Source organism: Ischnura elegans, chromosome 11 (genome assembly GCF_921293095.1).
Source record: "Ischnura elegans chromosome 11, ioIscEleg1.1, whole genome shotgun sequence".
Classification (NCBI taxonomy): domain Eukaryota; kingdom Metazoa; phylum Arthropoda; class Insecta; order Odonata; family Coenagrionidae; genus Ischnura; species Ischnura elegans.
This window is the reverse complement of record NC_060256.1, coordinates 70,767,460-70,839,548: the sequence shown is the minus strand read 5'-3', so window position 1 is coordinate 70,839,548 and position 72,089 is coordinate 70,767,460. Positions and strand designations below refer to the sequence as shown.

At 38.8% G+C, this 72,089-nt stretch overlaps 1 non-coding gene across 1 annotated transcript; it reads right to left on the bottom strand.

The window, feature by feature from the left end:
- Positions 1 to 33,580: 33,580 nt before the first annotated feature.
- Positions 33,581 to 33,653, bottom strand: Trnav-aac. The gene has a single exon. It is a non-coding gene; the product is annotated as a tRNA-Val (tRNA).
- Between the last annotated feature and the right edge of the window lie 38,436 nt (positions 33,654 to 72,089).

Below are 72,089 nucleotides of genomic sequence, written 5' to 3'. Positions count from 1 at the left end.
TTATTTTTTCCTCGGGGGGAACAGTGGCTTTACGGTGAAATTTTCGACCTTGTTCCCTCTCTTCCTCACTTTTTCAAAAGTTTTTCGTCGTTATTTTTTCGGTGCTGCGGCCAAAATGAAAAATCGTGTCGCGAAAATCGCCCCCCAGGATGCGTTGCCATCTCGTTCCCCTCTATTCCATCCCCAGTCCACTAAAATGGCGCCCTTTTTAATTTACACGCGCGAACGACTGCGTTGTGGAGGTCAGGAAGACGATTTTTCGCGTGCGGCGTAGTCGTTTGTTTTTTTTATATTTTGCTGTGGCCTCATCTTCAACACGTATCCTTTCTAGGGTGAATAAAGAAAGCAGTTCATTTGTGTGTGCAGAGAGCTTTTGGCTTCATTTCAGTTTTAGGGATCAATCATTTCAAAAGAATGTAAGCAAGAGCATTCCTTTTTATACATTTTTTAAATGCTGATCGGAAAGGGAGGATATTCAAACAAAAAAATTAAAATGCTGAATATATGTTATTAGAATAAATTTCAGAATTTAGAATACATATTTACGATTCATCGGATATGCCAGCGCGAAGTTGGTGGAGACACTTCATGAACGTCCCCGCGAATCTCAGGTGAACGAGAAATACAAAAATTAGAAAGCTAGAAGCTTTCAGAATACGTTCAAATTCATGGATTCTGATTTCCATTTGCTCCTTTATCTGTTGAGTGACTATTAAAAATTTAAGTATGCGCTATTTTTATCTTCAATAATGCCTACAATCGCAAATCATCGCACGTGCAAGGTGATATTATTTCTGGCAGTAAAAAATGTAGGCCAAACCTGCGCATAATTCCATAAGTGTATGTAACAGAAAATTTGCTAAGAGTAAAATACCACCGAGTCTTCATCTAGTTGACGTTTTCCATCTACCCCAACTCTAATATTTTTTAACATTATCCTGATTAATAGGGGTACTGGTGCAAATAGGAATTTAGGCCTAATGGAGTTTACTCTTGATTGAGTACAATTTTAGTACTGATCTTTTGCATTATAAAGTCGTAATGGAACCATTACACGATTGCCCAAAAGCGCATGCGTTCTATGATTGGAATGATTTAATAAACGTCTTTTTTTTCTTAACCGCCAATGAATCTGGTTGAGAATTGATAGAACAACTTAATTGGAGGTTGTGCATTTTCTCTTAGCTGTCATTTCTTAAAACAAACCCGCATGTATCAATTTTTGCTGCATTATTAAATTATTAGTGTGGGGATAATTTTCTCTATTAGATTTATTTTTTGTCCACTTGGGAGGCATAATATATAACAGTATATTTTTTCGATTTCCCTTTTCTCTCGTTTGATCAATTTCTGTAACAGAACTTCCGTATTCATTTGTCCACATGACCATGCATTAAAATCCTGTCTTTAAATAATGTAATTCAATTTTTTCATGAAAGGCTTAATTATTCTGGCGCTTGTACACTTCTGGTGAGAGGGCTTTGTTCCGTGGTCCCTGCTCCCTTACACATTTTGCTCTAAACAATAAACTGATGCCGACGCTGTCCCTCGCCTATTCTCAATTACCAATAGCATTTCCATAATAGTATGCACACGTGTCTTTACAATAGGGTGGTTTCCTTCATCAAAGAAAACGAAAGGCATTGATTGCGATTCGTTACCCACCACTAGTGTATTCATAATATACAAATTATTTTATTTTAGAAATACCGGGTTAGACGAATGGCAATGGTCCATTTTTATCCTCATTTGAAAAGGGCCAGATTGGCGCCCATGCGATGCCACTCCACGTGACGTCACAGGGACCTAGTTTCTATACGAGAAGATAGGAGTTATACGTCGTCTGAGGTTACCATTGCATGCATGAGGCGCAGAGCTCAGGGAAACATGTCTTAACAATCACTTATTAAAACTGGCTAAGGTCGGAAAGTTTTCCTCGTTTTATAAGTTATTAATAATCCTTATTTAAGCCAAGCGCTACCAGCCAGCAGGGTACTAGGCTAGCCGCTAGCAGCCTGCGTCGTATCAGCGCTAAGCCTCGCCTCAAGGTCACCTCGCAGGGCGGGAGAGGGAACCAGAAATACGTCACGCGGAGAGACTTCCCGACATTCATACTTAAGCGTCGCGTTTTCGCGCGCTTGAAAATTTTCACTTTTCATTTAATCGCGAGAAATAGATATCGTCATTTAAAAATCTAAAAGCGTGAAATACGTACTCCAGGAGTAATAATCTTTCGATTTAGGCAATAAAAAAATAATAGGAAACCACCCTATTGCGTATGACCTCAGCTCTCTGTGATCTCTGCAAACATACTACCTGAACGGAGACTTCCTCCCTTCAGCTTACGCACATGCTTCCTCAGGCAATTATCGCTGGTGGGACGTATCGACAAAGGGGTTTAAATAAAAAACAATGCGTAGGGTACTGAATACATGTTATAACGGTGTTGAAGAACGACTTGTGAAACATCTTCGGTTTACTATTTTGAAACGAAATGAATCCGCGCCATACATACTGAACGTGGTATTGAATTTTTTTCCCGGTGAGCCATTTTGTTTCCCTTTTAACTATTCACTTCTTCTAGGGCTAAAGTTGTGGGATTTTTATTCGCTATTCATTGATCGGTCAACTCGTTTTCTTCCCATTTTCTAAGCTCATCTCAGGGAGGGGGACTATTGGGAGGGAGGAATACCATTTTCCGTATGAAAGAGAACAAATGGACTTCTTGTTTAGTTATTCTTTTTACCGACTGAATGTTCTGTTTTTTTTAAAGAAAGAGCGCCGAAATAACAAAATTCCCCCAGTCTCTCCCGTAGATGAGAAGCGTTTGTTTTTCAATCAAGAATGCTGCGCTAATAAATCATACTCGGGCCCAGTTTATTAATACCCTGGCCCCACTAGTTCTTACTTTATACTTATAGCAGGTTTGGTCGTTGAGCTATCCATTACGAGGATTAAATAATGAAAGACTTCTAAAAGTAAAAATAACAGAGGTCAGAAACTACTAAAAGTCGCGAGAGAAATAATGTGAATCTTGTCCCAAATATCGCTGCATTGGCCGTATTCCTACATGGAGAGTAGTGAGTTAATTTATTTTATTTTTGAACATGCAGAAATTGTCAAGATTACTTTCCTCAGAAGAATGTTAGTTAAAATTTGTGTATTTTTCCTCTTTCCTCGCAATTTTCGTCTTCTATTCCAAAGATTCAAGCGTGATGGAGAGGCATTTTTCCATATTGAAATAAAAACTTGCAATTTTCTACGATTATAAAATTTATTACGACCTAGCTTTCGATGCCACTACATCACCTTTTTCCAATCTCCTCTCCCTCCTCTCTCCCCATACTTTCCCCGCCCCAGTGAAAAATACTATAAATTGAATGAACTGAACACCATTTGTATTTTGAAGGTGATGTAGTGGCATCGAAAGCTAGGTCGTAATAAATTTTATAATCGTAGAAAATTGCAAGTATTTATTTCAATGTTCTGTGCAAATACCCAACTCGTGTTACTTCAAATTCTTACGCGCTTAATTCAATTCTGCTACATTCTGCTGCGTTGTCAATTTCTTTTCAATGACCCCTGATGAAACTCTAGCGTATAAGACGGCCATGATTTATTCTTGACATGTATTATAAAACACCTCTCTACGTAGTAATCTGACTTATAATTCAAATCACCGGTCAGTGCTGCTGTGTTTGATGCCGTATAAATGTAAATGGAATTTAGGCGGGAATTATCGGTTTTCTCCGAAAATTATGTCGAGTTACTTCCTTGATGTCAACTTCCTGGCTTCGAATCGGGAATGCTTAAGCGGAAGCGGTCGGTTGAGGAAATGCCTCCCTATAGCACTAGACTGTAGGTGGGGAAAAGAGCTACCCGTAACTGACTTTCATGCTTTTATGGTGTTTACTGCCCTCTGAATCTGAAGGTCACCAGGGCTTGAAACATATATGTGATAACTTTTGACCTGTCCTTTACCAAATTCGAATCCAAGTAATATGAAACTCACTTCCAACCACTCACTGACTAATTCACACAAATGCTTAGGGTTGAACGAGACGAGATACGACAATTAGACATAGAGTCAACCCCCTCTAAAATCAACTGAAACCCTTGGAAAAATTGTCGGAGCACTCAATTTTCTCTTTATTACAGTGTTTCCAACTGCCTCTATCCCTCTACTATTAGGGGGCATTTGGGGTCACAAAATCGATTTTTCAACTATGTAATTTTTTCGAATCTAGACCACGTGATACGTCGAAAAACCAATTTTCAGACCGATCGGAACACTTTTAATTTTGGCCAAATCCTGAAATTTCACTTTTTTGTGAATTAATATCTCAATATGGAGGGGTGTTGCGTCATAACAAAATGGGTTCGGCAAAAATTGTAAGAACTAGAAGAGTGACCAGAAAAGGCGACAGCGTGTTTAAATATAAAAATGGGTGCTTATCTCGTTGTGGTCCTTTTTAAAAGTCTTCTTGTACTGACTATTATTACCCGTTTTATCGTTATGTGAGTCCTTACTAAAAATTAAAATATCTGTCATCTGTTGCCGCCAGAAATGATTTACTTTTTCCTCGGTGATGAACATCCACCGCACTAATCATTAAGTAGTAAAGGTTCGTTTTATCACTATGATTTGGTGGGAGTTATTTTCATGGCATGTCATGACATTTTATGGTAACCCGAATATTAAAAAATGTTGGACGGATAGGAATCTGACCGAAAATTCATTGCAATTCGTCCGAATGATTGTTATTATTTTGAATAGTAGACGAGATCCAAGAGACAGAGGGTATGGCTGGAACGATTACTTAATTACGAACGATTACGGGGAGGGGATGTTGAAACTGTGTCGGAGAATGCTGGGTAAACTTGGAAGAGGGAGGAAGAGAATAGGGTTTTAAGATAGAATGAGTAAAATGGGCCTTATTATTAATTGAAGATGGAATTCAATGAATAGAGAAGAGAATGTCATAATGCTTCTTAAATACTCCATGCAAACCTACCTTAATCTGTTAAATACTTACATAGTCGACCTCACTGTAGGAATATATCTCCTACCGATTGTACTACAACAAGGCCATTAGGAGTATGCTCGTGTTGGCCTTATGAGGTAATCGTGGTGTAGCTGTTGTATAGACTTTCCATCAGATCATCACTCTCTGCATGTTTATCGGTCAACAAATAGAAATGGCAAGGAAAACGTCGGCCAAAGGTAGGTGATATAATGCAAAGTATTTCATGCAGTAAGAATTTTTCCAGGGTTATTTAGAGGACCTTGGGCATATAAACTATAGTTTTAAAGAGTTATATAGATCTACATCTACATATTACTCTGCAAGCCACCTACAGAGGTGTTTGGTGGGGGGTGAACCATCACCAACATGCACACGAGGATTAAAATTACTTATGCACTACACAATATGTCAGCTACATATGACACTCAAGCTATGGGATAAATCCATATCCTACTCATGAAAGCAATCTACATATGATGCTAGATATTGCGGAACAAAGGCTGATTAGGCGTTTGCTAAAAACACTATTTACAGAGAATCTAAATTAGAGTTAGGCAGCGGAGCGGTGGCTTTCTTTGTTCTATCCTGCCACAAGACTTCGTTTTTCAATTTAACCTGAAGGTTGTTAAAGTATTACTCTCATTCGCTCCCCAAAAGACTATTGTACCACGAACTGCATCCATTCCCTGTGATGGAAGTGAAAATGCTCTTCCGTGTCTCGCTTGAATGTGCTGAACATACTCAATGTCTATGTCGAAACAAAGCTATGTCTTTTCAATTTTCACCCCAAATCCTTTTTTGAGGAACTTCCGCGGCTGTTTTTACCTGGTTTCCGCAATTCTCACGACGCCGCGGTCACACCGAAAAAGCCCTCTTTTTTCCCCAAGGAATGGTTTTCCCTTCGCATTCTCGCCGTGAAAAGGAGGATGCGGACTAGACAGCAGGGAGAAAACCGAGGGTTGTTTTTCTCCTGAGCCATTTCCTCCCGAGCGTCCCTCGTCCTCGGTGGCCCAAGGGTTGGGCCTCCCCTTCCCGCCCCTAAACTTGTGCAGGGGTGGTGGGAAAGGCAGGGGACTCACACAGTCGCAGCTGCATCACCAGAGAGGCATTTTCGTGCGAAGGGGTATAGGGCCTATACCTCAGACGTGGTAGGGCAGTATTTCAAATACAAGTATTTTAAAATACATTTTCGAAATACATATGGAATATGTATTTGGTGTTTAAAATACAAGACCTGGACATGTTCCTGGTCATACTCTGTATTCTATTTTCAAATTTTTTATGCTAAAATTTCATGTTTGTTACTGCGTCACTATAAATTGGCAGAAATGCTGTATGTGAGCAACTCCTTAAATAAATAAATATCTTATATTTTGTATTTCAATTACAGATTTTTGGTATTTTCCCATTCTAAAATTAAAAAAAATACATTTGAGGAGGTGAGAAGCCAAGGGTTACAAGTGATTTTTTTCTCAACAGAGTTAGGTGAAGTTAACTGTTAGAAGAAATACGCAAAAACTTGGTTGCCAAGGGTTACAAGTGAGTCTCTGTTCTGTGCCGACATCGATTGGAAAATCAATTGCACTACTAAACATATAATAAATCTCGTTGTTTTCTATAGCTAATTTCTGTGCCTAACTCTGTATAAAAAAAGATATCACTTGTACCCCTCGGCTTCTCACTCATTCATTTGTAAAATACTTTTTAAGTAGCTCTGATAACACTTCTGCAACATTATGCTACAGAGATTACTTCGTTTTCGTTAGAAATCGTTTTCCTCATGTTTGTAACTACCCATAACATGCAAAGGCAGGTTTTATTTTTTTAAGATCTCTTAGTTTCTATACTAATGTATTTTGTATTTTAAAAGGTATTTTAAGTACTATTTTGTACTGAGGAATTCTCTTCGGGTTCTACGCCAGGTTATTTCATTCGTATTGGGGTAGAAACTGAGAAGAATTTCTCAATATTATTCACCAGGAAAAACTAAAATCGTTTACTATTTTGTAGTAATTTTTTTTTCTCCTCTTATCTTGACCTTGTTTAATACATGTTATAATATTTCCTGGAGTTTAGGTCAATGTAAAACGAGTTATAGCCAACGTTTCGATTTATTTTAAATCATCATCAGGGCTCTTAACTTTGTACATATTTATTGATGTTATGTTACTAAGGTATTACCTGATGATGATTTAATAAAATCGAAACTTTGGCTATAACTTGTTTTACATTGACCTTAACTCCAGGAAATATTATAACATGTATTTTGTAGTATGTTTTTCAAGTACCCAAGTCAAAGGTATATTTTATTTTGCATTTCAAATACCAACATTTGGAGCGGCATTCTGTATTTCAAATGCATTCCAAATACTCCTCGGCCTGTATTTTGCCCGTCCCTGGGTAGAGGCCGTCGAATGCGCCCATTCCCCCGACGAATGTGACGTCGTGGGGTCTCTCGCCTTATGGGGGAACCAGAAGGGAAGCGACCCCTTACGTGTTACCCTCCCCTCTCGCAAGCGGGCATAGGGGAAGAGACCTCTTCGAGTGAAGTCTGCCTCCCCGATCCAAGCACCCCGTTTCCGCCCTTCCCAAGCCTATCCAAGCCCTTCGACTCTATCCTGGCAAATACGCACCACGCAGCACCCTTCTTCCCCTATGCGTGGCGGCAATTGGGGGCCCTATTCGGCGTCGTCGATCCTTGCGTCACCCCAGCGAAGCTTCCTGACTCACCCGAAATGCCCTTCGCGTCTCCTTTGGGGGGGGGGGGTGTATCATGCGAAGTACCCACATACAAAACTTATTTCTTCACTATCGAGTTAGTGCTGTTTAACCTTTTCGGTCAGATATTTTTTATACGTTGTTTTAAATTATTATTATTATTACTGACAAGCCTAGATTAGCTTAGCAGGACTGTGCTGGATAATCATTGCTGCTAATGATATTAGTTTTTTTTCTTACTATTATTATTTTTTGTCATGTTATTTAAAACTATCGTTTAAAACTATTGTTGTTATGAACATAATATTAATTATTATTACTATGTAAGATCCCTGGTTTATATTTCATTATTTGAATTTTTCTGTGCACTACATTAGTTTAATACGGCACATGCTGACAAGCCTTAAATGGCTTAGCAGGACCAGGATGATCTATTTATTACTGAAAGAAATGTGAGAAGATTGATTTAACTTATGTTTTATGTAATTGTTCAGTTACTTTGCATTTTCTATGTTACAATATAATGTTCATATTTTTTAAATATACCTTTATCAAATTCTATGAAAAAAAATTAATTTTATTATTATTATTATTTGCTATTCAAACTTAATTGTTGTGCCACGAACAATTTGCAAATATAGGCTATTTTTTGCAAAGTAAATTTTATGGTATATATCCCGAATAATGGACAAGTATGAACATTGAGAAGTTAAATTCCCCTAAATGTCTTCTCCATTTTCATGTACGCTATGACTTGACATGACTTTTCTGTTTATTTAACCTGGCTCGGATGAGGCCACTATCCGGCCCCCTCTTCCCCCCGGGCCAGAAGGGAAAGGTGAAAGCTGAATTGCTCATTCGTATCAAAAAACTTATCCACATCTACATTCCGACCCGACTAGATTCGTGGTATCTGGTACGTCAAAACTAGACCGATTGAGGAAGCCAAGTATACAGGGTGGAGGAAAATTGTGTCACGAACTTTTAAACCAGGATAGCTGATGTCAGTAAGAACCAAAATTACAAACGATGTTTAGGTCGAGAACGAACAATTTTTAAACCACAGAAACTTTGCGCCAAGAGTTCCGATTGGCCGCGACTTTGCCCTGTTACCGAATGCTCTGGACAACTTATGGCCTCGAATGCTTTGTCTACCGGAGATCGCGATGTATCTAAGGCAACTCGCTAGCTCAGTGATGTTACAACAGGAAAAACTCGCGGCCAATCAGAGCGCTTGGCAGAAGTGTCTGTCGTTTCTAAATGGTGCGTTTTCGACCAAAACATTATTGGTAATTATGGTTCCTACTGGCATCAACTATCCGTGGTTAAAACTTCGTGACCTAATATTTCTCAAACTTGGAATGAAATTTGATATGATCTGTTATGATTGAAATTTGATTTGAAGTATATATCTCTCTTCCTCAGCTCCGAAATCGTAATTTATTTGAAGCAATCAGAAGGTACGGAGAGGAAAGATAAGTTGCTAGAGAAAAAACTTCCTCATTCAGCCAATGTCTCGTTAACGGGTTGAAGTAAGAATTCGCAAAAGTTGCCGCCCATTTTCATGAGTTAGTGACGTCATTGGTATTCTGATTCATCCTTTCGTTAAGGGAGAACCTTTTCATTGTATGAATGAACCATTCAATAGAATGCAAACAGTAATGGGCCATGTGAATGCGATGAACAAGGCTGAGGGTTAGCTGAGAAGCGGCGACTCGATTGGAACGTATTCGCAATGGCGACGTAGTGTTTCGCAATAGAGAAATAGATATAAATTGGAGAAAACGGAGAAATATGGGTCTCCTTATATTCCAAACTGTAAAACAACCGACAATAATAAGAAGAATTGGTCCCTCGCGAGCACAACAAAAGAAGGAACCTCAACCACTTCCTGAAAGCCACCTCTCTTTGGTGCGGCCTCACCAAAATCGTTTTTCCATAAAAAAATCCTCATTCCTTCGCAAATGAATGCCTCATATTATGTGTCGTTACGGTATGACTTAAAAGTATCATTCGAGTGCAAATAATTTCTTGAGCGTCTCAGTGAAAGAATATGTCCTCCTATCCTTCACTGCCTGTGATTTTTGAAGACTCTGCACTACATTCATGTAGATTACACTTTGTTGTTGATATTATCATTTTTATATCATTTTCTTTTGTGTATGCGCTCGTATTTCTTAAAACTAGCATTAGAATACCAAATATCGCTTATAGCAGAATAGTATCAAATCATGTCGATTAGATACATCTCCCAAAATTTGTTAAATTCCGAACACGCCGATGGTCACCACTAAGCTCCAATGTAAGCCAAATATTTGATATTATTGGGTCACCGATAAAAAAATAAATAAATAAAAATGTGTTAATAATTTTCTTGAATTACGAAGTAAATCGTCAAGTTTTTTTTCGCAATACACTGTGATAGAGTATGCTTAGATATAAAATTTCAACGCAATCCTCTATTGTATTTTCATTAGCTTAGTTTGGATACTCCTGAAAATTTCTATTCACTTCAGTGGTCAATTTTTTAAGAATATTGTTGCACCTATAAGTACTGTTTGAATTGAGTAGGTATTTATGTTGGAATACCTAACTAACATCACACAAAGCATAATAGTGTCAAATCATATCTCGGTGGCGGCGGGGATAAGTTCTCGCATGCCAAACCGAAGGTCACGGGTTCGAGTCCCACCTGGGTATGAAGCCCCTACTCGGGGAATGGTTGTATGTGATAGTCCTTGTTTCATGTTATATCCCCGATGTAAAAGACCTTAAATGAGCTGTTTTCGGGGCAATGAAAATAAAAATCAAAGAATCATTTCCACGAACTTTCATCGAATGCTTCTCGCAAAATTTTCCCCTGTCTGACCTATGGTGAAGAGAGATGGAGCAATAATTCTACGAAATAATCGACTCCTTAAGATAGCCGGGCATTCCAGAGATTCTCTCCGTTTAGTGAACCATGAATAAATACTTCGGCCTCGTTAGTGACCCTGTGAGTAAGACTTTCATCAGATTATGCGGCAGAAAATGACAAAGACCTCCTCAGTCGGAAAAATGAATCTCATAACTCGAAAGTTTGTCAAAGCTAACTTCTGATGAGTTCCTTTTGAAGGAGAGAGATTCGCTTTACGACCGTTATGAGTCGAATCGCACTACCCCTATTTTCGAAGTTGTACATCTTTGCTGTCTTACGCTTTTTATATGGCTTTGTTAAAGTTCATGAAATTTCACGCATTAGGAATCTCAATAATGCATTTATTGTCAGTAATGTTTTAGCTTTACGTAATCACATTCGCAGCGCAATTGTTTTTAGCTTTAAATTGCTAATTTACCTTATTACCCCTGTGACTGTTCAGTTTGGGTCCAGGCAGGAATATCGTTTTTTTAATTCTATGTGAGCCAATTTCGTTGATAAAGTTTCTGCGACCGAAAGTAACAAATATTACAGCGAATAACTAGATAAGGAGTACTTCTCGGAGGGCGAGAACGTCAGAAGAAAATTATCCTTTTATCGACAGTGAGTGTGTTTTCTTTTAAAGAAGAAATTCCAGTTTGAAAGCGCGCACGATTAGTCACCAGAATCTTGCAGAGTACCTGTAGTAAACTAATAAAATAACTAGGTACATGAAACATTTGCCGAGGAATTAAAAACGATAAGTGAAACTACATTTTGATGCTGTTTTATGCATGCTTGTCGCACTACTCGATTAATATTTTCCTCCCATTTTGTTTGATTTATCCGTTGAATTACTAACAGCTTCCCTAAGCAGTATGATTGAGATATTGCCACGATATTATTTTTCCAAGGTAAGATTAATTATGCCAAACGCCATAGAAAAGCAACATACGAGTAAGGTAGAACAGAAGAAGGTGAATATTGAAACAAAAAGGAAGACAATGGCAGGTTCCACAATTTAATTAATACTGCGACCGGTTTCAATACATGGTATCATCATCAGGCCTGATGATGATGCCATGTATTGAAACCGGGCCTCATCAGGCCTGATGATGATACCATGTATTGAAACCGGTCGCAGTATTAATTAAATTGTGGAACCTGCCATTGTCTTTCTTTTGGTTTCATCATGAAGGAGTTCCATCATATTTCGCCTGACACGATTGAATTTAAGGTGAATATTTTTTAAGTATGGTTGCATAAATGCCAAAAATATGTGTTCTATCGATCAAATCGATGCACTCTGCCTTTTAATTTTTAATTCTATTACAATCAGCATGTTTTCAGTATGCATATTAGCATAAATTGTACGATTATGATGCTTAAGTACTCAAAAGAGTCTCTGTGAGTGTTGAGGCATTAAAAAGGCCAAAAATATTTATCCCTGTTTGCAAAGAGTATATTTTCACTAAGGTAATTATGAAGCTAATCGAGATATATTTTTCTTCCTCCGTTTATCATATCATAATAAAAATATTACCAGTGATCATGAGGCCTAATGAATAAGGCGTCGGACTTCAGATTCGAGGACTGGTTCGAGTCCTTCTAAAGGCTGAAGTACTGCGATGAGGAAAGCAAGGAAAACCATCGCATTACTATCCCGAGGAGACGCAACCACTCCTATCATTGACATAAAGGACGTGATTGCATTCTCTCGAGAAAAATATAGCGAAGTTAAACTAGTTTCGCCATTGGATCTATGGGAATAGACTACTCGAAAAGGTACATTGGTCAAATGTGAGAGAATGTTATGTAGGTGCAGTAAAAAGATTAGCCGATGGGCGAATTGAGTGAAGTGCTGCGTCAAGCCAATCTCAGGAATAATGACTGTGAAAGTGCCGATGATGATGAGAACAAGATCGACTCAATTGCAGTCCGACAATGAGTATATCGATATTTGGTTTTGAAATCAACTACTTGTATTATATGCGGTACATTTCGACATAACACTCATAATTCCTATATTTTTTTTAATCACTAAAATGTTCTATAGATCAAAATATCACAGGGTACATATTTATTCGCGCACAAAGCTAAAATCTATGACAAAGAAGAATTAATATTTGCAGAGCTTTTAAAATTACAGAAATTCATGCAGGGTATTTACCAAAATATTCGGAGAAAAGGATTGGTTTCCCTCATAAGCAGAAAATATTCCCAAAATTAAAAATAAATTTGAGACTAATAAATACTTTTGACAAATTCGTTGTCATTTACGATTTTTTACTACTTATATTAATTTTACGAAAGAAACATCAACAGCATTTTAGATATATTTCAATAAGTTATAAACAAAATATGTCATGCCATATTTAAGTCTACATTCTTTTCATCGCCCTTAAGAAATATTCACCTCAATCACTACCAAAAATCTAGTTTCTTGAAATAGAAGACAATGCCTAACGTTTTGAAGTCGATTTGTATTATCGAAATTCTGTTTTTTGTTATAAAAATATGATTACGTACTCACTGCATAATATTAATTAGAAAATTTTGGGGAAAAGTCCAAATTTAGAATATTTTTACCACTTACACAGTTATTTACTAACAAATTACAATCGATCTCTCTGTTGCATACGTTATGAAGCGATAAGGTTATAGAAAACAATAACCTATTTATGTCAAAATTCTGATAAATAAAGACCAGCCCACGGTCATATAAATTATTTCAACAACGTTAAAGTCTCACATAAAAAGCAATTCGTCCCATTCTACTGACTATTTCCATATGAAAATCATTACTCCCCATGAGAAAAGAAATGATGACCAAGGTGCGCGGGCCCATCTCCTATGCGCTATTAACACTAGCCTGCCCGACCAATCCTTACACCCTATAATGCCATAGCAGGTCAATTTGACCCAATATGATCAGGTTTGCATATTTTACCCAAAATATTTAATTCCTTCCAAGTTTCTTTATTAATATCGTTTAGAATGTATTAGGAAGGGTGGTAGAAAATTTAATGGGACGAAAAATATGAAAATTGTAGTTGTTCAACAATTTGTATGGTGCTACGAAAAACTAGCTTCCACAAACAAATTTGTGAACACCTATCGCTTTTCCTCTGATGGGTTTTGGAGGCTCAATTAATTTCAATGGAATCAGGTTAAAAAAGTTACAGTAACTGTTTGGCAAAAAATCAGTATGAAAGACACCGGTACGTTGAATACAAAGGAAAAGTAGAAAGGCTTCAAATGGATTTGATAGTCTGGGTAATAATATAAACAAGAAATATGAACATAGGAAAGTGAACATAAACAAAAGAAATTTAAATTGGGGATAAGGAGGCATTCTTCAGAAACCCATATGTGCTGTGTTTAAACCTATTGATATTTGTACTGCTTCTTATTTGGGCTGGGAGAGAGTTCCATATTCGTGAGGCGGTTACTATGAATGATTTGTTCATATGAGGCGTGTGATGTTTTGGAACATGGAGGTCAATGTTATGATTACGGGTAGGTATATTATGAACCTCAGATTTTCCAACGAATTTCTCGCACAAGTATGGCGGATAACCGGTCGTTAAGACACTAAAGGCTAGAGTTATTATGTGAAGGGTGCGACGCTCTTTATACTTAAGCCAGTTAAGGCGGTTGTAATAGTTACTAATATGGTCCCATTTTTTTAAATCGTAAATAAATCTTACTGCTGAATTCATGGCCAATTGGAGTCTACTATTGTTTGCGTCGTCTTGGTTAGTGAATAAGGCTGTACAATAATCCATGTGAGGGAAGACTAGTGTTTTAACTAATGAAATTCGTATGCCGGGTGTAAGTATTTCTCTGGCTCTGACAAGTTGATGCAGTGATCCCAAAATTTTACGCCTCGCATAATTTGTTTGAGGCTTCCAGCTAAGGGTTCGATCGAATATGACTCCAAGGTTTTTTACCGTTTCCTCATAAGGTATATTGTGGCTAAGGCTATTGTGGATAGTATCAGGCCTAACTTTTGCACAGTGGTAAACCAAGCTAAATAATTAAAAGGAATGAAATATTAGTCTAATATATTTCTTCGTTTCAAAATAATCAATATAAATATTCTCTTTTGGGTAAAATTGACCCAGTCGGGCTTTCTAGTGTTAATTGGATCGCAGGAAAGCGCATCCACGATTTGTCCTTTCATTGACTCCGGCTTATGCCGCACTCTCATTCCTAACTGATACCTAATAGCTGACGTGTTTTAAGGGGATAGGTTGGTGGGCTCATTCAATCATACTCTGCACCCATCTATCACCCCTACCTTCCCCGCGTGCCAAGCGATTCATCCTCGGCCTCTGAATAATGAATGGACCGGATGGAGCCAGGGGGTGAGGAAAAGAAAAGAGGGCTTCCCTGAAGAGTAAACGTACCGAGGGGAGTACGGAAAAAAAGACGGAAAAAAGAGCGCAAGGATTCGCGGAGATGCGATGGGACTCATCGTAAATGCTGATGGGTGGGAAAAATCTTACCACGAAGATTCCCTGAGATGCACAAGATTATAGAGTGAGTGACTACCGTGGTTGACCAGAAATATGTGTTTAAAAAAAAGCGAACGGATCTGTGATCAAATTAATAATCTTGTCTTTATGTATCAGGAGACATTAGGACTTCAAAGCCCTCTTGTCAATGAAGCTAGTTGACGTTCACATGCATCTCAGCTCCAGGAGGTGAAAAATCCACCCAAGCATGATATAAACCCGCAATGACTGGGTTGGCTGGCGAGGTCTTTGCTCCGCCACCACGGACGTTGGCCAAAAAACGAAGTAAATTTTATTACGCCTGCAGTGATGTGAGATTCGATTTTCTGAAGACTGATATCTCCAACTTCACTCACATGAGGAAGAGCTGCTTAATTTATAAATTGTATAATATAGAGTGTAAAAATTATTATATAATTAAATAAAGCTAATATTATTCTTAATAAAAAATATTTATTCAAGTAAATTACTCAAATGTCACTTAATTTCAGGATGAAAACTCCTCCAGGTGTTGGAAAGTATAAATGTCAGCGGTCTTTTGTCATCGAATCATGGCTTCTTAGGTAGCATTGGCCTACCTTACCCTTTAAGAGTCCAAAATCCCCTCAGAACCCCGTCGCTTTTTGCCCACAATAGCGTAGTTTCCTTCGTCAAAGAAATCGAAAGGCATTGATTGCGATTCGTTACCCACCATTAGCGTATTCATAATATACCAATTATTTGGATTTAGAAATACCGGTTTAGACGAATGGCAAGGGTCAGCTTTATCCTCATTTGAAAAAGGCCAGATTGGCGCCCATGCGATGCCACTCCACGTGACGTCACAGGGACCTAGTTTCTATCCGAGTAGATAGGAGTTGTACATCGTCTAAGATTACCAATGCATGCATGAGGCACAGAGCTCAGGGAAACATGTCTTAATAATCACCTATTAAAACTGGCTGAGGTCGGAAAGTTTTCCTCGTTTGATAAGGCATTAATAATCCTTATTTAAGCCAAGCGCTACCAGCTAGCAGGGTAGGTACTCTGCTACCTGCTAGCAGCCTGCGTCGTATCAGCGCTCAGAGCCTCGCCCCAAGGTCACCTCACTTGCGGCAGCGGGAACTAGAACGACGTCACACGGGAGTTTTCCCGGCATTCATACTAACCCGTCGCGTTTTCGCGCGCTTGAAAAGTTTCACTTTTCATTTAATCGCGAAAAATAGATATCGTCATTTAAAAATCTAAATGCGTGAAATACGTACTCCAGGAGTAATAATATTTCGATTTAGGCAAAAAAGTGATAGGAAACCACCCTATTATTCGACGAGGTAACTCGGTTACATCGCAGTCAACTTCTGTATGCAGAGGCCGACCTACCATCCGCTACCCGAAGGACGCACTCGGTGTCTTCCACCTTAGCCGTGAGAATCTTATTCTCTGAAGCTTGTTTGTAGCATCATGCAGCGAATGAAGGTTCAGAATGTCTGAAAAGTGTTTATAACCATGTAGTTGCATTATTTAGTTTTCATCCTGACATTAAGTGGCATTTGACTAATTTACTTGAATAAATATTTTTTATTTAAATATTTTATTAAAAACCTAATAATTTTACTTAATTCGATGATAATTTTTACATTCAATATCATACAACTTATTAATTAAGTAAAATTATTAGTTTTTTGAGAGTATTCTGCATGATTTCAATACACGGTATAGGGTGATGACGCTGCCCAGTTGGATCAAAATGTTTGCGCGGCGTATTCATTCCAGCTGGTGGTCTCAATTATCGCATTCCTTTCCTTCATTACATCATAATGACCTGTGGGCAAAAAGGGAGGTTCGATTTGTGAAAGAAAGTTGACCTGGAAATTACACTTTCCATAAAGTTTTAAATATCGCTACCCATTCCTCCATAAGTAGAGTTAGGATGAAAAAAGCATTGTTATATTATTAGTTATTATTAGAGAGTATTCTGTATTATTAAAGTACAGTAAAATAACGCTGTCCACTTTGATCAAAATGCATAAGTTTTCTTTCAGCGAGTGACTTTCAGTGATCCGTATAGAAGGCTTCATTTTTCTCTTTCGAGCGGTTTAAACTTGTCTCCTGGCCGGGCGGGCCATCGTGTTTCCATTTCCTCTAGTGGTCACAATTAACACTTCTCTTTCCTTCATTACATCTTAATGATCAATGGACAAATAGGGAGGTCGATTTGTGAAAGAGAGTTGACCTGGAAATTGCACGCTCCATAAATTGTTTAGTATCCATTCTTGCATAGGTGAAGTTAGGTTGAAGAAAAGCGTTGCTTAGTCCAGTGATGGACTACCTTCTCTTTGCCATCTCAACTCCGTCCTTCTGTCCCACGGCCAGCTTCACCACCCTTATCCCTCCCCATTCCATTTACCCCCCGCACCCCCAGACCAGTGGGTCCCTTCCAACCGGCCCATCTGCCCTTGGTGCTTCGGTTCCTTTCATCCTTAGACCTTACCATCCATCCCACCCTTGTTGTCCCCTTAGCCCCTGGGAGAGGGGGGAAGGAGCTGTCTAGTAGTGCCATGAGGGGTGGCCGTGGTATTGGCTTAGACCATGGGTACCTTTCAAGGGGGGTTGGAGGGCCTTCGGCGAGGAATGCAGTGGGCAGTTGAGGTCCTCAGAGTCTGGTCCCACTCTAGAAGGCCTTTGGTAGTTGCTAACCTTGCCTGCTCATGAAACTTCATATTGTAAATGTTATCTTGCGCTGAGAAACCGTAGCACCTCATGGAAAGTAACAAAATTGGAAAATAAATTATTAGTTACATCTACTTTATCGTATTGTTGCGATAGAATTAAGTATCTTATCACTACTTACTGTTTTTTTTACTTCTTTATTCTTCCTCTTAATCTTTGGTACAAAAGATTATATGAACTTCCGTGTTCTCCCTTTCGTCCCCAAACATAAACAACCACCCATTATTGGTTATTTTCCATGACAACTTGAGTGGAGTTATTGAGGGTTTTCTATATCATTTATAACATACACGTCAACTTACCTTTTATCGATTCCTCACATCGCTGATATCGGCATTTATTATTATTTATTGCACACATTGTAGGATACGATATTATACTTAGCATATTGATATTATATGATGACTTTTCAATCAGCGATAAATTAAGCTAAATGTTCTGTACAAATATTAAATAAGTAAACAAATGCGAATTTTTTTACTTCTACTAATGCTGTATCCCGGTTAACGCTCTATAAAATGAAGTTCTTTAGTTTGGAGGACTTGGAAGGTGTCAGCTGCATTGATGATATTTATTGCATAGTTACTGAGTTTAAGTTGAAATAAATTGCCTAAAAGATAAATTATCTAATTTTATTGGTATTCTAAGGTATTTTTATTTATTGAAATGGTAATTTTGAGGCCACATCAAATTCCATGAGTGAAGCAATTCAATTGAAATTATGTTTGTTTTACCTTCGCAAATGTTGAAATGCAAACGATTCTATGATATATTCTCTCGGCAATCTAATCTCTAGTCTGCATGCCGGCTCCTTTTTCTAATCACCGTGGTTCGAGGTAACTGAAAAGTTCGAGGTTCATGTGTTCTCTAATTTGGAAAAACTTTTTATACGATTGATTCCTATGCTTGAACATGAAGCATTGAGAATTTTCGAAGCCAGCAAAATTTCATGCTTTAATATTGTCTTCGTGTATTAATAAAAAGCATAGTTTTTACTTTCCTTCAAACAGTTCGATCATTTCAAACGCATATTGCAACATCAAGACGACAATCAGCGTACTAATAATTTTTAATTTATTACCATTTTTATTATTAAAATCCATGACCTGCACATTTTTCACGTATATCGGATCAGAAATAAGTTAATTGAGAGATCGTTGAAATGTATATTGTCTTTTCCTAAAAGAGAGCACTCCTTAGGAATTCGGCGTCTTCTCTTCTTCCCAAGCATGCTTCTCATGGTCCCACGTTGCTATATTTAGACGTGGATGAAAGGGGTTGGGAATGTCTTCCAGATCCTTCATCTGCCCCTTCTTCTATTTACTGTACTCGGGTGGAAGACTTCAGGAAATGCTCGCATTCGTATCCATGAGTTAGCTATCTCTTTCTTTCCTAAATTTCTGACCTGGCAATGATAATAAACTGAATCCAGAATCACTAGAGCATGTGCTTGACACGTCTGTTGCATCGCGCTGTATAGTAAACTTGGGCAAGTGAATTCGCGGCTTGAATGTCGTAGACTTATAAAAATTAAATATCCACATGTGTCTAATATTTCGAGAAGGCAATGATAAAAACGTGTACGTGAGAAAAAAATCTCGTAAACAAGTCGAACCACGGACTTTTAACTTTCCGGGCCACTACTCTGTCTACTACTCCCTAAATGGTGGAGTAATAAATGGAAAAAGCCAATATTGAAAGGTTATAAATCTGGCCTGAATGGGATTCAAACTTGTAATCGTCATATTCGCGACGAATACTCTACCAGCTGCGCCAGCTGGTTTATCACGATTTCGAGTCATTGTCAGACCACATTTTTACCCGCTGATTTTCGGTTCCTACCATATCTCGCATCATGATTGTGCTTGCCCTTTTTGTGTTACGTTTTCATTTCCCTTTATATCGATTATTTGTGATAGTATGGGGTGTAGCGTGAATGGATGAACTAAAGTTTTAATTTAAGTTACTTATTCTTGCCTAAACCATTTGAGCCCAGCGAAGTGCAGAAAAAAACTTTTTAAATAGAATGTTTTTGACTCTAATCACAATATTAATGTGATGTTGAAATAAACACTTGCAATTTTCCGCGATTATAAAATTTAGTCACGACTGAGGTTTTGTTGTTACTATATCATCTTCAAGGCAGAAAATGGTGTACAGTGCATTAAATTTATACAATTTTTAACCAGAGTGGAGGAAAGTAAGAGAAGAGCGGAGGTGGACGAGATGGAACAACCCGAAGAAAGAGGCAAGTGAACGAAATAGATAGAAGAAGATGAGAGGTAAGAGAAGGGAAAGTGATGCTCGGAATCGTGGAAAATTGCAAGTGATTATTTCAATATGGAGAAATTCCACTCCATCACACTAGAATCATCGGATTTTATTAACGTGATGTTTATTAACAGGAAATTGTAGTCATTTTCTCATTATTTAGTCCAACGTTCCTAGAATTGGTTTGGCAAGTTTTCCACTGGCGTCTCAAGTTCGAATATACACCCGTTATAGCATCAGCGAGAGCTACATAAAACTGTTGAAAAATAATAATGCTATCATATTATGAAAATATAATCGAAGCCAATAAGCAGGCGTGTGATTCTTCAGCAATATAAATCAACAATCATAAGTTTGTTGTGACGCTGCTCTCCTTCCGCTCTCTTTTCCGATAGTCTTTTCATAATGACGTATTACTTCTCTTTTAAATCCTTTGCAAACAGTCCTATGTAGCTCCTTCGGGGCTGTCTTTTACCCTTCTACTCTCTCAGTTGTTTGTTTGATTATTGATTGTTTTCATCAGGCCATCATTTCCTTGGCTAGAAAGTATTACAAGCTTTCTAGCTGAGGGAGATTCCTACTAAGTCTGAAATAAATGCCATTTCATTTAAAATGTGTATTGATCCATTGAGCATGCACCAACTATTGAAATAAAGTTGGACTCATGAGGTTCATTTGTTGGACATCCAGTTTCACCGATATCATGCTTTTAACCCTTTCTAACCCCGAGCTGCGTCTGGGAGATATCAAATTTCAATATTTTTCATTTTGAAATTTGAAAACTTTGCACTCAATCACAATTTTCCCCCGAACCATAAAGGACTTTAATAAACGCTAGTCCCAACCTCGTTAGAACAGTTCTTTTTTTATAGTTTAAACGGCTGGTGTCCTAACACCCCCTGCCACACGCCTTTTAGGCGGCTCGCGGGGTATTATGTAGATGTAGATGTAGAATTATCGTTGGAGATAAACATTTCGTCATTACAATCTACACCACAAAGTAATGTGTAATTTAAACATTTCCTAAATAGAGCAGAAAATGTATACATTTTTGATGTTGTTTAGAAGCAACATTGGGTTATAATGGGTTAGCAAATAGAAAATACTGAATTTGAGGGTGTCAGCTTCTAGCCGCCGTGGGTAATGGAAGGACCTAGTCCTAAGGAGGGAGTAGGAGTAGATGGCGGAGGAGGGCCAATTGAATTGTCTACTACGGGTTGAGATCCTATTTCTTCGATGTGAGACAACGTTGACCAAATTGCTGGTCATTAGCTCACTTTTTAATGCGCACTCTCTCTCGCCTATCCCTTATATCACCACCCCTATTTTGCGAATCTAGAGGACTTGAGTATTCGCGAGGACTTTTTATATCCTGTGTGATAATGTCATAATGCGGCCAACTAAGCTGTCCCGTCCTCTCCTTACGGTTTTTAGAGGACTCATTTCTCCCACTCTTCTTAGGACTTCCTCATTACTTATTCGGTCGATCCATTTTATCTTCATCATTCTTCGATAGCACCACATTTCGAATGCTTCCACTCTTAACTTTTCTGCTGCTGTCAACGTCCAAGTGTCGCTTCCATAGAGAAACACGCTCCATATGTAATAACCGATGAATTGTTTCCTTACTCCTAAGCTGGTATTCTCAACTATAAGAAGATTCCTCTGGTTGTAGAAAGTCCTCTTTGCCTGCGCTATTCTACTGACTATCTCTTTCTTGATTCGTCCGTCGTTGGTAATTCTGCTTCATAGTTAACAAAAATCTTTCACCTGTCCAAGTTTTTGTTTTCGTAGCTTCATGTTTGTTTTTTTAATTTTTAAATAAATAAAAGATCGTAGCACTTTTCCACAAGATTTTTAATGCGTGCATTTCGGCTCACTGAGCCATCATCTGGTACAAGACACTGCAAAGCATTTGAAAATCTCCTGTGGAAAATCTTGTGGAAAAGTGCTACGATCTTTTATTTATTTAAATAAGGCAAGAACGGAAAAGGAAGACCTCGAAAAAAATATATGGAACAAGTAAAGGAGGATGTGAAAGAGAAGAAATACGTAGGTGTGAAAAGATTAGCTGATAGGAGAACTGAGTGGAGAGCTGCGTCAAACCAATCCTAGGATTGTTGACCAGTGATGATGATGTCTAACTTCCACCAATTGAAGCCTAAATCTCTTGAACTTATTCATGTTTGTCTTAGTCTCCTCTCTTTTGTGTTATACTAATATCTTACTCATCTTTTTGTTGATTTTCAGCTGATATCTGGCTATTGTCCTTTATATATTTGACCAAGTCTTCCTCAGCCCATTCTCCATCACGGCTATGACTATGCTATGTTGTCAGAAACTCACAGCATACTAATTCTTTCTCCGTGGGTATTTTATACCCAAAGCCTTTTGATGGCTTTCTCGATGTAATTAAAATTTGTGGAGGACGGACCGTACCCTTGTCTCACTCCTTTCCCTATTCTTGCTTCTGCACATTTGGTCCACATTTTATCACAGCTACTTGGTTTTTATACAAACTGTACACAATTCTACGAACGTTATAGAGTTATTTCAGAATATCAATTATTGAATACCATTCCACGTTATCAAATTCCTTCTCCAGCCTAAAGAGCAAAAATTGCTTCTCTTGTGCCCTTGCACTTTTTTTCCTAAATACGAATTGGTCCTCATCCAGGAATTCTTCTGCTCTTCTTTCACTTCTCGAGTAGATGATTCTTGTCAGTATCTTCGACGCATGTGTCGTCAGGCTAATGGTTCTAAAATCTTTATACTTCTCTGCTCTCTCAAATTTGTTATCGGAAAAATGATGTTCTCCTCCAAGTCACTAGGTAAATCTCCTGTTGAGTACATATCGCAAATAGTTTTATACAGTTTAGACCTTTTTTCCTGCAGGAATAGAAGGATCAACAACTTTGCTATTTCCACATAGTAATTTATTGACACCGACCATGGTTTCGTTACAAAGTAACATTATCAAGGCGTAACATTATCCACCTTGATAATGTTACTCTGTAACGAAACCATTGTCGGTGTCAGTAAATTACTATATGGAAATAGCAAAGTCGTTGATCCTTCTATTCCTGCGATTATGGATTTCCACCAAGTTACGCCCGCTACTATTAATTAATTATCTTTCCTCCTGCATTTTTTATTAGCTCTCCTGGAATATCATCTATACCTGAGGCCTTTTTCTTTCTCAGGTCTCTTATTGCAGCATCAAATTTCGATCTTTAGATGCTGACTCCCATTTCATCCTTTTCTGCTTCACTTTCCTCTTCCATAATTATTAGCTCACCTTGTTTCCGTATATAACTCCTCCAGTCATTCTTTCCATCTCTCCGCTTTGTATTCGTTTTCAATCAAAATATTTCCATACTTGTTTCTTATGGTGTAAGATCTTATGTAGAGTCCCTTGAAATGGTTCCTCACCATTGTATAGGCCGCTTACACCTTCCCTTGTACGAGGTTAATTTGCACATCCTCGCATAAATTCATCATCTACGCTTCTCTAGCTTTCAATGCGTTACGACAAATCTTGTTCCTAATTCTCTAGTAACAATCCTGTCCTTCCTGACTTTTCGCAGGCCTCTGTTCTTCACTAAGAGCCGTGTAAAATTCTCTGTCGCCAAAGACGACCGTAGATACACCCTTATCCTCACGTTTTTTCCCACAAACAGAAATCTTGTTTTACACAAATTTTTCACGTATATTTGTTATCTTTTTTAACATTTCACAAATAGTGTATATCTTTGGTATTGTAAACGCTTATCTACCGTTTTTAAATATGCTTGCATTGACGCTCTCGAGAGGTTAGGTGCAAGAGGGGACTTCTTAGTCTCAGCCTCGCCCAAATAAAGACATCTTACTATTATTATTAGACACCGTGCGGTTTCTTGCGTATCCTGCCACATAGGCAAAACACATTACGCAACACTAGCATGGTCGGCGCGTCATCCATTATGCTGACTTCGAGTATTTCCCTGCTGTACCCTATATTTACTTTATAACATATTCATCATCTCTGGTTTACATTCCTAAGGTTTGACGCACCTCTACAGCCAATTCTCGTATCAGCCAATCATTTCACATGTATTTCCTCTCTTTCCCATTCTCCTTACAATCTCCTTATATGTAATTCGAGATCATCCTTTTCTATCCATAACATCCAATTTTACCTAGAAAACATAACAAAAAAACATAAAACTTATTTTTGACATTCTATTTCTACAACTATACTACTACTAATTTGTTTCTCGCATCTGGTTATTCTGATTACCAAAGAAGTGAGTTCATCACTTCTTCCAGTTCTTAAATCCCAATTTTAATACTAGTCTTGACCTTCTTCTACTGAATACTAATATATTAGTTTCTTAGTACTGGTTTTCAGCCGCCATGTCCTTCATTGCATGTCCATTTTCTTTCCCATAATGACGAAAACCCTCTTTAAATCATTCTGTCCATGCTATACGTCATCGGATACTGATACATTTTCAGAAAATCGTGGAGTTATAATTTTTCCCTGTGGATTTTTGCACCTGAAGTCTTTTGGTTACATTTATGGGTTTTTCGGCGTAAATGTTGAAAATTATGGGAGACAGGGAACAACCTTGGAGAAGGCTAATGCTGACGCCGAGTTTCTTTTCGTCCTTCCTTTATTATCCTTCCATAATGGCGCAAATGACCTCAGCTGTCGGTCGCCCCTTCCAAATACCTTCCGCGACACTTCTTATCTCTTTCTTGCTTTTCCCATCGCTGTAAATCCTGCTTCGCAAATAATCCATTCACCTATTTCAATTTTTTATTCTTATTTTTTAAATGTTAGTCACAGAGTCGTACACACTACCCCATCCCCTATTTCCCGTGATGTCTCCCCTTTTAAATTTCATCCATAACCCCTCCCCTCCCCCAGTCTCCAAGTCACCAACCAGGGTTCAAGTCGCCACCCCCGAATCTTCAACTCATCCACCCACCCCGCTGCCCGCCTCTCCCCAAACCACCCTCATCCCTCTGCCGCGTGCACGGACGCCAGCGTAGCCTCGACCCCTTGCTTCTCCAGCGAGCCACGCTTACGGGGGGGTGCGCCGTCCCCCCTAATTCTCCCCGTCCACCCCCCTCAGTGCTCCATTGCTCACCCCGTCTTCTTCCCCCCGCACACTCCTGCACCCCTGACTGAACGCCCAGCCGTCTTTCTGATCGCTCCCTCCCCCCCTGAAGCACAGGGTAACCCCAGTTCCCCTCTTGGCTGTGACTCACGCTCAGAATGCCGTCTGCCATACGCCTCACGGGCCTTCCCGCATTCTCTCCTGCGTATGTGCTTGCGAGCACAAAAGCATGATTTCTTTCCGCCAAGTGTCGTGTGGTTGAATGAAAAGTTTTAGGTTAACAGTTGTATTAAAGGATCCATTTTTTTCTCGTCCACTAATAGACAAACCTAACGGCTCTATAATGCTTCGCAATATAAATTTAAGTATCAGGGAGGATTTTCGCGGCATTAGCTAAGGTGTGGTCAACCGTGAAGGGGCCACATAAGTGAGAATGACTTAGTGGTTGCAACTCCCTGACCTGATACTTTGCCAAAACGGTGGAATTCAGATAATCGTCCCTGGACTGAATTAGACGATGAGTTGACACATCCAGATGTACCCGTTCATTCATAATTTCAAGTATAATTGAAATGATTGTCATGGTCCTCAGCACTGCAGCGGACGTCCAATTTGTTCTACGATCTCTCTCGTAGTGCCACCTTTCCATCCAATGTTGGTGTACGTGCCATCACAGCAAACTAAATCTAAGTACTTTAACGATACTTCTTGGTCAGAGAAATGAGATAATATGGAGGTCAAATGTCTTTAGCAGACCCGGAGCTTGGATAAACATGACTTACATACATAGAGGACGGTTCTTTTATTAGAGAATGGTGTTTCTCTTTAACTGTCCAACGCTACTCCTTCGATTCAATCATTTCTATTACTAGGGTATCGTGTATCCTTCCGTAAAAGTATAACCCGTGTAGTTCGCCTAAATCAAGATGGTTTTGCTGTAAATCGCTTATAGTATTTCTCCTTTACCTTCTAATTTCACACCAGCCATTGAACTTAGAAGTATCTCCGTCAGTTATAACACCAATGTATTCAAGTGCTCTTGATACATTAACAGCAGCTGCACGGTCACAATCACAATGCAAAGCTGTAGTTTGTAATTTTACCCCCTCATTTGCCGTGGTGATTAATTTTTTTTGGTCACACTAGACGTGTAATCTTCACAGTCATCAAATTGTTCCTTGATAGGTGAACTTTGCGTGGCGTCATTTAAAACCTCAACATCTTTACTCTCGATTTCAACAGGGTTAACATGCTGCCTTTTTAAAGCACAATTTTGCCTTTCGAGTCTAGTGGTAAAATATATATTGTCTCTTTTTGATCGAATGGGCTAACTAAAACTTCACTAAAGTTTGCCTTAAGTTATCATTACACAACTATGAAAAATCGGCCAATTTGCAATATTTATACATTTTTAATAATCTTGCGCAGTCGGATATAACTGTTGAAAGCCATGTATATGTGTATATTAATAATAACCTATACTATTTGTAATCATTTTTAGCTATAGCGTTAGAATAAATATAAAGTTTATTTATTTTTTCACAAAAAAAAACAATTTTTTTCATTTTTGTCATTTTTTCAGGTGCTTTGTGGGATCGGAAGATGACGTTCGATTTTAATAATTCTTTTTTTGTTTTTCTTGTACTAACGTATCGCAACTTTTCCGCGCTACAGCGACACTGAATTTGTAACTTGAGTTTTTTCGCACCACCCTAACGTACACAGTACAGCGCACCGCCGCGCCGGTTCGCTTTTTTCAGCGTGTACGTACTATCGGCGCAAAAAAAGGTAGTACGCTGAACTTTAAGCATTTGTATGAAATTCTGCCCAAGTTCCATGGGGTTGTGTTAGATATCGTTTTACTCATCGTTTATTCGACTGTAACAATAAATCATTAAACATTGTTTAAACGTAACCGTTTCGCTTCTATGGTCGAAAGAGTGAAGGAGAACACACGAAAAACGGCGAAACGGTCGTCTTCTCTATCTCGTCACGGGCAAAATATTTGATTGGTGCATTTTATTGTATTTGTTATAGAGAGAACGACATCGTCGCATTACAAATAAATTTTGAAAAGTATATTTTATTCATTCTTAGATTTATTAAATTGCCGAAAAGTATTTTTCAATTACCGAGGTGCAGAAAAGTAGATTAATGTTGAAATTACGTATGCTATGTGTAAAAATACGTATGCTATGTTAAAAAAGTTTCATGTAAGGAAATGTTGATATTGTTCTTCTAACTTAAAATAAACCACAAATATGAAAATCGCCATTTTGGTAGTTTGCAGTTTTGCGGGGCGGTTTTCGTAACTGTGGTTTTTGGAAACAATACTGATATGATTTGTTGTTTTTGGACATTGTCCATCAAGAACATATTAAGATTAAACATACAAAAGAGCTCATGTTACACAAATTACAATATTAGGTATTATGAACTATTTGAGGAAACAAGTGCCCTGACCCGTGAAATATTTTATTGAAGTGAAATCTAAAACATCATGCACTACAACAAAAGGTGATACAATATATTTTGGAACCATTTGAGCAGAAATTATTTTTCAATGGCATCAAGCAAAGTTTTCTTATAGCATTTCTAGGATTATTATGAGAAATTACATAAATAAATTATGATTTTATTAATTGAAGTACTTATACTTATTTTGTCTTTATACGTATCAATCTCATTATCTCATTATGATTTTTCATCGCCCGTGGAAAAATACCGAATACAACAGTGCAGCAGCAACTTATCTGTTAAGGGCAACATTAAAAATATGTCCAACTTTTCATGATCCCATCTACCGTTTTAGGTCACGTTACGAAAGATATTGGAATCAAAAGAAAAATGTTGGCTAGAGAATTGTTTGAAAGACGGCCGTATGTTATGCGTCGCTCTGGCCAAAACATGATATTTTGCTTTATAATATTAACTTATTAATTTGTGCATACCTACTGTTTCAAAAATAGGTACTAATTGCAATGGCCAAAATATTTAGAGGAGGTTTTGGTTGATATCACTAAAACATTGCTCTCAATTATTGCACCTGTGAGATATTCAGCGTAACAAATGGTGGTGTTGATTTGATTTTGCTACTTTGGGTACGAGCGCCTTAAACATCAGAGTGAATATGCTTTTGTGGAAAAGTTGAGTTTAAATGCCTGAACTGCCGGATAGTACTCCTTGGTAACACCCGAATCCTCGTTTCATTTATTTTTTAAACTCGTGATATCGATGGTACTTGGGATGTATTATTCCATTATAACTTGGTGTATTATCCCAAGCCGTTTAAGCTGTCGCCTCTCTACATTCTCTTAGTCTATCGTGATGTTTGCATATCGTAATTCACTATCTGTGCTTAGCCCTTGAAGGTTAACTAACACACCGACTAATTGTATTTGGTAAATTGCTCTTGAAAAATACTAATTTCTAAAATGCTGTCCTTTTCGATGGTACCTCTTGACGAATTGCAGTAAAATAAGACAGGCATAAAACCAATTATTTACTAGGATTATCTTGCATGTCAGCTAAAATGAAGGTGGTTTCAATCCTGAATGAACGATTCTTTTGTCTCTTTAAACTTTTTATAAAATAGTTACTCACATTGATGGCCGGCACTGATGTTTGCATTGAAATCATATTTTACCTTTATGAGAAAAATGGTTTTAATATCATGAAGCTATGGTGAAATCCGTGATGGATTCTTTCCGGATCGGGAGTCCAATTTCAACATTTTCAGAAAAAAACACGGCACAAATCGAGGCAGCACTGGCATTTATCATAATTCACCACTATAATGCTAAGGAGATATACATCAGTGAAATAAACTAACTTCACCTCGCACACACTTCTACCTCGCTGAAATTAAACATTAACCAATGACATATTTCAATCTATTGCAGGCGATGATGGAATATTTAAACGGACCACTGAAGACTGAAGAAGGCGGACTTCCCCGACCGCCGCCTCTTGTTTTCTTTGGGCATTGTCATGCCGGGAACTTAAAAGTGGTTGCGAGTGTTCGAAGTGCACTTCGGAAATCGTGTTTCCTTGGAAGTGGCGCCCACGTCACCGCTTCCTGCAGTGATTCTCTCTCTCTCCCTGGCCGCTCCGGCTTTCGCAACGCGCGTCGCCGGGTCGGCGTATCTGAAACTACGTCATGTGGTGAGTAAGCCCGTTTCCAAGTTTCCTTCTCGTCGCATGCCATGTGTTCTGCTGCGCAGCTACGGATTGTTTGTTAGCTTTAACCAGCAGAAATTGTTGTTAATGTGCAGAAGGATGGTCCAAAATCAGCAGTTTGTTAAACAAATCGTTATTACTAGCAATATTTGACCATCTATTGTGCAGTAGTTCCACAAAATATTTAGTCAATTCTAAATGACTCTAGATTCTACTCTAACCGATCGTCTTAGATCCTCTTCAGAGCTCTGAGTGGTTGTCTATGGCGACGACGACATTATATTGCTGTCAGAGAAAATATATATGTACTATATTAATAATGAGATACACTTTGTTACTTCTCATTATCTTCTTATTATTATGTGTATCTCATTATTAATATGGAGCCCTTCCACCACGTAATAGCTTCAAGTTTCGATTTAATATATATACTAGATCAAGGCGGCTGCGCTGTTATCAAAAGGTGAGGCCACCATTGAAGTCATAAGTTAGGTTTTCTTAAGGGAAATAGAAAAACGTAGCGAGTATAATACTTATAGTAAACTATATTAAAATCCGAATACTACTCATTTTTCCTGATTATTATATTAAATGGAAAAAATGTTTCCATACGAAATTTCAGAAAATGAAGGAGGAAACGCTATCGTCCAAACAGCCGATGAGCACACGATCTTAGATTTTGCTGTTTCAGTTTTGGTCCCAAAGCAGAAGCCGAAAATGGGTCATGTATATGTGTATTCCGGCATACTTCTATGACCATTATTTGTTAACGGAATTCTGTGAACCATCTTCTGAAGCCGAAGTACTTTTATCTTCTTCTTCTACCTAAAGATATCTGTTATATTACAGCTGAGAGTAGGGCGATGAAATGGCAGGAATGTTTGCAGCAGTTAACAAAGTAGGTAACGTCATTACGCAAATTACACTGGTCTATGTGGTCTTTGATAGCCAATGGAATGCTGTTTAAACAAACTGAGTATAGGTATCATTTCTCCAGTCCCATAGATTGTTTCAGTCGAATAAAAACCATCTCTCTAAGAAAATAATTCATTTTATAAATGTTGAATATAACCTCATTTTAATTTATGCTAATGCAGCCAATAAAAAGTTAACCGTCGATATAACATTTGTAAATTGTTTTTTTTTTGTTGAGATTTTATATTTTTTACTGCTGAAACTTTAAGAGGAGATACGTAGGAAACAGTATCGATGAAATAGGTATCAATCGGAGATAGGGACTGTTAACTGTATTAGAGGAATAATATTGAGTGAGCTGAGAAGAGAGGGGAGAGAAAAGTGTTTACGGATATAGGCAATGAAAGCGGAGAGACCATATTATGAAATGAAAAGCGAGAAGAGGGGACCTGGGTGGTAACATAGTGTTTCATTCAAACCAACCTCAACGGATAGAATCCTTTGATTATATTAATAAATGCAATGAGTTTTTTTCTTCTTTTCCTGAATTTCAAAATTCTAGTCTCTACTTTTTTGTCTATTTGGAACTGAAAATTGTTTTAACCCATTATCTTATGTTTCAAAATTATATACCTACTAATTTTCAATTCAAGCCCTGATGATGGTTTATAAATAAACCGAAAGGTCGGCAAAAACGGTATTTCAATTTAAAGACCTGCACTCAAATATTCAAATTTAATGCAATAAGTATAATATAAATACAGTGATTAGCAGCAAGGCTGTGTCCAAAACGTGATTAAGTCCTTCTAATCGATCGAGAATTGACAATCAAAGTTACTTTAGTGATAATGTTTTTCACCCTAAGCATTTTCAGTGTTTTATTGAATCACTCTAGTAAGCAATGTTAATTAATGAGGAGCGGATTGGGGTTTTACAATGAAAGTTCATCGACTCGGGGAACAGCGTAGGTAGTTATAAAACCAGACGTAGAGACAAAAGGAAATGTCAGACAGGGAGTGAAAAAAAAGAGCTCGTGGAAGCTGACAAGAGATATGGATAAAGCTCTCTTTCCCTCTAATCGAGGAATTATTTTCAGCGATGCATTTTTACCGCGTGGTTGCCACGTCTTGAGTCGCGAGAGATAAAATGAGAAGCGGGCCGCTTTTTCCTCCTTGCCGAGTGGAGCGAAGGGAACTTAACAAGCCTTCCTTTGCTCAGCCCACTCTATAGGCTGGCTTTAGAGGAGAAATCTCGCGTCTTGGAGGCATATTTTCTACCGTGGAGTGTTCAGTATATGCATTTAGTACTTCATGCATCGCCAGGAAGAGTACTACGTGTTCCCCTTAACTACATCCAACCTTCATGACATTGGAGTTGCATATGGTAATACTGTAGGAGGATCCTATATAATTGTACGTTGCAGTGGCTCAGCGAGGGGGGGGGGGGTTTGGGGGATAAAAACCCCCCCAGAGCTCAGAGAAATCTTTAAGTTTAATCCATTCTACTTAATTGGATTGACATTACTAATAGAATAGTGTAAGGATGAATAAAATATCCCCCAGAAAGCCGTAAAACTCAACATTTTGAACCAATTATCTTAAAATACCGCAATTTTGTTAATCTCGCACCTACCGCTTATCCTGGTGGGTATTCCATACCCCCACACACACCGGTATTAGTTGCACCTAAACCCCCCCAGCCTTAATTCCTAGCTGCGCCCCTGGTACGTTGTAAATGTATTTCAGCATGCAGACTGATTTAATATGAATTATGCCATCTTATGCAGTCATTTATTCTCTTTCTGAGATTATTTTCACGGAGAACTAAGGCTTGGCTGTGGAAACGTAGTTAAATGAATCAATCGAGACAAGTTATTAACAGTTCTGAAGCAAATGATAGACAATAAGGTTGAAGTCAAATTCGTTAGATAACTTTCAATCCAGAATGAAACCTTAGGGAAAAAAAAACTGATCGATTGTGAGGATTTACTTCATTTTCTTTCCTTACAATGAAAATCCTCTCCGTTTTGTGGGAATGGCTGTCTATGACGTAATAGTGCTAGAATTTCTTGGCGATTAAAAATTCACTGTGTAGTTGATAGTCGCAGAAACGGCTATTCTTTTATATTTGAAAATAAAAAGTGAATAATTATTGTGAATTAAAAAAAATCTCCTTGGGCAGTGACTGACCGATTGAAGGACTTCTTAGGGGTAAAGTATGAAAGACTTATTTTGCCTATGAATTTTTCCCCTTTTTATGAATTTTAAGGAATACCGTTTTCAAAAAGATTATCCTAATTATTCGTAATTTATAAATTGTGATGAAATTCAATGCTAGAAAATAAATTAACGAAAGAATTATTAACTTCAAAGACATATCGACAGTAATGCAATCGCGGAAGTGAGGTTACACTGCTGATAGGCAGTAATCAACATTTTGAAGAAATATTCAATTAGCGATGCAGTTGTACTTAGAAATAAACCATAGATACTGAACTAAAATAGAGTGATTGCAAGATAGTAACAAAAGGAAATTTTTAAAGTCCGTTTTTCGTATTTTTTGCCATTGATCAGCGGATCAAGTTTTTGGGATAGTTCCTATAATTTTATCCATTCAATTTCAAGTTAAATTCAATTGAAAGTATTGCAATTGATCCGGTTTCGTTGAACTACTTATATACTTGATTTGAAAATGGATATAACACTATAAGTTTAACGATTGAAACGAACATAAGAGTTGGCTACAATGATCTATGAATTGCGTGGCGGTAAAAAGATTATTCTATTTTCGTTTAGTAGCACCGTGTGTATATTTGTTTCAAACAATTATAACTTTTCGTATTCTGTTGGTATCCTTAGGTAAAAACACTAACTGTGAAAAAATAGAATGAGGATTTGATGTAGCGAGAGAGGAGAATATGCCAGGTTATGAATACACAGAATAAGACATGTACTAATGTATGCCAAATGTTGTAAATTTTATGAGGATATTATTTCGACATATTGAGAACAGTATCTTTGGTTTAAAAATTCACTATTGAAATGTCCAAGTTTTGTTTTATATCTACCCTTGTTATACTTGTGAACTGTGATCAAAATGCAAGGAGCTTGATAAAGTGTGTAAGTAAATAGAAATGCAATGTGCTACGCTTTAAAATGCAAACGATTGTTGCTTAGGAGATGAGTTATTAATGTAATTAATTTCCTGTATGAAACAATTGAAAAGTAGCATGAAAAAAATTGTTTCCGCCAGGGATCGAACCTGGGACCTTCCGCGTGTTAGGCGGATGTGATAACCACTACACCACGGAAACACTTGACAAGCTTAGGATAGTCAACAAATCTATTTTTGAGATCAACCATGATACGAGCGTGACGATAAGGAAAGCGAGATGATGTGTCGGATCGAACTATTTGCAGCTCGTGTATTGTATAATTTTAATATAGCTGCTTAACGCACCTAGACACGTATTAACTTTAAAAAAATCTTCTCTTATGCTCTGGGAAATGCAGAGTACAGTACGACCTAATAGAAGTGCTAAATGTGGCCGAATGAGTTCCGAATAATGTCAACGGACGTTTAAACACCAAAGGAAGGGATTAATCGCGAAGAATAATTTGTATGGAGAGGATATTTCTCAACTTATTGCTAGTGATATATTTTCTCTCATTGATAATAATTAATAGAGGGTAGTTAATCCTATTGAAACGTCTAAAAGAATTGTGAATGTCCCTTTTCCATTGTTTCCATGTTTTTAAATCTAGTTATTTATGGACTCACGTGTCATCAATGTCAACGTGCCTTTTCCTCAAGATTGTATATACATAATGAAATTTCTCTAATTTTTTATTAACGTTTTTTATAATCTTAGCGAGATTTTAAATGGCATTAAATAATATAGACCTAATTGTCTGAGGGGCATAAAACTAATCGGAAAAAGTTAATATGCATAATGTGATTGTTTGGGAGGTGAATGATGGAGACACTGGAAGTGTTTTGGTTTAGTTTCACGAGTGAAAGTTATCCCTACTGCCTTGAATACCGGTCTATTTGTTTCTAAATTTATGGTTTCAAGGTAGCGTAGTGGTCAGTGCGGCATCCTGGCAGATTTTCTTGTTTCTGTTCCTGTTCCAGATGAATAGTTTTCATCAATGTAGCAAATTTTATAGCCTCATCGGCAGTTATACTTCCATCTTCTCTTTCAACTTCAAAGGTGAATCATATTCTTGAGGAATAATTTCTATTCGTGTTTCTTTTTCGCAATAAATAATTTCTGTGAATTCTTTCTCCTTTCATAGCTTTCGATCCCGAGTATACATGGTGGAGAAATATTTATTTGATATATAAAGTACCATTTTCTCTTGATAACTGTAACCAGATTGGTCGATAAATCCGCGTCTGTTTTGTGCCAGCCGATTACAAATTGTATTATTTTGTTGAGTCCTTCTCGATTCAAATGTCCTTTGTTTATAAAATATTTTACCAATGATACCAATGATGGCGATACAGCTCTTAAACATCCCCGTTTTTCCTATGCTCGTAAAATATACCTCATGTACACTCACGTAGATAATTTCGGTAGACTTTTGTAAAGCTATGTGAAGGATCATCTGCTGTGATCTCGGTAGTGCATGTAAAAGCATCTCGATAGTATAAATAAATATATCTGTTTCTTTTAGGAGGATATTAAGTCCTCATCACCGTAAGTATATTGTCTCGAATCAATTTTCTCTTTGATGTTTGGGCTCATGTTCAACATCCCGATCAGTATATTATCTCTTCGTCGACAAAATTATCTGTAGATTCCTGTGTTATGGTAGCCTAGCCTCTTTGCCTGGAGTGTTCATTATTCAAAGTCTATGTCTACTAAAACATATTAAAAACCGTTCTTACGCCACCCATTTTCGTAGTATAACAAATTAAAAGGTAACAAATGACACAGTGGGTGCGATGCTTAAGGTGATACCGCAAGCAATCACTTCATTCTAGAGAAAATCTGTGCACTCATGACGTATTGCCGATTAATGTATCTTACTTGATTTACTCATTCTTTCAGTGTTTTTTTGGCTATTACAAATTGCCTAAATTGGGAAGTACCTACGATTACAGCAATACTTTTCCATTTTTTCGTGCAAAATATATAAGCCATTTTCTACCAACAGACTTCATCCTGGCCAACTGTGATGAAAGCATTGAAATCTTTTTTATTTTGAGTAATCAAAGCCACCTCGATGACGCAAATCGTTGCTGGGAGGGATAGTAATGGAGGAGGCGTAATGTTTTCGTATTTGGTCGTTTCTTTTCGCGACATTGTGCCGTGACATTAGCTTATAAATTATCGAATATTATTTTAAATTTTGACTACTTTTCCACGTGCAGATTTGTGTCAGTACACGTAGGTATCCATAAAATTTATCAAAAATCACAACATGTCAATTTTATGTACACCAAGGATAAAATTAGCTCTGGAAAATATGTTCACCATGCAAAAAAGTGTGTCGGCGTGTTTGCCAGTAGCTGGCTAACTGACCAGCAATCGGGAAATCCGGGTTCGAATACCGGTTAAGCCAAATATTTTTTCACGGCGAACTTCATCCTTAAATGTTCATTAATTTGCACCGGTGCGCGTGACTGCTTTCAAAGCCATTTGTTTCATGCAGTACAATTTATTAAATTCGTCCCAAAAAATACCGTTGCACCATCAAATATGAAGAGAGTCATGGTGATTCTTTCGACGCATTGGAGCTCACTTTGCTCCATAGTCCTCGGCCCCTTCGTTCGACCATTCATTCCCCCATCCGCTAGTCCATTTTGCCTGCCGAAATTTAACCCGCGCGCTCTCGTCCGATGCGCCGACGCGCCGTCGCGACGGCGGCGCGAGAGAAATCCGCGGTCGCCGCTCGAGTTATGGGCGCCCTCGTCGCCCGTGGGGAGCTCTCACCGTTTGAATGGGGAGGGGTGATATTGCGAAGGGGGTAGGGCAGCGCGTCATATCCCCCCTGTGATGGAGAACGCGGGTCCCCAGCGTCCACTCTGCGCTGGCCCCCAGGGCTCTCGCGGGCTAATGGATAGGGATTTGACCGCGCGAAATGACACATACCAATACCAGACCCTACTACTACAGTAGAAAAAGATCGACTCCTCTGCCTGCATAATCCCGAATAACTGTTCACGCCTAATTTGATACACCCTTCGTATTTCACAATGAATATCGTTCCCTTTAGTGGTAAAGTTTTAATTATGCCTGTATTAACCTTAAATTATTTGTCGCTGTTGTAGGTATTGACTTTTATGGGTACCATTTAATCTTTAATTGATTTTCCACACAATTAATCGATCCACATTCAAGTCCAGTCTTGCTTTGCAGCGAAAGCCTTCCTTTGGTGTACGCTAATGCATAGTTATTAAAACTTACTCCCGCTTGCATTCAATGATTTTGTGATCATTTTGTCAGAATCATCGTATCTCAAGTAAAATTTAATAATTTTTAAATTATTATTTCGTTTTATTCTTTGAAAATCTCGAATGAAAATTACCCAGAATGAACATTAAACTCTCCACGAAAATATTTACTTTGCATTAAATACGTCAGTTCAACAGTTGTGATTAATGAAACAGTTTAAATCGTTTGCATAAATGTGATAGACATATTGTTCGTAAATGATGCCATATTTATTTTCTTATGACAGAAGCAATACAGTGGCAATCCCCTATAACTCTCGAAAAAAAACAAGGCTGATCGAAAACAAAAGTTGATCTACGACTTTATTTCAAGAAGAAGATTCATTCATTTTCATTTTTATTGCTTATTAAACTGATCTATACCTGCTTCTCCTAATACAGAGAAATAATTTCACAGGAGTAAAAACTTTTATCATAAACCATCATAATATACGAAAGACTTAATTTGTTAAAGAACTTGAGCCTCAATTATATAAGATACAATTGTGCTTCAACTATTGATTATGCCAGGTGAAATGATTTCACGCACGAACCTGGAAAAAGTCTGGAATGAAAGACCTTAGATTCAGCGGAAACCTTGAGAGATTGCGATTTCGTGTCATTTTGCAGTGGCTCTCTTAAGACCCGAACTAGCCATTCATTAAAAGAATTTGCCACATGGAAGAAGATTAGTTACGATGAAAATCTTCCTTGTTCACCAAAATATACCCTCATAAGTTAAGTAATAAAATATTAGCCGCTCACTCTTCTATAGTTGGTGGCGTCATTAACTCATTCACGGATAACCGCTCAATGAGGGAAATAATTATTTTCAAAGATGTAAACAAAAACTATCCATGCAAGCCTTATGTGAAAAGCTTATTAAACTTACCGAGACGCTGAAGAAGAATTAAAAAGCGCGTTACATCATCAACTTATCTATCAAAGAAATTTTTTGCCGCTAATAGCGCGAAAGGGAGGGGATGTTGAAAACTGTATGAGAGGGTAGAATAGTGGGGTGTAGAGTAGACGAGGGAGAGGAAGGAAGAGAATTTTAGATAGAATGTAAGGGAGTAGGCCTAATACGAATTGAAGCGGGAAGTGCATAAAGAAAGGTGAGACTGCCAGAATGCTTCTTAAATACTCCGTGGAAACCTACCTTAATCGGTGGAATACTTTAATAATAATAATAGCGCGATATGTATTTGACGGATCGAAAAATGGAAAAGTACGGCTATCTTTTTTCGAACGCCATCGCAATCGAAGATATTGGTTAACGAGCCCGACTTCATTCTTCAAATGTTCCTGTTATTGTAGGCGTCCGAGCCCAGTCTCACGAGCCAGTCAACTCGTGTAGAAGGTAGAGATGTGTCCAAGTGTTTGTGAGGTCCAAATATCCATCTATCATACGTACCAAGATTCTTGAAAACTGAAGTATCGAGTGCAAAGCACTTGCCTGTAAAAGCAATCGTTAATGGATACAGCCAGGGATCGTGAGCACTAGGAATTTTCTATGGAAGTGTGTACAGCTAGGTATCGCATTACAGGAATCGTCATTAGAAGTAAATGCAGCTAGTAATCGTGAGCACTAGGAATCGACTTTAGAAGCTGCTAGTGCAAGGAATCGTCAGTAAAAGTAGATTCAGCTTGTAGTCGCGAGTGCAAAGCATTCACTACTCAGTACTTGGTACTGTTATGAACCAGGTTGCAATCGGAGAGTAGTAGTTTAGCCCACCGCTAGCGGACTCCCAGCTCCTGTTGAAGGTGTCTTAAGCAATCCCACAGGCTTGAGCTCCCGAAGCCACGTCCCAAGTGTGTGTGATATGACGTCGCCGGCTCGCGATAAGGGACTCGCCTGAGCGATACTCAATGCCGGAGGGGAGTGGGATAGGCCGAACCTCGCTTAAAGGGGGCGTAGTATGGAAAGGAGGCCGAGCCGTGGGGATGGGGAATTCGCCGCCTCGTTTGAAGGGGGCGCGCCGTGAGATTCACTCGTATGGGTATGCACCTGTTGGCGCAGCCAGTGCGCTCTCCAGCATTCGGAATCCCTTAACAGCACCCCCGCCTTCCCCTGCCGCTGAAGAGCCTCTGTGGCGAAGGAGTTGTGGCGTTTCGTGGTAGGGGAAGTGATTTTGGAGGGGACGACACATTCATGTTCTCCCGAAAGCTCTCACACCGGGGTGGTTATTCTGTTTTTCAAGATTCGGGCTGGAATTCTCAATACGTCCCAGATACACCCAAATGGGGGCATTTTTGGAAGTTTGTATAAGTTGCCGTCTAAAAGCGCTCACTTCCACTTGGCACAGTAACGTCAGCCTACGTCAAGGTCTAAAGGCCGTTTTACACGGTACACGGAATTGCGCAATCTGACGTACGTGCGAAGGCGCAATCAAAATTGCGTCGTGTAAAGGCCGTTTTACACGGTACAAGGAATTGCGCAGGTTACAGCTGCATTAATTTCTAAAATGGCGTGGAATTGCGCGAATGCATGAACGAAATTATAACAGGGGCTATTTTGACGTCTCGCATCCACGCATTCTCGCATGTGTTCTAGCAATTCGCCGCTTTACACGACGCAATTTTGATTTTGATTTATTGACGAATATGAATTAGGGTTAACTGCTATATTTATAGCTTATTACTCCGTGAACTTCAGATCTATCGGAGTGGTTACTGCTGTAAACCAATTTAAATTCGCGGTGGGTGACAACGCGATGGAAGTCGACCTGAGAATCCTCTCTTGTGATATTCATGATCTATGGCTGGGGTCTTCACCAACTTTAATGGAAGGGCCAAAAATCGAATTCACATTGTCCGGAGGGCCACAATGCCCCACGTCACTTTACCAATACGTCAATAAAAATAAAAAAATACGTAAAATTTCAAAAAGCAATAATCATCATTGGTTAAAAAGTTCAACCAATCAATCCGGCATGCATCGTATCGTATTTTTTTAAAAAGTTGTATTCTATTAAGGCAGAAACTGGTTCTTTACGCACCTAAAAGAAGGATTTTTGATTAACTCTAATAATTTTTTCTTAAGCGATACAATACTTTCTTTGCCCTTGGGCTATGGTTTTCATGCAACTGTTTGCAGCTGCTTCGGCATTTGGAATCCCATTACAGCACCGCGCCTTCCCAGCGGGCGCGGAAGAGGGTGTGTGCCGCCAGTGACGAAGGAATTGTGGCGGTGAGCGGTGCGTTTCGTAGTAGGGGAAGTATTTGGGAGGAGGGCGCGACACATTCATGTCCCCTCAAAAGCACTCGCACCAGCTCAGAGATGCATTGACTCCCCGTGTCCGCACCCCACGCATCTCCGCGGTGCCATTCCTCAAACGGCCGCTCCCACCCCCCTCTCTCCGCTACGACCTTGAGTGCGGCGATCCCAGAATCGATTCCACTCCATAGGGGATCGGTCCCTCGACAGCGCGTTTGTTATCCTTTCGTCTCAAGGGTGCGCCAGCGGGCAGAAAAAATACGGACGTACGTGTTCCTCCCGTTTCATCGGTCATTTTTCGTGACGAATAACTCTTTTAAGACTTAAGCTGTCATCTTGAAATTTTCAGTGTGTGTAGATTAAATCCTTTATGACGTTGTCTAAAGACCACATTTGAAAATTTTATCACATATTTTTCATGTACGTGTTATCGTATTTGAGATGCAGGAAAATATTGAAAAGATTTATATTTTTTAGTTTTTCCTGGATATACACAATTACTTATACCACTTATTTTTTTATATAAGAACGTTTGAAGTTTAAGTAGGTTTCAATGAATAAACATCATCATCAGGCGCTAATTATGATTTGTTTATCTTATTGTTACCTAGTTACTTGATGAATTTTAAAACGGACGCCAGAATAGGGGAAAAGGATGGGTAGAGATATTCATTTATAAGAGTACTGTCTTAACTTTCAATAATTAAAATTTGATTCAGCGTTGAATTTTCTATATAAAAGCGAGTGATTATTCGCGAAAAATAACTAAAATCCTCAGTTCGAGTGAGAATATTGCATTATCTTTAAGCATCTCTTCGGGTTTTGAAAAAAAATGTTCAATTTGGATGTGATGTAAATGAGCCACTAAAAATAATGCGCTAAGATGATCAATCATTATATTTGTGTCTCGTATGGCTTGGTATCGCTTTGTCCCTTTGCATTCTCCGAAAATTTCGGACGCAAAGAGTGTGCAAATAATGGAGGATTCAATGTTACGGGTTACAAGTGGTACAGGTTATGAATTAAATTTATTACTTTTAAAGGAGGGAAGAGAAGGTAAGGCAAAGAAATTGAAAGGCGTTCCTATTCTCGAGCTGAGACGTTAAATTATTTTCATAGGGTAATTTTATGCCACGTATTAGTGTTTCTGATACAAACTTTGGTCTTAGTGTTTCCCATCGCAGCACTCGCGTGCGAAATGTGTACATTTCACCTCACCATTTCCCTTCCTTCCTTTCCTTGATTCTCTTAATCCCAAACTAATGGTATGACTTCTAACCCGAATGATCAGCACAAAATGTTCTTAGACGTGTTTCTCTAAAGAATAAGGGATACAAAACTTTGTAAGGTTCACTGTTATTTAATTATGGGCACGACCCGGGTTTCGTAAAGGACATCTATCGGAAAGGAAAAGGACTGGTTGAAAGGGCGGGGGTGAAGGTTAATCACGGAATCGAATAGGTTTAACCCTCACCCCCGCCCTTTCAACCAGTCCTTTTCCTTTCCGATAGATGTCCTCACTGTCACTTGTGTACTTTGTGTATAAATGTATGATGCATGCTAGATCAGTCACCTGACGATGTAACCAAGTTACGAAACCCGGGTCGTGCCCATAATTAAATAACAGTGAGCCTTACAAAGTTTTATTTCCTTACTTCCAATATGGAGAGGTTTCACAAAGTAAAGCCTGAAGTTATTAGTTATAATAAGGGATACGTTAGATATAAGGAGATATTTATTAACCTGACCAGAATGAACAGGTATTAATTTCAGTTAAAAACTGGAAAATATTGTTTTTAAAGTGAGGACAATGAGGGTGGTGTCGTGGCTGAATCCATATTTTAAAAATTTGATTTGTGAGAATGTCGAATATTAAACTGGAGGGTACCGAAGGCAACAATTCGAATTTCAACCTGGGACTCTCCGATCAGTACCCAAGTTTTTTTCTCGCAAGGCTATCGCTTTCTCCGTTAATTTTCTGCAATGGAACGTTATTTCCACCCGATATCCTCGTCCTTGGTAATAGTTTCCCACCTCGCTAAACTCATCTTATGCTTAATGAATATGCATACAGGTAGCCTCAAGCTTGCGAACACGATACTTCCCGAAGACTTAGTCTGCGGTCGTGATGGTCGTATGCCGGAAATGACAAATATGTACACTATTCATTTTATAGGTACGCAATTTTGTAATACCTGTACACTACAATACATTCCTGTACAAAATTGCTAAAACTTCTAAACACAAAAAATGCACTCGTTGTGAATCAATGGTAATATAAGTTAAGCGTAATCAAGGTCGTAGAAAATACCAAACCTGTTGATGTTGAAGAAGAAATTTTCGGTATCTTTCAAGTTATTTTTTAAAGAATTTTGTTCGTAACTTAGAATGGCTGTATACTTTTGTACCTGACAGTACCTGTGAAATTTTCTACACCCTTTTCCCTCTTGCATTCAAACCTCCCTTCCCACACCGACGTTCTCCCTCCAAATCTCAAACTCTCTCCCTTCACTTCCAGAAACTTCTCCTCTCCCCATATAAACTACCCCTCCACCGATCCCTACCCCCTACCCGCAAGACTGATGCCCCGTTTACACCACGATCGTCGCGACGTTGATCGCGACTACTGCACGTCTACACGTCTAAAAGTTACCATCGTAACTCAGTGCTGCCCTCGTTGTGGAACTGTGTCAGATAACAACTGACGACGACACTGCGTGAGAAAATTGAAATCCTGGAAATTAAGAAGCAAAAGAATATTAATGTTTTCATGTGCTAAAACTGAAGCTAGACCGAACTGTCGGTAAAACGTTAAAGAATATAGGTTTCTTTATGGGAATCTGTCCAAAGTTTAGCAATATTCGTGCGGTAAAGACAGTAGATATGTCTCCTTGCTACGTTCCAAATTGGAATATTTTGCTAACTGGTCACTTTATTATAATATCGACTCCATCCGGATTGAACGTGTCCAAAATAAATTTTTCAAATTAAATACTTGCGATTTATTAATCTCTTTGTCTGATTACATCACTTCATATATTCTTTCCCTAGTTAATTTGAAAACTCTTGCACGACCAAGGATCCTCCAACAAAGGCATATTCCTCTACAAAATTATCAATTAATATTTAGATTGTTCCAATCTCCTTTATTAGTAACTTTTAATGGATCCCGTCATAGCTATATAAATCCTCACCTGCTTGTTTTTAATTACCATAGAGCAAATTATGTCTTCAACTCCCACCTATGATGAGATAAAACTAAACCTAGTCACAACAGTCCGTGAAGTCTTTAAGAAACTAGATTCTTCGAGAGAATATGTCAAAACATTCAAGAATATTCACGCATTAAAGACAGTACATATTGCTGTTATAATTTAACTAGAAAAGGCTTAGATTTCGGCTTGATTCGGCACAAGTATTGATATCTCCATGTCCTCATCTAAATGTTATGGTTATTTCTGGCGAATTTTATTGTGAAATCCTGTATACAATGATTTAATTGGTTAACATTTTGTGCATGTTTGTTATTTTCCATCATCTGTGAATTATAATGTAAGGATACATGGTTATGGGTTAACCTGTAAATAACGAAATGCATAAAACTGGTATAGTACAGAATATCCGATATCATTTGGTAAATAGAACATCAGAAAAAACTTTCCCCTAACGTCCTTCCATTGCCTGCTGAATAATGTCTTCAATCGTTGCCATATATCTTTGATATATTAGAGTTATTTATGAAATATCAATTACTGTATCAAGATTGCAACGGCGCGAAAGAATCGTATATGCATCGATCTTCATTTCGATCTCTTTTTTTCTTGGCACACTAGCGCTAACCATCGTAAGTTCGGCAGTGTTAGGTACTAAGGCCTACGATGGTAACTCTGCGCGTCTACACGACGTTTTGAGGTTACGATCGTACGGATCAACGTCGCGACGATCGTGGTGTAAACGGGGCATGAGCAGCGGGCTCCTTTCACCGCGTCCATCTCACGACGGCGTGTGGACTGACTTCTCCTTTCCCCGGAAGCGAGTGTGGCTGAGAGGAGTAGGAGGGATATATACAGAGAGAGAGAGAGATAGGCGGTGGTCCAGCAACAGGTCTTCGGCTTGGTCAGGGGGAAGGAGTGAGGAGGGCGGGGATCAAGGATGGGTGGGAAGGGAGGGTGAAAGTTTAGTAGTCTCGGGAAGGAGGACTCACACACGCGTGTGGAATGGGAAGTGTTGAGGCACCAGCATGGGTCGTCGGCATTTCTAAATACCTTCGCTCGCGGGAATGAGGGTGCCGTCGTCTTTTCTTCTGCCGCGCCGCCATGGATGCCGCAGCGGCCCCCGGGTGTGGGAATGCTAAAGCCGTCACCTGCCTCACACCCTCCAGACCCCTTTCGGGTGTGTGTGTGTGTGAGTGGCGGAGACGCTGTCCGCGTCGCGGTGGACTCATTAACACCCCACGGGTTCAAGTCGTCGCTTTGAATTCAGTGCTTGTTGACGTGAGGGAGGTGTTGACGGTGAGACAATGGGGTCTTGGTCCGAATTATTTGCATTGCGATTGTTCAGTTCTTTGCCAAAGGGATTAGAGGGGCAAAATTGGTTATTACTGAGAGGAAAATGATGAATTTCATCAGTTGCTGCTCGAAATAAACACTGAAGTCCACCAGTAGAAAAGATAATCCCCTTCAAACAAAATTATATACTTAGACTTTTCCACGAGAGATGTAGTCAAAAGCTGCGAAGGTGTACTATGGAATTGTGAGAGGTTTGAAAATGTTTTCAACATGGAATTTCAGGAATTACCACTTAATAGGTTCATTTTTAAGATCTTATTTTCCGACTTAGATAGATTGTGAACTGTAAGCACTTATTCTTTTCCATTTTTTATCTGGCTAGAACAACTCGAGTTTTTTTTAAGTAAAACTTCGGGACTCTTTATCTTAAGGACAATGGTTTTGATGAAATAAATCAAGAATCTGGTTGGCACATTATAAGAGTGGTTCTGAAAATTGACATTTAAAGGAGAAATTAATTTAAACTCTTTGGGGGTATGATATGAAGATGACGACATTTGCTTTAAAACTGGACCTGAAAAGGGGAAAACTAAAGTAATTTTTAACACTTTTTATTATTTCTCTCGACCTGTTTCAACGTACTTCACAGATTGTATTTTGGACCTCAAACTTGTTGAGATTGTGCTACGCTTAACGTATAACTTTAACAAAATGGAAAGGACTTGTCTATTTCCATTCTTATTTATTCCAGCCGACCCAGGTTACGGCACATAATGTGATTTTCAGGGTAATTGTCAATTTAATTTTCAAGATATCTTGAAAATTACATTGACAAATAAGTGCGGAAAGAAGCAAATACTTTTCATTATATTGAATATCAAATATTTCCACCGAATTACGCTAGGAACTATCTTTCATTCTCGTAAAACAAATTTTCCCGTAATCCACGCCATTTTTTGCGTTCGAGATCGGTTTAGTTCGACTCCTTGTATGGACGCGCTCACAAGATGCCGAAACCTGTTTATTAAGTGACGAGTAGCTCTCTGCCCATGACTGGCGCCACTGACTCCGCGACAATATCTGGAGGCGTCCGTCTTTCTGTCAACGTCGCGTCCTCAAGTCAAGCGAAGATTTTTTTCGCCCGAGCGACAAGGTCGGGGTGAAGGCCGCGCATCAAGAATTCCTCTTTTTTTCAAGGAGGGCGTGGTCGGCCGGACGTCGGGTGGATACGAGTTAGCACCAACTTGCATAACGGGCCGCCGTCGGAATTCAGCAATACGCTGCCGCCCTGGCGCCAAAATATCCAGAATGGTCCACGCCTGTTGCCGAAAATTGGCGTCGCAGCATCCGGCATGCCCTCACCCTGCTTCTCAAGCATTCCATCCCTTTGTTCAACGCCTTAATTTACTACATGCAGTCTATCCGCGCTAATACTCCATACACTGATACTATCCAGAATTATGCAGTAATGGGGAACATACATGAAGTTTGTTCATCAAGCTAGTAGGTCTTACAGGAGAGACAATTTTCTCACGAGTCCAAATATGTGTGCCAAAACTCTCCTAGTATTCCACAAACGTCATAAGGTGCTAATTAAAAGTGCTCGAATATCGCTTGAAGTCACGTGACCTGAAACGCCTTCTGACGTCATCGGACGGTACACCATTCATTTCGCTAAGAGTAGAGCGGTAGAGACTTGAATGCAAGATATCGAAGAAAAAATATTTTTTATAATATTTTATGTATGTAGAATACATTGACCTAAACTCCAAGAAATATTATAAAATGTATTAAACAAGGTCAAGAATAGAAGAGGAAAAAAAGAAGTAAACATAGCAAATATTTTCGCCCAATTTGCGTTTGAACCCCTGCATAGACCGAATTTCTATCAACTTCCTCAGTCCGTCATCATTGGATACCGTACCGTGACGTTACACTCCGATGACGTCGTGTTTTCAAGCAGCCGATGAAGATTAATTTTTAAAGACTCATAACTCACAGCTAAAAAACATCATTAATCCGCCATATTTTCTGCGAGTACATTTGAGGTTGGGACCTTATTATAGTAATTTAAAAAAGCTGTGCATGTTCCCCATTATTGCTGCCAAGTTATTTTCTATTATATATCTAAAAAATGAAACGAGTGAAGACTGATAGGAGATAATTTTTTCTATGTTTAGCCTTACTTGGTAGGGACACAATAATTTGAGAGGCTATTCTATATCTAGGAAATGGAATGAAATTAATATAAGTATGCCGAAACGTAGGTATATTTGTCTTCGTAAAATTTAACTGTTAGATTTTTAGTTATATATTTTAGTTACCGCTCTTCACCGTGATTTTGAGGGAGGACAGGTATGTCATTCATTAACGTATCTTAGCTAGATATATACGGCTGGAAAGAAGTAGATATGGGTAAAAAGGTTAATTTTCCTAGATCATTGGCTGATGATTAAAGGCCTTTTGGAAGCCATATGTCCAACGAGTAATAAAAAACAAATTCTCCTGTCTTCAGGAGTAAGTTCCTCTCCTTCCCTCTAATAAAATGAGATGCAGTTATATGGCATTTTTAGTGTTAACTACATTGCATTTTTTTCTTATTCCGGCACATTTTCACGAAGGAATTAATAAATTGAAATCCGAAAAAAATCGCAGTTACTGGAAACGTGGTATAAAAAGCATTCGTCTTGAATTTTTTGTTGGCTAAGCTTCGCTTTGAATATTTATTTTAGTACAACACAATATACGTACATGTTGCCATGACAGAACGAACACTGTTTCCTGAGGATTTTGATGGATTAGCCTCTCTAGTATCAGTTTTTAACGCATGCGAAAAAAATGTAGGCAAGGATAGAATGGATAGATATCAATGCATTATTGGAGTCTAGTTATTTTCATTTTATTCAACGTATACAAGGTGGAAAACTGATCCCCTGTGCGAATATCATGATAGTTGATAAGTTAAATATCATTTTTATACATGAATATTCCTAGTTTCATCGCCATAAAAATATGTGACGTAAAATAGTATGCTTAGAATAACGATGAATAGAAGGCATTGAACAAGGGAGTCAATAATGATGATGCATACCTATTTTTATATAAGTCTTGCAAGTCGTGCGGGGCTTCTAGCAGTCTATTTCTGTACATAAATATATGTGCGGTGCTTCGTTCCTGTGGTGAACGTAACTGTTTCGAAGAGCGGTATCTTCGATGGCCAATTATAATGGTGACGGGTCGTATGTTGACTGAATTTCAACGCGTTGCTTCCGGCAGTTAGGTCATTTCTTGAGTCTCTTATCTCGTATATTTCGTGAGTTACCCTCCTTTCGTCTCAGTTAGGTTAGTCTTTCCCTGAATATATGGATCATACGTATAGTACGGCTATTGGAATGGAATGCTCAAGAAACACCGCACGCAGTTGCGTTTTACTGGTAAATTAGGTAAAACAAAAGCGACAACTCTGATAAAATAATCGGTAATTTGGTTATATATGTCACAACTGATAGAGTCCCTGCGCCTAGGATCGTCAGGCACTAAATGTTGTTCAATTTACTGATATTTTAGTCGGTTTTTTGATATAAATTGATTGCTTAAACTATGATTGCGCGGAAATGCAAAATGGACAGGACAGATATAGTTTTATAAAACATTATTTATATAGGAAAGGTTATCAATTTATTTAGCATTATGAAGACTAGCTGATTTTCTCCTTAATGCGCACCCTTATCTTAGATGACTCGAAACTTTTGTATACGTAGGTCTTCCTTTTATCTTTTTGCTCTTATCGTAATTACAACTGAATATGTTCCTCTTCGGATACTAAACTGACAAAATTATTTCACAGCATTCAATTTATTTCGAACTTTTTTCATCTTCTAGGATTTTTGTAACTGCGCCGAGTTTTGATCCAGATATAGGATCCTCTAAGTGAATTATTAAAACCTTTCTCTTTAATATTTTCGGATCTAAAATTTCGATTTTCTCAGGATGAAAATTGATTTTTATTGTGTAGATTTTATAAACCCAGTTTTTTATTTTGCTCATGTTTTTATGATATTTACCCCCTTTCCTAATTTTTTTAACCAACGGTAGAGTGGCCATCAGAGCTAATTATTTTACGGAACAGCTGCAGCATACACCCAAACGAAATGCTAACCCTTAGGTATATTTCTTTTGTCAACGTACGACAGCTAGCGGAGTGTGCCATAAGCTACTACTTCCTACTATTATCCCAGAAGCCAGTCGAGGGTTGGTCATGGAACAACAGACAGTTTATCAGAATGGACCCAATTAGTGACGGAAATGTATTGATCCCTGATTGGATGTTATTGTGGAAAATGGCGTGGGCCGCAGCTACTGAAACTGAGGTATTATTAATACATAAAACTACGGGAAATCCCCGCGGCCGCCGGCAAACATCAGGGCATGAAATGTTTATGGATTAACCTATCGCGAAAAGCCCTTTGTGCTCGAGAGAGAGAATGAGAGGCGCCGCTTCTTTTTTGTTTTCCTTCCCTTTGCAGCGCGACCTACGTTCGATCCCGCTCGCATCCTGTTCCAATTAAGCGCCCCGCGGCCCGGGAGCTTTGCATCGTTAGCGCGCTCTCGGCGCAATCCGTCGAAAAAGCGAGATAAAAGGGTGCAAGCCCGATGGATGGATTTTCCTCTTTCTGTCTTCCTCCCCTTGTCCCGGCGTGTCCGGTACACCGGCGACGCGGCGGCCCGGCTGACCATCGCGGATGGAGGGGACGGGAGACATTCTCTCTCCTTGCAAACTCTATCGAAAGCCATAATATGAAAGAATTGAATCGTTTAGAATAGAAACCTCTTCACCAACAATCTGTAAATTTTAGGGAAATCAAGAAAAAATTTACCAACTCCTGTCATTTAGGGGTTTCGGCATTAAAGCAATACTTTGATGCTCACGCTAAAGCCTTCAGAATAGTCGCAATAGTGTAATTTCTTCGCCAAACGATGTAGGAAAGTCAAGAAAAATTTTACTTACTCTTCTAATTTAGGGATTTCGGGACTAAACTAATAATTTGATCCCCAGTGTAAAGGCTTTAGTTGTGGCAGTTGTGTCGTTTCTGCACTAAGCGATGTATTTAAAATTGTAGATTAATAATGTACTAAAAATTCACAACTGAAAAAAGTGTGAGCTATGGGGTTTCTGTAATAAACGATTCAGTTGATGCACGAGTCGGATGTGTACGCGCGCGCGGGATATCTCGCCCGCCGTTCGACCGATCGCCGTTGTGATCGACTGCGAGGGATCATTAAAGACCCGATCGCGTCGGTGTATCCGCGGCGAGTGAGTTCAAATGGGGCGGCGAAGTTGGAGGGGAAGTGGCGGAGGGGAAGAGGAAGTTCCATCTGGGCAGAGGGGGAGATGGGCTTTTATGTGACCGGTCGTCGGCGCGCCAAAGGGTAAGGCAGAGACCTCTGTGATTTCCGCTCGAAGCATCTTTTGACGGCTAACTAGGATGTGGAGGAGGCGGCGGTAATTACCTTTTCGCGAATGGAGGGAAGGAAGCGGGGGACGAAAAGCCGCTGCTGTTGCCGCGTATTTGAAATTCGTTCTCTGCGTGCTCGCGGGTTTTGTCGCGGTATTGGGGCATAGACGTGGACTCGTGCATCAATTGAATCGTTTATAGCAGCATTTTTTTACTTCTTAGTACATGTTAAATCTACTATTTCATCCCCTGGCGCAGAAATCAGCCAACCGCGTCATAAACTTCCGATTCCAAATGGCGCAATGATGAGTGAAGCTCGTTATCATATTTTCATAATTTTAGCTCTTTTTAAGGAAACAATATAAATATTTTGAATGTTTCAAAATGTTAAAACATCAATAACATACATAAAGTACTCATATTTCATTAAATATGAAGCGTAGGGAAATTGATTGCCGTGCTCTCTGTCTTCACGTGAAGAGAGTTCTTTCGTGAACAATATGAAATAATAATCACATTTTATTTCACTGTTTATTACAGACTACAAAATTTCATTTCATTACCTACCACAGAAAAAATAAATAGAGGATAGGAGCACGCTATTCAGAAAATAAATTGGAGTAGAAGGGGTTAAATACATCGTTTGGTGTAGGAAGTACACAAAAGCGACTAATCTAAAGGCTTTAGACTGGGCATCTAATTATTGATTTATTGCCAAAAAAGTTACAGGAGTAAATAAAAAATTTCTTGATTTCCCTCGAATTTATAAGTTTTGCATAAGAGGTTTCTGTAATAATAGATTCAATTATTTCGTATTATCGATTTGTATAGATTTTGCAAGTAGAGATTATGTGCTTTTTCCATTGTTTGATCCGACGCCTACTTCTCGACATAAAAAATCGACGGCATTTTAACGCGGATTCGCACGTCAAAGTTGACTGCTAAAACATTCGACCATTAAGCTCGAATATCTCTTTATTTGAGGATTGCGCTGGAAGAATTCTTTTGTCCTGATGGCTTAAGTTGATCGTTTTAATTTATTTGTATTTGTGATATATTATGCCACATTTTCCAATTATTACCGCCAAATCCAAATCTTTACGTCTTTCCTCCTTTCTTATACTGTTATTAGAGTGTGGCTCATCACTGCACTTTCAAGGTAGCTTATTTATAAAATCTTAATTTCAAGATGAAAAAATATCAAAACAAAACTGCTGAGGGGTCTGCTGCATTATCACATTGATATTTTTTAGTATTACTAATTGTGAAAGGCATTCCATTGGTCGCGTCCCTTGAACAACCATGAAGAACGGCGGACTTATTTGATTTAATTCTCTCATTCCTTATTAAAATCCTTTTCTCTAAACCCTAATTAAACTTGGTTTGTTGATGTGAAGGTGGTTAACTATAATTAATGACGAAATTTTACTTTAAAGGGAAAGAAAGAACTGTATTAGATAGTAATGAACCTAATTCCAGCCATAATACTGTTTTGCACGACACCAAATCGAGCACAGCATCGACGATACTCGATAATGTAATGGCTTTCCAGGGTAGTTTGTTATAGAAAGTGAGCTGGCTAGCGAGCGTATTTGCTTAGATACTCCCTGATGTTTTTGATTTTGTCGTTGATCTGGTTCTAGTTTTTACCCTGCTGTACGTTTCTCCGAATGGCGCAATATTTTGGCCGTTTCCTCTAAATTACGATTGCGAGAATCATACTGCCACTTTCTCCAATGGGATTTGGTAACTTCGATCAGGAAATGAATTACCTTCAGCGAGCTTGTGTGCTGAACTTACGGAGCTCGCTACACAACATCTAAGCAGTCAATTGGAGTATAGGAATCTTATGAAAATCTCTAGCCATGCCATGAATTAGATCAGGCTCTCCCGATGTGAAGTGATTCCCTTTGAGCAAAACGGAAGTGATTTTCAGCTGCTGCGTGCTAAGTAAGTGGTGGGTCTGATTAGCTCAATATGACGATAGCCTTTTTTCATGCAGCTTAGAAATTTTATTTTCAATAAATTGAATGCTCATGCAGAAGGAGTTGTATTAGGATTTTAGGAAAATCTATTCGTGTATTTAGTGTAGCTGTTTATGATGTCGGTAACTGTTTCTATTTCCCATAATGATTCTAAAGTAACGTTTCAATGTTGGTTTCTGCTTTTGGTAGTATGAGGCCAACCTTAGCGCTCTTATGTGTACTCAAAATCAGAAGTCAGTATTCCGTTCAATAAAATTCGTCTTCGCTCGCCTTGCCTGCCTTTCTAATCACTATGCAAGTTCTTAAAAATTATGTTGAATCCCATGACTACACATCTCCTTCCATTGCTGAGATAATAATTCAGTGAGTAGCGAAATTGCACGATTTGACCAAAACTAAAAGTTATTCGACCGGTATGAAAATTGGTCTCTTGTCGAATAACGTGGTGTAAATTAGAAAAATGACATCTTTTGAAAAAAGATTTTTGTACCTCCAAAAGTCTCAAAATAGAGAGGCATGGAGGCATTTGGAAATATTGCCATTGATAGATTATAGAAAATTTTTTGTTTAGAAAAATTTTCCTAGGGTTTCAGACGATTTTTTGTGGGGATCGATTCTATGACTTTTTGTTGTACCTTCAATTGCTCATCCCAAACATGTGTACGATTGAGTGAATAAGTGAGTGATCGGAAATGGGTTTTATACACGTAATATATATAGATAAGTTATTTTACTGTGACTGTTTATGATGCAGGTAACAGTTTCATTTAGTAAATGAATAATCGATTTTTAATTTTCAAAGTTCGAGGTAATCGAGATGGAGTACCTAATGATTTTCGGGTTTCGATCCAAACTCGATTTCACAACTTTGATCTTGACCATTTCGTTAGATCTCAGCAGCGTCACAACCGGCCTATGATAACGCCACCGTCTAGTGTGAAAGAAATTTCTCAGACCGGTAAAAGTGGAAAGGCATGCCCTCGATTATCAAGAATGCATCTTAATCAGTTGATCTGTCTTAACAAGTTTAGTGAAGCCGAATACTTCCAAACGGAAATCCCAAAACATTAACGTGCGACCATTTGTAAATTTTTTTACGATTTAATTCAAGATGTATTCTGAGTAGATTTTTTCTATTGCTCAAATGTGCTTTTTAACTGTTTTATTCTATTGAATTATAAACATAATTTTGTACAAACTTTTATTTTTAAAAGAAGGGTAGATTTTTTATCGATATTTTGGTTCAAATTTTGATTTTGTTGTTTCGATTTTTGATAATCGATGTTGCATTTCGATTAAAAATCGATTTCGGCCGAGATTTTTTAATTTCTATTTTCACTTCCCATAATTAAGGTAAATGAGCGTTTGAGTGTCTGCTTCTGCTCTCGGAACTGCATGGCCACCCTGGGCGCTCTTGTGTATACTCTGGAGTCAGTACTGCTTTCTTCTTCCCCACCATATCTCTTATATTCCCATCCGAATTCTTCTCGGAATCATGAGGGATGTAGACATGGTGGAGGAGAATGCCACCCGTGAATTTTCCCGCCTGAGTCTCATTTCCTTCGAACTGTGCCCGATGCCAGATTGCGCGGGAATTCTTGGAAGGCAAAAACTGTGGCTCTGTGCGTCATTCACGGCTATTTTTCCTGCTCCGCTCTTCTCCTTTGGGTCGCATCTTCTCCTTTCGATACTCGTATGAATCCTTGCGGTCGAACAGCGGCAACCGTGATCTTCGAGGTACCGTGCAAGCCACCACCAGGGTGTGTGGCATGGGGTGCTTCATCGTCAGTAGTGCAGTACTCAGCCTAGCCTAAATCAGACACGTGCTCATTCCCAAACAAAAATCAATTAACATCTCACTAACAATTCATAATTCAATTCATCGGCCGAAAACTTTTTTCACAATAATAATAATATTTATTTTAATCTAAGAGACATTTTAAATGCTTCGGACAGGTCAGTACACATAAGGGTATCGAGACACAGGATTGCGAGATGCGGTCGGACCAAGAACTGGGAGATTACCTACCATGGACTCGAACGTGCTACCAAGCAAATAAAACTATTAGTAGTTGTAGAAAACGAAGTAATTCATTTTAATGTGAGTGATTAGCATTTGATTCATGCATGAGATATGACATTCTAAGAAAAGTATGCATATAACTATTATTGACAACTATAGTAAGTTATTAATTATACATACATGCAGAAACCATTATAGAGCTAAAATAATTCAGGTGTTATGGTCCCTTATTATACGCGGAAAAAAATACATCTTAAATTATAGGTTCTTCAGTCTATTTCCCTAATCTTGTCCTTGTGATCGTTTCTGCCATGGTAATTAGGCTCACTCAAAATATCTTGAAGATAGATAAAAAGTATTCTAGTTGCAATTTCCGCAATTGGTTCAAAAGTTTAAAGGTGACGTAGATTGTACGTGGTACATGGACCCAACCATTCACCCTGAGAGTCAGCAGCAATGGGTTCCAGGGGCGCAGCTAGGAATTAAGGCTGGGGGGGTTTAGGTGCAACTAATATCGGGGTGTGTGGGGGTATGGAATACCCTCCAGGATAAGCGGTATGTGCGATATTAATAAATTGCGGAATTTTAAGATGAATGGTCCAAAATAGTGAGTTTTACGGCTTTCCGAGGGATATTTTATTAATCATTACACTATTCTAGTAGTAATATCAATCCAATTAAGAAAAATGGATTAAACTTAAAAATTTCTCTGAGCTCTGGGGGTTTTATCCCCCAAAACCCTCCCCTCGCTGCGCCACTGATGGGTTCTGTAATACGCATATTGTAGATCTTTCTACAGTTGATTCGCATGGTTTCTTTAAATTCAATATGGCGATCTTTGATTACCCCACTTTCCCGATGGAGGCCCCGTGAAGACTTCTTTAGCAATTTTATTCACTCGTTCACTGAGACCCAAAATCAAAATCGCATATGTACCCTGCATGACACATGCAAAGAACAGACAAGAGCAGACAGCAACCCTTGCAGTAATGCTCACCCATGCTACCTTATTCCGGGCCCATCATTTCTCAACTTCGGTGAACTTGAGGGATTCGATGTGTCAATGCGGCTTGGCTCTTACCCAAAAATCCAGTACTTTTTTGGGAATTCCTTTTTGTATCAAAGTCCTCAAATGTTCTACTTAAGAGATACAAATTAATTTGACTCCTTTCGATCTTAATTATCCATTATTTCGAAAAGTGATGGGAAAATCACGTGTTGTCGGCGTAGTAACTGTGTATATAAAAAATCTGTCGCTATTTTCACCCTCTAATTACTCATTACTTTGGTAATGTGTGGAGTGGGGAAGTTCACTCGGAAATCACAGTTCGTTTAAGCATTTTGGTGGATGTAAGGGAAAGATAATTTGGAATAAAATAAGGCTTCCTTATCAAGCCATTCCCTCTAAAGTTTAAAGTAAAAATCGTCATATTTGCTGCCCGATTTTCATAAATTGTCGGCGTCATTTGAGTTCTAGCTCATTAACTAGTTCCGGGAAAATCGCAAGTTCAGGGAAGGAAACGTTCTAAAAAGGGTAATCAGCAACGAACCACGTGTAACTGATGCGATAAGTAGAGTAGAAAAGGAGAGGCGTACGTCATCAACTCATCTGCGATATGGTTAAGGCAGTCGATTTTCCGTAGCGGCTAGATCGAAAAGTGGTAGTCGGATCGCAAATCGAAATCATACAGTTCTCTTTATTTTTTATACTGTATCACAATCGGCAATTTGACGAAAAAAATGTGAACAAGCCCTTTGCAAGCACAATATTCGTTTTAGTATGTGGTCGAACAATATTTTTCATAGCAATAAGGTTTGAAGGGTCACTAACAGAAGCAATAGTACTTGTTGGTGTAAGATCACGTTGTACATCTTTCTTAAGTTGGTTCTAAGGCTTTCGTTGATTTCGTTATGGAGCAGTGGCGGATACAGAAAAAACTCAAGGGGGGGGCGCAACATATCTTGAGTTGTCTTTACTTTTATCGTAATAAAAGATGATCAAGTCGCGGGCAAAGTATATGAAAATTTTATTTAAAGTGATTATAAACATGTAAAAGACAATGTCATTTTATGATATAAAAAAGTTACAATTGTGGTTTTGCAATGTTCGGCAATACAAGTGGACCCGCAAGGGGGGGGCGCGCGCCCCCTGCGCCCCCCATCTGTATCCGCCACTGTTATGGAGATCATTGATCTTTCCTGGTGGAGGACCCGTTAAGTCTTCATAAGCAATTTTGTATTTCTTTTCGAGAGCTAGTGCGCTTGGTCAACGGTGTGTTACAAGTGGAAAAGAGATGGAATAACCGCTACTTTCCCGAGAAATTACCAACGATTGACCAAACTTATCCACGCTTTTGTACGTATATAAAGTTGACTGTGTGAATGACTCGAAGTCCTCATATTAAGGTACTCGCTACCATTCCTTAACAAAACTGCTTTGAAGGCACTGAAGCTGCTGATATATGTAATTATGTTTCAGTCGCGGCTAACAAAATCGTGAAAAGAGAAAACAATTTTTAAGAAATGGTCGCTCCCATTTTAATTCCATCTAACACCCTTTATCTAAGCATAATTTTGTCGTGTGATCATATGAATAAATAATGACGTACGTGTTAACTAGACGTACCGCTTAAAGTCTGATCAGCGATTTTCAATATTTGCGTCTATTCAGCGTTTCTCCAAATCCGTGGGAATTGAACCGTTTGAGAGTTTCATCATGAGTTTCTGTTGAGGCCTGATGAGGCATTGCAAAATGTGGAGAAATGCGTTTCCATTTCTGAAATATTTTTTTAAAATCTTATTTAATTTCAACTGGGGAATAATTTCCGTTTTACATTCTTAACTTTTTTGGATTTGTTTTCGGAAATTTAACTAGAGACCCCCACTGGTAGAACGCGTCTGGTCACGTTTGATATACTAAGCAGCAGACGATATCCATCGTATATCTTAATAATGTCGATATATCCTAAACATGTCGCTATTTTATGATGGATGTTTTGATAACGTTTCATAGGTAGCCTATTTCATGGCGGTACATTTCTTGCGGAATTCGTCCAACTATAACCATGTTTATGCAGTGGATGGTATTAACATAAAGGCAACAGACGAATTAAAGTACCTGGGTGTTGCGAAAACCTCGAACCTCACGTGGGGAACACATATAAAGTATATTTGCGGCATAGCCCTGCAGAAATTAGGATTCGTCAAGCGTATTCTGGGAAGATTTTCGGATGAAAAAGTAAAAGAAAGGTGCTATTTGGCACTCGTCCGACGGCACCGTAAGCGCATGGGATCCGGTGCAGAAAGGCTTAATCCGCGAACTGAATAAAATACAAAGGAAGGCTGCGCGTTTGGTCAAAAACTGCTACGGGCGTACAGACAGCGTTACCCAGATGTTAATCGAATTAGGCTGGGAGCCGCTGGAGACTCGGAGGCTGCGCGCAAGGCTTGGATTGCTTGAACAATTGAGAATGGATATCTTTACGAGCGACGCAGAGAACATAATATTAGAGCCACAATATATTTCCAGGTCCGATAGAAGCGATAAATTAAGAGAGATGTTTTGCCGAACGGATAGATATGGGAATTCGTTTTTCCCCCGAAACATAAAGGAATTAAATAAATGCTAGTCGTAATTTCCTTGGAGCACTTCCTTTTTATATGTGAACGGCTGGTGTCCTAACACCCCCTGCCACACACCTTTTAGGCGGCTTGCGGGGTATTATGTAGCTGTAGATGTATTTGTAAAATCCACGATGAGGTAAAAATAACGTTCCGTAGCTATGCAGGTTGTAATAACCGTAATATTAAAAAAAATGTTATTCCAAACAGTATCCATAGGTAGTATATGTTCCTTATAGAATTAAGCACGAAGAAAACCAAGATCTTAGTATGCAGCAGAAGAGAAGAAGTCAAGACCAACATTAAAATAGGGAGGCAAAAACTGATAGAGGTGGATGAATTCTGTTATTTGGGAAGCAAGATAACTAGTGACGGGAGAAGCAAGAAAGAAATTATCAGCAGAATAGCCCAGGCGAAGAGAGCATTCCACCAAAAGAGAGGCCTGCTTACAGCGGGAAACTTAAATATGGAAGTAAAGAAACAATTTATAAGAACCTACATCTGGAGTATGCTCCTATACGGAAGTGAGGCATGGACAATGACCGCAGCGGAGAAAGCAAGGATAGAGGCCTTTGAAATGTGGTGCTACAGAAGAATGATGAAAATCAAATGGATCGACCGAGTTAGTAACGAGGAAGTCCTAAGAAGGGTAGGAGAGAAGAGAAGCCTCATGAAAACCTTAACAAGAAGACGGAACAACCTTATAGGCCACATCTTGAGACATGATGGCCTGATGAAGACAATCGTCGAAGGACAAGTGGAAGGGAAGAATGGAAAAGGAAGACCTCGAGCAAAATATATGGAACAAGTAAAGAGAGATGTGAAAGAGAAGAAATACGTAGGTGTGAAAAGATTAGCTGATGGGAGAACTGAGTGGAGAGCTGCGTCAAACCAATCCTAGGATTGTTGACCAGTGATGATGGTGATGATGATAGAATTGAAGACCACAAATGCTTTATTTGTATGTCTGGGTATCACTAAGGGCGGATCCAGGATTTTTTCTGGGGGGGGGGGGGGGGAACCAGGGTCTGACAGGCAAACGCTGGTATACTATATACGTATACCAACGCTGGAATATACGTATGGTAATATACGATAATATATACGATACGATGTATATACTTAATCAATGGTATTACCAAAAACCGTAATAAGTTCATCCATCTATTAATTAGATGTTGTGAAGTTATCTAAGAAATGTTGTATGATGGATCGTCATGTCCACTGTTGGACATCCCTGCAACGTTGTTTGGCAGGTCCTATGGATGGATATTTGACAGATATCCATACAACGTTAAATTGATTAACATGGATATTTCACAGATGTCAAATGTTAACGCAGACAAGGTTTTCTGGATGTTTTTGGGATAATGATTGCAGCTTGGGATATTACTTAGCAAATTTGTTTTCAGTACTGAAATATCTGGTGGGAGTTTTGCGGTGGATTTCCAGGTGTTGGTGTTTTAGTATTTAGATATTTAGGTATTTTTAATTTTAGATATTTAGGTAACTTTAGGTATTTATGTTCACGATAACCTTCTGGAAATTCCAATGCTTGGATGTTTTCCATTAAATTTGGTTCTGTGGTTTAACTGGAAATCTCTCTTTGATAAAAATCCATGTTCTCATTAGTACAAATTTTGTGAAAACTTTATGTCAGCTTGCCAGAGAAGTTTGACTAATAAAAGCTGTGACATAAAGTGATAATGTTTTCGTGTTACAATGGCAGGACATTGACATTAACTGGATCGAGCACTTCACTTGCGGATGGAAAATGTGAAACGCTCTTGTTTTAGGCTATTTCTGCTAATCATGTTGTAAATAAATAATCTGGCATTGAGACCTGCGCTTTACGATCTCGATCCATTTTAGCAGAAGATGAAACTGAGCTGTGTTGTAATATGCAAGAATTTGCTTTGAGCGGTGCAAATAAATAATTATGGTCCCACGCGTTTTAGCATTTGTTCCTGAATTTGAAGCCTCTTTATGGCGTATTTATTGACACGGCTGAGTATTGGTCGATACGTAAGGCACATGGGGAGTGTTGGAAGCATTTACATACGATGCTCACGTGAGTGGCGTGTGCAATTAGGAAATTTGATCGTATAGTCAAAATAGGAAGAAACTCCAACAGTGTGAGGGGCTTACAAACAAACCCTCCCTTTGAACGAGATAGTATGTATTATAATTGGAGTAAATTTTCCGTTTCAGGTTCAACTCATAAGCAAGATTCAAATTATCTGATTCTCTTTCTTCATATGGTCTATTTCAATCTGCATTCGTCCACACTCTCTGGTCCCAATCTTCAATCTATTTATCTAGTATTTGATCTATCTATTAATCATGTAGTTAGTAGTTTCAGAGGCATTGTGTTTCTAGTTTTATATCACGGATTGCGCCATTCCCTTTACTCTCAGGATGTAACTTTTCACCTCCTATTTTTCTCAACCATTCGCTTTTACGATTATTTTGCGTAATTTTATTTGCTTCATGTACTGTGGTTGGTCATTTCTTTAAATTTACATTCATACATCTAGCCTGAATATGTATTTCACGTAGATTTGCTTATTTATATAATAGTATGTATTAATCCACTTACTTCCGATGGAATTGATATCATCATAAGTACTCTCATGAAATTACATTACATCTTCAATTGTTCTTTTTTTGACTTCGTACGAACTGTGATGCAAAAAAAACATACATTTTATACGTACTTGGCGTCATTGTGCAACCAATATGACAAAGAATTGGAACAAACGGAAATAGTGCTTCGAACATGTGATTTATATTATAAGTAAATTTTATAAGTAAATTTTAATTTACTAATCATGAATGACAATACCTTCTAGTGGAACCACTCGCCAGAATGTATAAGTTTCGACGGCAGCGTAAGCCTCAGATGGTAGCCTTTTTTTGAAGATGATAATTGCTTACTTCCCGTCTAAATATAATGCATTTTACTGTGTTAAATGTTGCAATGCGCATATTTTATGTGTCCGCAGTACTTCAGTTTTTAGTTGTATTTTGTAAAGTAACATCAGGGCCGGATGATCGGGGTCGCATATCACAAAACTTGAGCTTTCACTGACGACGGTAATTTTAAATGGTTGCTATGCTTTCACTTATATATTAAAAGAGGGCAAAGTAATTACTGTGGTGATCTTACAAGTAAATTCTGCAAAGCGGTGTCTGACGGCAACTTAAGTTTTCCAATCCAGGTGACGATGACAGCGCCGAGTGGTAAAACCTAGCGGTAGATGAATTTGAGAAATACATTGCTAGATGTGCATTAATTTAATGAGGATATAATTTTTATTTTATGATTCATAAAATCCACATCATAACAATACACTTCGAATTATTTTCTTGCGGCGGAACGTGCACATTCCCACGAATTTGGTCCGTAATCCTGCATCGTGCGTCATTTATTTTCAATTCGGAGCAGAATTTCTTTTTCGTTACGCTGCTTAAATTAAAAACATTGGAACATGTTCTTTTATACTAGGGCACAGGTTTCCACAAAAAAATATATTGAGATCAATGCACTGCCATAAAAATAAAAATCTCTTTTGAGTTAGAATGATCGCAGGCTTTCCTGGCGAATAGAATCGTGGAAGGTTACTCGGAAATAGGGTAGTTTCCTTCATCAAAGAAAAGGAAAGGCATTGATTGCGATTCGTTATCCACCATTTGTGTATTAATAATATACAAATTATTTGGTTTTAGAAATACCGGTTCAGACGAATGGCAATGGTCAATTTTAACCTCATTTGAAAAAGGCTAGTTTGGCGCCCATGCGATGCCACTCCATGTGACGTCACAGGGACCTAGTTTCCATACGAGGAGATAGGAGTTTTACATCGTCTGAGATTACCAATGCATGCATGAGGCACAGAGCTCAGGGAAATATGTCTTAAAATCGCCTATTAACGCTGCCTAAGGTCGGAAAGTTTCCTTCCGTCGCGTTTTCGCGCGCTTGAAAATTTTCACTTTTCGTTTCGTCACGAAAAATAGATATCGTCATTCAAAAATCTAAAAGCGTGAAATACGTACTCCAGGAGTAATAATCTTTCGATTTATTATTATTGTATTCTACCGATTAAGGTAGGTTTCCATGGAGTACTCAAGAAGTGATCTGGGAGCCTCCCTTTCCTTCCAGCACTGCCTTCTTTAATTCACTGTAAGGCCTACTCTCTTTCAATCTATCTAAATATCCTATTCTTTTCCTTCCCCTCCCTCGTTTCCCTAACATTCTACCCTCCAACACCATTTTCAACATCCCCTCACCGCTAAGCACTAACTCCATCCATACCTTCTGTCTCCTCCGTATCTCATCTAAAAGCTGCCTCTCTTCGCAAACCATATCCAGCACTTCGTCGTTCCTTTTCCTCTCCGTCCATTTCACCCTCTCGATTCTTCTCCATAACCACATCTCGAATGCCTCCAATCTTCTCTCGTCTTCTTTCCTCAGTGTCCACGTTTCCGCACCGTAGAGAGCTACACTCCAGATCAAACTCTTCACTAACCTTTTCTTTAAACCCTTACATAACGATCCTCTTAGAAGCTCCTTCCTGTTCACGAACGCCTCCTTCGCTAATGCAATTCTCTTCCTGATGTCCTTACTACTGTATCCGTTTTCCGCTAACGTACTGCCTAAATAGTTGAATTGCTCAACCTGCTCAAGTTTTTCACCACCCACCTTTATCTTAAGTCTACATTCCTCGCTCGTGATGCTTTACAAAACCGCATAACCTTAGTTTTCTTGTGATTAATCCTCATCCCATACTCCTCGCAACGCTTGTATAACGCATCCACTAGAGCCTGAAGCCCCTTCGCTGACTGGCTAATCAGCGCCTGATCATCCGCGAATCTCACTGATTTGAACATCATTCCTCCCAAAACCACCCTATTGGCGTCACAGTCGCTGTTATCGGCCTTGCGCTCTGATTGGCTAAAAGACGGTGCCAACGATGGTTTCAGCGACGGAAAAATGGACGTGGCGAGTGATGGGATGTCCATCACTCAAGCCATCGCGGACAATGATTGCGTGAAACGGTCTTTTTTCTGCCATAATTGGAGCGATCGCTGGAGCTTTCCGTTGAAAAGGACGGAAAAAATGATCATATGATTTATGCTTTAGCTAAGCGGTGAAGGATATCAGATAGAATAGATAGGATTTATAGAGTGAATGGAAGGGAGTGAGTGACTTCCTTATGAATGTAATTTTTTTCAATTATTTTCGCAGGCCCTCTCCCAAAACGGGAGACCATTGAAGACAATGTAATTCGATACTTCCACAGCACAAACGCTCAACAATTGCCCACCAAATTAAATCCGCTCATCTAGTATAGCAATAAATGATCGGATTTGATTCGATGGGCGATTGTTGAGCGTTTGTGCAGTGGAGGTTTCGAAAAGGCCACAATAGCAACTTAAGAGGGAAGTTGCATTTGGGAATTTATATTTAAAAATTCATTCCTGTACCACCGATAATAGCATCATTGGCCTTTTACATCGGGGTGTTTTAAGTTAATAAATAAATGTGCAGGAACGCCCATGCCCTGGAAAAATTTCAGTTCGGGCATTGCAGGGTTAAGTAGGGAAAGGAATATGGGAAGGGATTAGGGCTGATTTAGGGTATCTGTGTTTGGGTTTAGGAGGTAAAACATAGTCCCAAAGATTCTCAATTAAAATATTTTTGGTTCTTTCGCAGGAATTCTGAAATTGCGTCAGAGCTGATTTTAAGTAAGTTAAAATTGGACAGATTTTTAGATCATTACGAATTTGTCGCTTGCAAACGAACCAAGGGGCCCCTATAATTTTTCGGATTATTTTGTTTTCGCAGGATTGAAGTTTCTTCAGATGGCATGCACTGGCATGAAGCCATACTGGGGAAGCATAGGTTAGCAGCGGCTTGATTTTTGAATTGCATAATAGAAGTTTTGTTTTTAAAGCCAGCGGAGACGTTGATTTTAATAGAGGGAATAACGCGGCATGATTTCCGATTGATTTGTCAGTTTGCGTCTTGATGTGACTGGCTGACAAATCAATCGGAATTCATAGTAGCAACCCACCCAAGTGGGACTCGGCCCGCGACCTCTTGTGTGGCAGGCTAGGATTTACCCCGCCGCAACCAAGGCTGCCGAATGGTGACGGTTGAAGTGGTTTACAGAATGTCCCATGTAAATCTACATTAACCGCTGGAATACCTCTTATAAAAATTACTAAATTCACTTAGCTTCCACTTCAGCATTGATATTGACCCTCCCGGCCTGAATCGTTGATTGGTGTAGTTAAGCTGCAAAGCTAATCGATTTCATTGTCTTCACCTCCCACCCTGTTCTATTTCCATCTCCTTGGTCAGCCCAAATCGAAAATATTTCGTGGCAAATAGAGCTCACTTATTTTTCATATTTGACGTAATTTTGAACTTTTTGATTTTTTCATTAAAATGGTGAGGAAGAGGCGTTGCGTAAACAAATGCAATCGAAATCAGAAGAAGCTGCTACGTGTTGGAAGGGCTCCATGATTATAACGTCATGATTAGTTCTGAGGATGTACTTGTACAGTCGTAAACAGTTTCATTTTCAATAGACAAAGTCTCCACGGTCTCTTGGATTAGAAATGAAAATGATTTTTCGTGCAATCGATTTTTAATCGAAATGAAAACCTCGCCTTTTCAACAAAATTCTAAATGTGTACAAAAAAATCATTTAATCGAAAAAATCGACGGTTCTTTGAAAAAAAAAAACATTTTATACAAAATCATGCTTATTATTCTTAGCTTAGGAACCATCGCTTGGAACCATTCGGCTACACTAAATTTTTTAAGGGAGATCAACTGATTGATTGAGAGATGCTTCCTTGGTGATCGAGGTCGTGACTTTACAAACTTGGAGTCAAGTCTTTGCGAGAGAGTACACTCTTTTGCTAGGGAAGGAATACTTTATAGACCGGTAGTAACGCTGCTGAGATCGAACGAAATGGTCAAGATCGGAGTTGAAAAAGTATCGGAACTCAAAGATCATGGCTCGATCAGGATTTCCTCGATCTTTGACTCGATTTCCGATTGTAATGAAAGGCGATTTTACCATCATTATCTCAGTTGTCATCAGTTAATGCTTATTTTTTTATGCTGCTGAGTATGTGAAACATTTCACAGAAATGGAAAACGGGTAAGACTATGTTATAGGAAAATAATCCTCTTCGAAGTAGCTCAAAACTTGCTAATTCTTAATTTTTCCGCGTGCAGCGATTGGAAAACTTTATACACGCCCTCTATTCTAGCAAAGCACAGAGAAACCTGCTCACTCACAAATTTACTTTTACTGCCGATTCTCAGTGTTTGGAAAATAATTGTAAGCGAATTTTCTCCTTATTCCTGCTCCGTTGTCCACTGAGTGAGTTTTCGGCGGCTGAGCTATGAGGATCTTACCTCCTTCAAAGAAGACTGTGTCGAGACTTGCCGCTTCCGTGCAAAGAGTGCTGCGCGCGCACTCTACATTATCCTTACCTCGTATCCAACGAGCTTATTTAGCACGCAGCTAGAAGCGCAACCGCCGAAAGTTTCATGACCGAGAAATGAATTTCGAAAAATTTCGTTTACAATCGACCGATGCGTAGATAAAGGTGGAATAATGTCAAAAATATGACGTCACAATCTACGTTCGGAATTAATACGTTTAATCGTAATCTCTGTTGAGTATAAACTAACATATCGTCTGAGAGATTAGGGAAAACTAGAAAAATGTTCTTCGTGCCTCCTTGATATCTTTCATCTTTTCATTAATAATCTTCGAAAAACAGGAGAAACTTAACTTGGTTCCTATTTACCAAGATACCTGTATCAAGATCGAAGTTCTCAAATGCTTGGAGGTAGTGGCGTAATTAGGAATATGCTTTGGGGGGATGATGGAGCTTGGTGGTTAGACCCCCACCCCGAGCAATCCGGGAAAAGGTTTGAAAAAAGACATGCTTGGAAATAAATTTTATATCATTTTTTCACTTAAAATTTAACTTTAAGCTCATTAAGTTATTATATATCGAAACTAGACGATAGTTTTAATTTTTTTTTAATTTTCGGAGGATTTTGGGAAAGATCTATCCCCTGATCTCCCTCTAGTTACACCACTGCTTGGGGGTGTCGATGATTGTGTAACTTATCGGCAATCGAGAAATCTGGGTGCAAATTCCGGCTTAGGCAAATACTTTCTTCATAGCAAATTTTTCCCTTGGTGTAAAATGGACCCGTGCGTTTGACTGCGCACAAAGTTACTTGTTACATTGAGTGTGATGGAATTCACTCTACGATTCATCCTCCGGAACGGATTAACATCACAACGCAAGGGTATTCTGTGTTATAATATCCGTTGATATATTATAAAATGTTCATATACACGAAGGAACTTATGAGAGGATCGTTATGTAAGAGTTAAGAAAATGTTAGTGAAGAAGCAGGTCTGGAGTGTAACGCTTTTCGGTACGGAAACGTGGACAATTAGGAATGACGACCGAGAGAAGATGATAGGTGTTCGAGATCTGGGTGTCGAGAAGAATGGATAAAATGAAGTGGAGGGTGAGGAAGAGGAATGACGGAGTTGTGGACATGGTGGGTGAAGAGAGGCAGTTTCTAGATGAGTTTAGTAGGAGACAGAAGCCATGGATGAAGCGAGTACTTAGCGGGGAGGGGATGTTGAAAACAGCGTTAGTGGGTAGAATCAGTGGCGCAGCGAGGGGGGGGGGGGTTTTGGGGGATAAAACACCCCAGAGAAATTTTGAAATTTAATCCATTTTACTTAATTTGATTGATATTACTAATAGAATAGTTTAAGGATTAATAAAATATCCCTCAGAAAGCCGTAAAACTCACCACTTTCAACAATTTATCTAAAATTCCACCATTTATTAATCTCGCAACTACCTCTTATCCTGGGGGGTATACCATACCCTCACACATCCCGGTATTAGTTACATTAAACCCCCCTCCCCCAGCCTTAATTCCTAGCTGCGCCCCTGGGGAGAATGTTGAATAAACGAGGGAGAGGAAGGAAAAGGATTTTTCGATAGAATGAAAGGGAGTAGGTCTTATTGTGAATTGAAGAGGGAAGTTCATGAAGGAAGGGAAGGCTCCCAGATTGCTTCTTAAGTATTCCATGGAAACGTATCTTAATCGTTAGAATAATTTAATAATCATAATAGTCTGCAAGGACCTTACTCCAACTCTATCGGCTCCTTTGCTGCCGCGACGCCTGAGAGGTCCACTCTCCGCGGCGTCTGTTCGCGGAATGACCTCGCGAGCGTCCGGCGGCGGAGAGAGACCTTCTCACGCACATTTTCCAGATCCGCGGCGTTTTTTGACGTGCGCTTTTCGAATAAATCCGCCAACCTCTCTCCCTCCTCCTCTTCACCGTGCCATCTATCCGTCGGTCCGTCATCCATTCTCTCCCGCCCTTCTTCGTGCCGCCACCAATGCGCTTCAACCAGGCGTCGATCGCAAGAAACACAATGCCCTACTCCCTACTAATACCTCCCCTCCGTTCGTAATTCCGAGACCTCCCCCCGCTTTCACTTCCCCTCCTCTCTCTCGCGAGCACACGCGGACGAAAAACGAAAAATTGCCGCCGAAATAAAACCAACAAAACAAGAGAAGAGCGTAAAGCGAAAAAAAGGAGAAATTACGTAGTTTTTTTTTCGAGGAGAAGAAAATAAAATTACGTTCTTGCGGGAAGGGGTTGACGGGGGGGGAGGGGGGGGGAGAAAAAAGGGGTGAAAAGAAAAATGAAAAAAGGTTTATATATATATATATATGTATAAAATAAAATGCGCCGAATGGGCATGGGGGAAAATTCCTCTCGATGGCAGCGCCTCTATGTTCCAGCGAACTAAAACCCCTGGAGCAAAAAGTCGCCTCGCTGGGGAACGAGGGGTGGGGATGCGGAGGAAAATGAGGGGCGGTAATGGAGGAGAAGGAGGGAAGGGGATTTCTGCTTCTGTGTTGTAGGGGAAGGAGTATGAGGAGGGAGAGGGCGATAGGGTTGATAGGAGAGGGGGAAGGGTAGGGAAAGAGGATCGGGTAGTTTGCGTTGCCTAGCAACGGCCCTTCTCTCTCCCCCTTCCCCCGCCCTTCCCGTCCGACATCACCTGCACTTGGGTTGATGATGCGACCGGAGAGGCAAGGCAAGCACACTCTGGGCGACTGCAGCGCCGCGCCTCCCCGCCGCGGCATCCTGGCCAACCACCTCATGCTCCTCAGCTGGTTTGATTTGGATGGCGTTGTGTTTGTCCGCGTGTGGTTTTTCCGCGGACGAGGCGCGCAATATGACCTACCAGATGATCGCGACCTGTTCTTCTCCGTCATGTTCTCCGGGCCTTTTCGCGGGTCTCATGTCGCGGCAGATGTGGACGGTTTTCTGGGTTGGCCCTATCGGAAACTGCCAATCGATAAGATGAGCCCCATGCGAAGGGTCAAAGTTTGTTTGCGAGGCGATAATCTCCAAGGGCCCGCCTGTCGATTGTTTTAACTGTAGGGCAGAATGTGTTCGATCTCTTATCCACAGTTAGGAATCTAGTTGGTATCGAATTTACATACGGGCCATTTTTCTTATCACCATTGTGAGTAAATAGGTACACAGTAAATACCTAGTTGTGTTTTACGTCTCATTTTTAAGAATTAATACATCAATCTCCCAAGAACTTTCCCTGTTACAGGAACAGGGGAGCCGACTTACAAAAAATATTGGGGGGTCCAAACCAGGGACTTGCCCCGGGAAATTTTATAAGTTGTGACTTTTAAGTTTTTTAAGCATTTTAGAAGATTGTTGAAATGACACATTGCAATATTTCCACTTATAGATTTATTTTACACTACGCGTTTCGTCGTTACAACGACATTTTCAACTTGAAATGTCGTTGTAACGACGAAACGCGTAGTGTAAAATAAATCTATAAGTGGAAATATTGCAATGTGTCATTTCAACAATATTACGAACTTCCACCACATCATACAAGACATTTTAGAAGAGTCATATGATCAACATTAGAATCCTCATAACTCGAATCTCGATATCTGGACACTCCGGGGAAAATCGACCAGCCTGACACATGTTCTCCTCACACCCATAACGAATTTTTGAGGGGTCTCGGGCCCCCTCAGGCCCCATGGAGTCGGCGCCACTGTACAGGAATGTAACGTTTCTGCTGCTATTTGATTATTGATAAGTATTTGATTGCATATACAGGCAATGGTTTGACCTTTCAAGGTTGCTTAAGAAATTCGAAGCAATTTTAAGCAGCATATCCTGATCAATGGTATTTTGTTCATCTTGGGAAGAAAATATTTAGCACAGTAGTGACAAAATAGGGAATACTAATTTCCGTTTTTTCGTCCCTAGAATATTTCTAAAATTGCCTCGCCTTGATATTCTTTGGGTAATCCTAAGACTTTCGAGAATGAGTAGCCCTAGCATGCCACGCATAAAGTGAAAATAACTTCTAGCTCTCCGAATATTTACCTGCTTTGAAGAGCATAAATGAGGCATTTAGAGTATTTGAAATACGTTTAGGGCCAACCATATACGTAACAGTGAAGAATCGGAATGCTGACTTCATTCTCAAAAATATTAGGTTGAGAAAAAGTTTTACATTTCTGTACGTTTTATTTTAAATTGTCACAAGCTTTTCCAATATACTGCTATTTTATTTCTCTATTTTCAATTATAATAATTATGTAAATTCAAATAATGAAATGGAAAATAATCATTCAATCACTTGGCAAATAGTGGTGTTCACTTTTACTCTTCTTCACTATGGTCTCATTTGAAAAATGGTTGGGATTGAAAATTTACTTTTAGGTAAATTTATTGATGCATCATTATTAATTCTTTGTATGAACATTTGCTCGAAACCTATACCTAAGCAACAAATGCCATTATTAGTTAGATGGCTGAATTAATTTTCTTGATTATCTATGTTGTCGTGCACGTAACGCGCGCCTACTGATTTTTAGCTAACTGTTATTAAAAACTTTATTAAAAACATTATATCTAGTGTTTCAAATTACTTTTCACTTCATTATTTCAATTGTAGTGAGAGCTTTCATAGCTCACACATAAAAGGCAGCAATAATACAAAATACAGCTCACAAATAAACAATCAGACCGCATGATGCCAACGGCTCGACGGCAGATTGGACAAATAATATACAAGGGAAAGCAGATTAATTAAAGCAGCTCAATTAATCAACACAATGATTGCGGATAGTTAAATCTGATAAACCTCTACTTTGATAATTCGGCACGATAAAATAAGAACGCGTCGCTTTGTGTTCACTAATTTAAGACATGGAAAAGTTAAGTCGGAAGAAAAGTGTTGAAAAAGCTTATATCCAATAATTAATAAAAACTGTGTACAATTTAAATGCAGGTAAATATTGTTGAAAGCATCCGAGCGTGTCAGTGTAGACTTTCTTGATGGCTTAACAGAAGATTAGCAGAGAGCGAAATCTGAGGAGAGATAAAGGTAACGAGAAGTGGACTCATTGGAGATACTATACGTAAATATGAAAAAAATTGAGAATTATAGCCCTATTTATAATGAACCGTGCTGAATCATGGTTTGTGATATCTGCTGGATTTCTTTCGGACCTTCCATTTTTCTTTAACTCTACTTTAACATGGGAATATTCTGAGAATATTTTACCTGTTATGAAGTAATAAATACATTTACCTCTTCAGATATATAATGATTCGTGCATTCAAATCAGTAGGTATAAAATTTAAAAGCATGGAGCTTCAATTATTTCACACATCTACTATGATATGGAAGGCTTCCGTAGATAAGAAATAATTTTGAAAGTGCGATGATATCGAATACTTAGAATATGCCATTTTTAGATCAGTTGAGTTACAGAAGAAGATTACTAAATTTAAAAAAATACATGTTTCACATGTCTCGCATTTCTTTCCAAAATTAATATTTTTATACCTTATGCATAAAATATGTGTAATCTGGTAAAAAGAGAATAACTATGCGTGGAAATATCGATTATTATTGGGAAATGTGTAGCAATGTATGTTTTTAGTGCATGGTATTAATAATATCGGCATATATATTTGGCATATGCCTTTTCATTTTCCAATGTTGCCAATAAGCGATTAATTTATCGGAGAATTTTCAATTTTAGCTAAAAAATCGAATCGAAAATTCCACGGTTAACAGTGTTAGGGGTTGAATATAAAATAATATTTCAATTTTGTCCGTTCAAATTTTTTAGGTATTATGTAAGGTAATTTACCTCTCGTTTTCGTTTTGATATGACAATTCGTCAATATTCGAAAGTGTAATTATATTATTAGTAAGAAAATAAGATAGACGTTAATCTCTAAAATACGGTCATAATTATAATTGGTGGAGAAAAATTAAAAGATATTTTAAAAGTCTGAAGAGAATTTCTTGTAAATTGGCTTTTCATATTCCACTTCACCCTCCTTGTGCGCAGCCCAGTGTTAGCTAGCACAAGATCAATATAATATATATTATTTGCTCCTTGGTGAACGTCGATTTTGTGCCGTAGTTGTTTGAAATGTTCCAAATTCAGAAAAAATATGCAGTGACTTATTTGTTGTTCCACCTGAACGACTTGAGTCCAGTCATTATTTTATATTCTTCACTTTTTGAAGCACATTCAATTGTTGCACGGGCGAATGATACCTAGTTTCATTTATTTCTGCGCAGTGGGGTATTATGGAAGTAGACGTGTTTTGTCAATTGACTTCGCTTTTAAGTGAGAAATAAAAGAGACGATGGAATCATTAAGAATATTTTCATGAGTGTCAAAGCGTCAAAAATCGCTACCAATCTCGCTAATGAGATCTGCGAAACATCGTGCGATATTGATATAAATTATAATTTATGAGATACATGTGCATATTTTTTCTTCTTAGTATAAGCGAGTGAGGTTTTTGAATGAAACACGAAATTAATATAACTTGAATAAGGAATTGATATAACTTGAATCTGATATTACCCGAGACGAGACTATTTCAAATCTAGAGACGCTGTATGAGCTGCTCTGAAAGGGGCGGAAGGCCAGAATAGGAACTAACTCCCTTCCGTGAAGGAGCGGGAAATACTTTAAAGGTAAAGCGAAGGTTTTCGACCGTTGTAATTATCTTACACACTCTATCAACTCATTGTTATCAAACACATACAATCTTTTGTTGAGATGGATGGCTCCTCTAAATTTCACACGCTGCAAATGACGTGTAAAAAGCGAAATAAATCAGGGCCAAGCAGCATTATGCTGAGATATTCCCGAGCCCGCAAATATGAATCAGGTTTTCTGGGAACAGTTGAAGCTCGATATTCTGGCGCATGCGCCCTGGCGTTCTCGTCTTCCTAGTTCCGCGCCCTCCCTTTTATGAAGCGAGGAAGAGGAACGAGGAATCTAACACAATATATTCTGCCATTAGAAAGCTCCCACGCCAGGAATGGAATCG